The 72,089-nt window shown below is 42.0% G+C and overlaps 1 protein-coding gene across 1 annotated transcript; it reads right to left on the bottom strand.

Moving 5' to 3' along the window:
* Window positions 1-30,699: 30,699 nt before the first annotated feature.
* On the bottom strand, window positions 30,700-40,978 carry DYRK2 (dual specificity tyrosine phosphorylation regulated kinase 2). Its single transcript, XM_079775641.1, has 3 exons — window positions 40,476-40,978; window positions 39,775-39,923; window positions 30,700-32,623 (listed from the first exon to the last, which is right to left on the bottom strand). The coding sequence occupies exons 1-3, from the start codon at window positions 40,522-40,524 to the stop codon at window positions 31,016-31,018; spliced, it is 1,806 nt and encodes a 601-aa protein (XP_079631767.1). The 5' UTR covers window positions 40,525-40,978; the 3' UTR covers window positions 30,700-31,015.
* Window positions 40,979-72,089: the final 31,111 nt, after the last annotated feature.

Genomic DNA, 72,089 nt, shown 5'->3' with positions numbered 1-72,089 from the left:
GACAGACCATGTCCAAGACCATAAAATATATCTGATTAAATGCAAATGGTTCAAATCCAACAATGTATGTTTTCTAACTATACTCAAATTAAATTAGAAATCCATAACAAAGACTTCTGGAAAATTCCAAAATTTTTGCCAACAAAATAATGTACTTCTAAATAACCCATGGATAAAAGAAGAAATCAAAACAGAAAGCAGAAAGTATTTTGAACTAATTAAAAATGAAAACAGAACACATAAGTATCTGTGGGATGCCACCAAAGAAGTACTTGTGGCGGGGGGGGGGGGAAGAGTATTTATAGAACTAAATGTTTTTATTGAAAGAGAACAAGTGTGTCAAATCAATGATCTCAGCTTCCCCTTAAGAAACCAAAAGAAGAACAAATAAACCCCAAATAAGTAGAAGAAAGGAAATACTAAAGATGACAGTGGAATTCAATAAATAGAAATCAGAAAAACAATACAGAAAATCAGAGAAGCTATAAGTGGGATATTAAAGAAGACCAATAAAAATGATAAGCCTCTATCTAGCCAGATTGATCAGAATAGAAGAGGAAAGAAACAGGAATGGGAATGGTCACATCACTATAAATTTTATAGATATTAATCCTATATAATGAAAGGCTAATACTCAAATCAACTGAACAGTGGAACAACCGGTCGCTATGATGCACACTGACCCCTAGGGGGCAGACACTCAATGCAGGAGCTGCCCCCTGGTGGTCAGTGTGCTCCCACCATGGGAGCGCTGCTGCCTCTCCTGCCTCCACAGCAGCACTAAGGATGTGCTACTGCTGGCTTAGGCCCGCTTCCCCAAGGGCTCCCAAACTGTGAGAGGATACCGGCCAGGCTGAGGGACGAATTTCGTGCACCAGGTCTCTAGTAAGATAATAAGGGCATATTATGAACAACTCCATGCTAAAATTATCAACAATTTATTTTTATTTTAAAATATATTTTTATTTATTTCAGAGAGGAATGCAGAGGGTAAGAGAGATAACATCAATGATATGAGAGAGAATCATTGATCGGCTGCCTCCTGCACACCCCCTACTGGGGATAGAGCCTGCAACATGGGCATGTGTCCTTGACTGAAATCAAACCCAGGACCTTTCATTCCATAGGCTGACACCCTATCAACTGAGCCAAACCAGGTAGGGCAAAATTATCGACAATTTAGATGAAACAACATTTTTGAGAGAAACAAACTACCAAAGCTAATTCTAAATTTCATTTGGAACCACAAAACACCCTGAGTAGTCTAAGCAATCCTGAGAAAGAAGAACAAATCACATCCTGATTTTAAAATATATTACAAAAGAATAGAATAGAATAGAATAGAATAGAATAGAATAGAATAGAATAGAATAGAATAGAATAGAATGCAAATAAAACAGTATGGTACTAGCTTAACAACTGACCAGTGGATCAGAATAAAGAGCCCAGAAATAAACCCAGGCATAATACAGTCAATTGATCTTTGAAAAGGTGCCAAGAATACACCGTGGAGAAAGGACAGTGTTGGGAAAACTGGATATCCACATGCAAAAGACTGAAATTAGACCCTTATCTTACACTATACATAAACATCAACATCAACTTAAAGACTTAAGTATAAAACTTGAAACTATAAAACTAGAAGAAAACATAGGTGAAAAGCTTCATGGCATTGGTCTAGGCCAGTGGTCAGCAAACTGCAGCTCGCAAGCCACATGGGGCTCTTTGGCCCCTTGAGTGTGGCTCTTCCACAAAATACCACGTCCTGGGTGAGTCTATTTTGAAGAAGTGGCGTTAGAAGAAGTTTAAGATTAAAAAATTTGGCTCTCAAAAGAAATTCCAATCGTTGTACTGTTGATATTTAGCTCTGTTGACTAGTGAGTTTGCCGACCACTGGTCTAGGCAAAGAATTTTTTTGGATGACACCAAAAGCACATGCAACAAAAGCAAAGAAAGACAAGTGGGACTACATCAAATTAAAAAGCTTCTGCACAGCAAAGGAAACCATCAACATAGTAAAAAGGCAGTCTACAGGATGGAAGAAAATATTTGCAAATCATACATCTAATAAGGGGTTAATATCCAAAATATGTAAGGAACTCCTATAATCTAATAGCAAAAAAAACACATAATTTAATTTTAAAATTGGCAAACTACTTGAATAGACATTTCTCCAAAGAAGATATTCAAACGGCCAATAGGTATATGAGAAGATACTCAACTTCATTAATCATCAGGGAAATGTAAACCAAATCCACAATGAAATACTACCTCACACCTGTTAGTAGGGCCAATATATATATATATATATATATATATATATATATATATATATATATATTTAAAAAAGTAAAGCAGCAGGTATTGGTGAAGATGTGGAGAAATTGGGACCTATTAGTGGGAATGTAAAAATGATGCAGTCACTATGGACAACAGTATGGAGGTTTCTCAAAAAATTAAAAATTTAACTACTATATGATTCAGCAATTTCACTTTTGGGTATATATTCCATTGAAACCATAATTTCAAAGAGATATCTGCATTTCCATTTTTATTCCAGTATTATTCACAATAGCCAAGATAGTAAAATAATCTACTATCCATTGATGGATAAATAAAATATGGTATATACATAAAATTGAATGTTATTTAGCCTTAAAAACAAAATCCTGCCATATGTAACAATATGGATGAACTGGAGGACATTACACTAAATGAAATACACCAGTCACAGGAGGAAAAATACTGCCTGATTCTACTTAGATAAGGTATCTAAAATAGTCAGACTCAAAGAAACAAGTAGAGTGGTGGTTGCCAGGGACTTAGGAGAGGGAAATGAAAAGTTGCTGTTCAATGGTATAAATTTTCTGCAAGATGAATAAGTTTTAGAGATTCACTGTACAACACTGTGCCTATCTATACTAATAAAAGGGTAATATGCTAATTAGACCAGATAGACCGGACTTCTGAATGTCCTTCCAGACAAAGCCACAGTGGCTGCAAGAGCAGAGGAGGGCCAGTGGCCAGCAGTGGCAGCAGTAGTGGGGTGATGGTTGCGGTGCCTTCCCCTGATCATCCCGGTCACCTCCCAAAGAGGGAGGCCAGACTGCGGCTTAGGCCCGCTCCCTGCTGTCAGTAGGACACCCATGAGGGCTCCTGGACTGTGAGAGGGGGCAGACTGGGCTAAGGAACACCCTCCCCACCCCCCCCCCACCCCCAGTGCATGAATTTTCGTGCACCGGACCTCTAGCAGTTAATAATACTGCATTGTTCAGTTAAAAATTTGTTAAGGGGTAGATGTCATGTTAAGCATTCTCACCATAATAATTTGAAAAAAAAGAAAGATAAAAGAGTAATGATATAATCTGAGTAGCCCTAAATCTATTAATAAAATTAGATTATTAGATGAAAATCTTTCAACAAAGAAAACTCCAGGCTCATATAACTTCAGTGGAGAATTTTATCAAACCTACACAAACTCTTCCAAAGTAACTGAAGAGGAGATAATATTTCCCTACTTATTCTATGTGGCCAGCAATACCCTGGTACCAAAACTAGTTAAATACATTAAAAGAAAAGAAGTCTACAGATCAATATCTCTCATGAACATAGATGCAAAAATTCAAAACAATGTTTTAAGAAATCAAATTCAACAATACATAAAAAGGGCAATACACAGTAACTAAAAGAAGTTTATGCCAAGAATGCCAGATTGGCTTAACATTCAAAAATCAATGTCATTCCATCATATTAACAAGTTAAAAAGAAACACTATATGATTCTATCAGTAGATTCAGAAAAAAACATTTGACATATTCTAACAGCCATTCCTGATGAAAACTCTCACCAAACTAGGCATAGAAGGGAACTTCCTCAACCTGATAAAGGGCATATAAAAAGTTACAGCTAATACCATGTGCAATGGTGAAAGACTTAATGCTTTTCTTCTAAAATCAGGAACAAGACAGGCATGTCCATTTTCACCACTTCTATTGAACAATATACAAGAGGCTGCAAGCAGTGCAATCAGACAACAAAAATAAATAAAGAAACCCAGATTAGATAATAAGTAAAACTGTCTTCATATGCCAACAACATGATTGTTTATTTAGAAAAACAGATGGCACCTATAAAAAAGGTAGAACAAATAAATGAGTTTAGCAAGGTAACAGAATACATGAGCAATAGTCACAAATCAATTTTATTTCCTTCACAGCATCTACAAATATTTGGAAATATAATACCATACAGTAGGATCAAAAATATGAAATACTTAGGGATAAATCTAACAAATATATACAAGACTTATTCACTGAAAATTATAATACTGCTGAGAAAAATTAAAGAAGACCTAAATAAATGAGAGAATTATACTTTGTTCATGGGTCAGAAGACACCATATTTTTAAGATGGCAATTATTTCTGAATAGATTTACATATTCAATGCAACCCAACCAAAATCCCAGGAAATGTTATTGTAGAAATTGATATGTTTGGTTCTAAATTTAAATGAAAATGTGAAAGATCTATAACAGCCAAAACAACTTTGGAAAAGAAGAACAAAGTAAGAGGATAACATTACTGTTTTCAAGTTCTATGGACTAAAGCGTATGCCCCCGAATACATATGTTGAAGCTCTACCCCCCAATGTGATAGATAGTATTTGAAGATGGGACCTTTGGGAGGTGATTCTGTTTAGATGATACCCTGAGAGAACAAACCAGGAAGAGATCTCTCCCCAGAACCTGAACATGTGGGCAGCTTGATCTCGAGCTTTCAGCCTCCAGAACTGTGAGACAATAAATTCCTGTTGTTTAAGCCATCCAGCCTATGGCATTTTGTTATGGCAGCAAAACAGACTAATACATCAAAACTTATTATAAGATGAATCAAGATAATGTGCTATTAGAACAAAGATAAATAGATCAATAGGACAGAATAGAATCCATAAATAGACCCACATAAATTTGGACAACTGATATTTGACCAAAATGCAAAGGTAATTTAGTGAAGAAAAAATGGCCCTACTAATTGTGCTAAAACAATTAAATATACATATGCAAAAATTAATAATTTTCTTCCATGCATCTTATCATATACTCATCATAATATTAACTCAAAATTGATCATAGACCGAAATGTAAAACCTAAGATGACAGAACACAGGAAAATCTTAATAACTATGGGTTATACAAAGATTTTGTAAACACAACACCAAAAGCATGATATAGAAAAAGAAAAAAGATAAAGATTGAGCTTCATCAAAATCCAAACTGCCTGTTCTTCAGAAGATACTGTAAGAGAATATAAGGAGAAGCCACAGATGAGAAGAAAATATGTTTGGGCATATTGATAAAGTCATATATTTGATAAAGGCTTTGCAGCTAAAATATATAAAGAATTCTCAAATTTAAATAATAAAACAATCCAATATATATATATATATATATATATATATATATATACACACACACACACACACACACACACACACATACATATATACACATGCTAGGGGCCCAGTGCACAAAATTCATGCATCGGGGGTGGGGGGTCCCTCAGCCCAACCTGCCCCTTCTCACATACTGGGAGCCCTCAGGGGATGTCCTACTGATGGCTTAGGCCCGATCCCCACGGGAAGTGGGCCTAAGCCGCAGTCTGGCCTCCCTTTGTGGGAGGCAACCAGGCTGATCAGGGAAGGCACCAGCCCCATCACCCTGCTGCTGCAGCCACTGCCAGTCACCACAGCCACCAACGTGTTTTCATCAATACGACTCCAGTCCCTTCACCAAGAAAAAATGACAACTTTCTTTAGGCATTTTCAAGATGTGTCTTTCATAGGATATGCATTTCTTTTTTTCTTTCTTTTTTTTTTTTTTTATCCTCGCCTAAGGATATGTTTCAATTGACTTTTAGAGAATGTGGAAGAGAAAGGGAAAGACAGAGAGAAACATCAAAGTGAGAGGAACACTTTGATTGGTTGCCTCCTGCATGAGCCCTGATCTGGTCCCCGGCCAGGGAGAAGCCTGCAACCTAGGTACATGCTCTTGATCAGAATCGAACCCAGACCCTGCTGTGGGCAGGTCGAGGCTCTATCCACTGAGTCAAACCGGCTAGGACAGAATATGACATTTCTTAGCTCTCCAGCAGCAGACTTTCGTTTTTTTCTCCAGAAGTGTAGTGGAACAACCCTAGATCACCTTTTTGGATTTCTATTACCCAAGTTACTAAGAATATTACCAGTGGCATACAGGAAGCTTAGCCAATGTGCAGAAGGAAAAGGTGTTTCCTCTATAGTTCACACCAATCACCGGCTGTGCCCTGCCCAGGCCTAAAGCCTCTGGCCAAAGCTTTAGGCCTGGGAAGGGGACCTCCAGCTCCCTGTGATCACAGACACTGCCCATTGGGCAGGGGACCCCAGCTCCCTGCAATCCACCACAGGAGCAGACGCCCTTGCAGGAGCGGACCCCCAGTTGCCTGCGATCCATTGCAGGTTCCCTGCTGGTTCCCAAGGCGGGAAAAGCCTCCGGCTGATGGTTTCCTGGTGGGTGTGGCTGGTGGACGTGCCTTGTGGGTGTAGCGGAGTGGTGGTTAATTTGCATATTATGCTTTTATTAGGTAGGATATATATCCAAAACATTTGAACAGACACTTTTCCAATGAAAATTTACAGGCAACAAATAAAAAGTAAGAAGATGCTTGGAATCAATAGTCACCCGGGAAATGCAAATCAAAACCACTACATGCCTGCTGGAATGTCTTTAAAAAGACTGATGGCTAAAGCAAGGATGTGGAGGAGCTGGAACTCTCTGCTGCTGGGAATGTAGAACACCTTGGAGAAACAGTTGGGCAATTTCTTAAAAGTTTAAAAATATGCCTATCATGTGACTCAACCATTCTACTTCTAAATTTTTACACAAGAGAAATAAAATCCCATGTCCACACAAAGACTTGTGCAGGAATGTTTACATAGCTCTATTTGCAACTTTCAAAAATTGGGGGTGGGAGGAGACAACTAATTTCCATCAACAGGTGAGTTTCTGCATTGTGCTTTATTCACACAAAGAATGAACTATTGATGCACTCTATAATATGGATGAATCTCAATATAATTGTGCTTATGAAAGAAGTCAAACAAAGAAGTACATACTGTGTGATTTCATCTGCATAAAATTCTAAAACCTTAAAACTAAATCATTCTCACAGAAACCAGAATAGTGGTTGCCTTCATCTGTCTTCCTCTCTCTTCAAACTTCCATTCAAGCATGCTATTGTTATTACATTTGTCCTATAACTACAATTACTTTTTAAACAATATATTTTTTTATTCATTTCAGAGAGGATAGGAGAAGGAGAGAGAAATAGAAACATCAATGAGAGAGAATCATTGATCAGCTGCCTCCTGCCCTGGGGATTGAGCCCACAACCTGGGCATGTGCCCTGACCTGGAATGTAACCATGATTTCCTGGTTCATACATCAACACTCAACCACTGAGCCACACTGGCTGGGCTACGATTCCTTTTTTAGTACTGTCTATAAATTAATTTTTAAACTAAAATACAGTGTTCACAATAATATTTGTATGGGAATATCATTCACTGCAGAGCCAAGTAGTGCCATGGAGTCTGCAGAGAAGATGGGACTCTTGTCAATAAACCTTTCCTATTGGAAGTAGAAAATAACTTCAAAGTTTGGAGAGGGATAGGGTGGTACCATGTCATAATGACTTAATAAGACATTGCCTCAGGTCACAAGATCACCCAGCTCCTTAATCATTGTTTTTGTTAGAAGAGATCAATTTTCTCCCAAAAGAGATTCTCCATAGGCCTTCTAACTTCCGGTTGTGTTTGGATGCTGGCTGTCTAGGCCTGCTTCAGAGTTCCCATCCTGGAGTTACTTTCTACTACAAGTCTGGGTTAGATCCAATGTTCCTTGGAGCCTATGACTTCCGCAGACTTGGATTCTTTTTTGTTTTGCTTGAGCAATTCTTTCAGAAATAGTCTGTGGGTGGTAAATGGTCTGAGTTCTTGCATGTTTGAAAATTCCTCAGTCGATTGATAATTTGGCTAGGTAGAGAATGGTAGGCTCAAAAACATTTTTCCTTCAACATTTTCCAAGCAGGCTTCTTGATTTTTTTTTTTTTCTAGAATCTAGAGTTGCTGATGATCTAGCTAATGTCAACTGGATTCTCATTTCTTTTTGAGTGACCTATTATTTTAGCGTTTAGAATCTTCCCTCTATTCGCAGTGTCGAAAACATCACAAGAACATGTCTTGGGGGAGGTTTGTTTATACATCCTCTTCTACATTCTCAAGGTCCTTATAATCTAAAGTCCTGTTTCTTCACATCTAGAAATTCTCTCCACTTCTTACCTGTTTTGCATTCTAAATATCATATTGGATGTTAGGACTTTCAGACAGTTCTCTAATCTCTTAATTTCACCTTCCCATCCCTATTTTCTACTCCTTTCACTTTTTACTCTACAATCAAATAGATTTTTCCCTCTTTTTTTCTTCCATTGAATTTTTTTCAACAATTCTTTTTTCATCTTAAGAGCACTTTTTGGCTTTGATTGTTCTTTTTCTTAGCGACATATTTTTGCTTTATAAATCCTTTCTCTTGAAATTTCCTTTGATGAGGAATCTGTGTAGAATAACTTTAAAGATATATTCCGTTTCCTGAATTATCTATCCTCCAGGGTCAGCTTATTTATTTCCACCTTCCTTTTTATCCTTATTTTTTTATCAGATTTTAATGATTACTAGCAATCAATTTGCATTTGTATCTGAAGCAGGCCAGCTTGCTTAACACAGAGCTCTCTTTGCTTAGGTCTCACCTTCTGTCCACACGGGTGGACCTTTTGACTGCAGGCTTGGCTTCAGACCTTGAGCAAAGGAGGAGGAGTAGGATGCCCCCACCACCACCACCACCACCTCTCGCACCTCTCCCGCCTCCTAGCCCACATGAGGAATATTTTATTAAAAGTTGGCATCACTCCTTCCTGGGCTCCCTCTCACGCAGACGATTCTCGGTTGTTGTGAAGACCAGTCCTCCGGTTCCAGCCTGAGCATGTGACACAGGGAAGGGAACGTGGGCTCTGACTCACAGTTATTCCGCAGATGATTGCTTTCCAGCTTCCCTCTCACACTTCACGTCCTGAGCCTCTCTGTGGTCTGCTGCCAGGAAAACTAGCTCCAGCCCCTACGGCAGCCTTCTCCTGTGAATGTGATTGAACCTGTTAATTCCACTCCAAGTACTTTTTACTTTTGAGACATTTGTCTATAGCTTTAGGTTTCTGATGCCCTTTCCCTTGCACAGCACTGTCATCAATTTATTACTCTCTGTTCCTCTTTTCTGACGTTCCTGTGGCATCTGGAAACAGAAAAGGGACGTATGTATGTGCTCTGGCTGCCATCTTGAACAAGAATTCCTCTTGTGTCTTTGGACATCTTTGTACTTTGTTTTGGGGGTTTTTTTTCTTATTTTGAGACAAAAGACTCTTTATAGCTTCCACTTAAGGCCCACAGGACCATACAAACAAGGGTTAATTTCTCTTCTACTTATCAACTCTCCAAATATTTGAAACTAGTTTTATATCCTCCTATCTTCTCCAGATTATATATTTCTAGTCCCACTAACTATGTCTCATTGAATGTGTAGTCTTCCATTCTTATCATTTTCTCCTGAACTTCCTCTATCTCTGAAAGAATGCAATGCAAATGCTAGAGAGGACTTTCAGAGTAATATAGTCCTCCCTACTCACACATCCACACTGTCCAGTCATCCTTACTTCCCTGTCTCAGACACATGAAGTGAATGTCATCCCTTCAGCAGCTGCGAGGAAGGCTGTATAATGGTGACATTTTTAAAGCCTTAAAAGTATGGGGAGATAGCAAAAAGAATTCCAATCCAAGAATTTCCAGGGTCTCTAGCACAGCTTTTACACAATTGCTTTTGTCACTTAAATAAAGGTCATTTTAAACCTCTTAGGTTTAGAATTTTGTAAAAAAGTGGTACTATATGCCGAGGAAGGTATTTGGGATAAATTATTCCTAAATTCATTGAATCATGCAAGTAAACACACACTATATAGGTATATGTCTCTCTATATATATTTTTCCATGTATCTGAAATGCAACTTTAAAATTCTAACACATGTCCCACTTCTGAACTAACAAAATTTTTTATGAAATCACTACTAATTAAAATATGTATAGTACTTAAAAAGCAATAAAAGAAAACAAAAGCAAGAATTGTAACAGTCTAAAACATCACAGCTATAGCCCGACCACCATGGCTCAGTGGTTGATCATCGACCTATGAACCAGGAAGTCACGGTTCGGTTCCTGGTCAGGGCACATGCCCAGGTTTTAGGCTCAATCCCCAGTGTGGGGCATGCAGGAGGCAGCCGATCAATGATTCTCATCATTGATATTTCTCTCTCTCCCTCTCCCTTCCTCCCTGAAATCAATTAAAATATATTTTAAAAATAATAATAAATAAATAAATAAAACATCCCAGCTATGGTGACATCCCTTATAGCAGAGCTTTAAAATGTTTTTCAAATGTTGTGTTTGAAAATTACATGGGACAGTTCTCAGCTAACATAAAGAGTTTTCTGATGTGTGCCCTTCCATATAACAGCCCCTAGCCCCAGTTCCTTGAAGAGCATATTTTAAAACTATAAAATAAAAAAAAGTTTCTGCGTATATTAGTATATAGGGAAAGATTTATAAATCAGATGTATTAGAAGACCAAAAAATAGATAGAAGTTTTCACAATCTATCTCTTTGTCTGTTTCTTAAAAGTATTAAAGAAAGTGCTATGTACAAGGCACTAGTGGTTCAATAATACACTAGAAAGACCTGCAGTCTCTATTTTCATGGAGCTTCCTTGGGTGAAAAGCATTCAAATGTGTGAGAGCACATTTTTCCCTTTAACTTTGATTAACGAAGGTGGATTCAGACGCACACGAAACGATGCCGCCAAGCTCCAGGAAGCAAGAAGCCTCGCATCTTTTCCATTCTCTGGGCCAAGAGGCCTATGCCAGTAACACTTGTGGAATGTTGACTATGAGGAATCAGAGCTGAAAAGTTGGCTGGACGTTAAGAAGCCATCTCAGAAAAACACCCATTAGTTACCCCACCTTTACTCCGCTTCCTCTGGTGGATGGGAATTTGGAGAGAAGGCATTTCCGTCCCCACAGGTGTGTGGCAGCACCTGCCTACGTGGCCTTTGGGATCTTCTGCCTTTACAGCTGGACCCCCTGTGAGGCTCCTACAATCTGTGCTGTGCTCTCCCCTGGACAGCTATTTTTAGTTCCCCAGGCACGCCATGCTCTTTCACACTTCCTTTTCTTCGCCTGAAATGCCCTCGCTCTCCTCACTCACCTGGAGGCCTCCTGCTCAGGTTTCCAGGCTCAGCTCAAACCCTGCTTCCCCTGGGAAGCCTCCACTGACCCCGGCTGCTTAGTCAGCTCAATGCAGTTGTAGCAGCAACTGTGAGAAAAGACCGACCAGGAAATGGCTCTCATTCTAGCTTGCACCAGATGTGGAGTGATGTAAACTTTCTGAACCCTCGTTTTTCCCAGTTAAAAATACAGACACTTGCCTTCCAGGGCTGTTGTGAGGATTAGGTACAATGGTGAAGGAAAAGTCCCTAAACCAAGAACTTGGCACACAGACAACACTCAGTGACTACTGCTTCCTGTCCCCTCCTCTCTAGTCAGACATTGGAATGGCATAAACTTAAAATCTCATGCTTAGATCAACCGTGGTCCTTATTTTGAAAATCATTGGGATTACAATAATGTAAAGTAGCAAATTAAAATCAGTATTATAAATCAAAGCTTTTAAAGATTGTCTGATTACTTACAAAGGTCCTTTGTATGAAGAATGACTATAAAACAATCAGAATGATCTGTTACTTGAAGTGCATGCATGTGATACTTTCAAAGATCCTGATCAAAAGCCTCAGCACCGTGTGTCACAGGCCTATAAATTTTAAATAGAGGTCAATGCTATAGTCTTAGCAATCACATCTGCTCTTGTACCTATTTTACAAACTCAGAGCTAGACCAAGAACACAGTACATCGATAGCAAAGATTAAAAAAAAACAAACTAATAACATTATGAAAGCAATAATTATTTTATTTAATAAGAACTTTTATTTCTTCCAAGTCTTTCAACCATGACTTAAACACATTACGAACATTCATCACCCCTCACCATATCCTCTGTGGCAGGTCCGTGGTACTGGCATAACTCAGTTGTCCGGTTTCCAGGACTGTGTGCAGAAGTCCTGCCACCTTGGTGTGGCACAGTGATGCTGGCTGTGTTTTTTGGTAGGAGGAAGTAGATGAGGCATATGGGGTACTCATAAACAAGCCTGAAAGTTTCATGTTCTGTTTTGATAAATTCTGAACTCATTAGTGCCTTACTCCATCAACTGTTTATAAACGTTGTGGTTAAAAACATAGAATCGGGAGTACAAAGCCTGGGTTCAAATTCCAGCTCTGTCACTTCCTAGCCCTGAGGCTTTGGGTGAATTACTTCCTCTGTCTGTGGTTTAGCATCCCCATCTGTAAAATGGGCATAACAAATGGTTACCATAGAGCTGCTATAGGGAGCAGTGCCTAGCACATAATTAATGCCCCTAATTATTGGGAACTGTTAGTGTTAACTTTTATTCCTATGCTAGACACTGAGATGCATTGGTGAACAAGGCACTCAATAAATATTTAGTGGATGAATAATGCAAAACCATAATAGAGTGAAGCTATAAATATAATTTCAGATACCCAGGTGGTTTCCATGAATGGCTGATGTTAGAGAATAATAATTGAAACATTCATATGATTTAGTCTCAGCAACATGCTCATTTGCCCAAGAGCAGAAATAGATCATGTAGGAGAAATGACATTATACACCTGATGTCACAAAAGACAGACCAATGAGAATAGGCCCTCAGCTCTGTGCACAAGTGTTTCTTTTTTAACTTGGCTATCATATGGATATTCTTTAATCAGCTTATAAACCTTGTTTAATTGCTAGCCAAATACACTGACTCTCCAATGAGGTCATGTTTGGAAGTATATGTAGCAACATTTAAAGAACTCAAAACCATAAGAGAATCTGAACTACTCCAGCCAAATTTGGCCTCAATATTGAAATGTGAGATGTAAAAGTTAGGGGGAGGCATATGCTCAATTGGATCATTGTTTTATACTACCCTTTATACTTGAGTGCAGGGTAAAGGCGTTTCAGGATATCATTATTAAAACTGCTCACAGCATAAACCAGTTCAAACCACTGCTAAAATTTCTAGTGCTGCTTAAAAATGCTCAGCAGAGCATAACTACAATATTTACGTCTGGCTACAAGCACATAATCATCTTAAGTCTCAATTTTAAATACTGATATTTTCTTCTAAAATTCTTCAAAATATATGCCCTGAGAAAAGGGGGATTTAATAAGCATGATCAAAAGCTGCAGGGGAGATCGAGTTACTATGGAAGGTGTTGAAAGAGTGAATGCAAGCAATTGGTACAAATAAAAAATGGCACAGAAGGCCAAAGAACAGAGGGGCTGGAGGAAGAAAATCACCTCCCTCCAACTGAGAGGAGCATGTGTGTACACATGACTAAGTCCTCTGGCTTTTTGTGGGTTAGTTAGTTAGTTAGTTTGTTTTTGCAAGAGATGATCACACATTAGGAACTATGGGTAGAAAGTTAGCCTTTTCAGAAATCAGCATGGATGTAAGGGTTGGTTTCTTTAGCAGCTAATAAAAATGACAAGAGAGAATAGAAAACCAGAAAGAATGGTGAAGCCATTCTTCAAAATACAGTAATGGGAAGCTGCCTTCAGTGTTGGGCATCCTGAAACCACCAGTGATCCCTGAAAATCACACACACATACACACACACACACACACACACACACACACACACGCACGCACACAAAAGTAATAATTGATAAAGGGGAGAATTAACTATTATTTAAAAGTTCTTTGCATGCAGGTATTATGTTTCCTAAAATTTTGTGAATTACATTAAAATACAGAGTCCTTAAATATTTTGACTTTTGCCCTAACTGGTTTGGCTCAGTGGATAGAGCGTTGGCCTGCGAACTGAAGGGTCCCAGGTTCGATTCCGGTCAAGGGCATGTACTTTGGTTGGATTCCGGTCAAGGGCATGTACCTTGGTTGCGGGCACATCCCCAGTAGGGGGTGTGCAGGAGGCAGCTGATCGATGTTTCTCTCTCATCGATGTTTCTAACTCTTTATCCTTCTCCCTTCCTCTCTGTAAAAAGTCAATAAAATGTATTATATATATATATATATATATATATATATATATATTTGACTTTTTGTGAGTCTTAGTTTGGACAAAGGAAGTAAAATAAAGTAGAAGTTAGATACCCTTTGGTTCTACTTACCCAGGGTTCTCCTGGCAGCCGCTTATCTGGCTTATAGACAGACTACACTCTGTCACTTTATTGTGCTCTACATCATTTTCTCTTTTAGGAGAAAATGGATCCCAAATATATGTGTATATTCAAAATATTACTTTAAAAGTGTTAATACATATATATTATGCCTTAACATGCTTATGTTGATCTTAGCTTGGAGTTACAACAAATTACCATACACTTCACGGCTTAACCTGAATTTATTCTCTTACTGCTCTATAGGTTAAAAGTTTGACACAGGACTCACTGGGCTAAAACCAGTATCGGCAGGACTGCATTGCTTTCTGGAGGCTCTAGAAGAGAATGCATCTCACTGCCGTTCCCAGCGTCTAGAGGCTGCTTGCATTCCTTGGTTCCTGGACCCCTTCCTCCATCTTCAAAGCCAGCCACCTTGTACCTCCCTAAACTAATACACAATAATTATATCTCCCTCTGACTCCCTTTTTCTGCCTCCTTCTCTCATGGTTAAGGACCCCTGTGGTTACATGCTGCTACCTGGACTATGCATAGTAATCCGCCTATCTCAGGATCAGTTGATTAACAGGTTTAATTCCATCTGCAAATTTTACCCACCTTTGTCATGGGTAGTAGTTTGCTGGAGCTGCCATAACAAACTACCACAGCTTGGGTGGCTCAAACAACAGAAATTTAGTTTTTCACACTTCTGGAAGTTCAAGGCTGGAAGTCCAAGCTCAAGTTGCCAGCAGGCTGAGTGTCTGGCAATACCTCCCTCCTTGGTTTGCAAAAAGGCCTTCTCATTGGACTTTCCTCCCTGTAAGCACAGGGAGAACTCTGTAAGCTCAGTCTTATGGGATTAGGACTCCACCCTTATGACCTCATTTAATCTTTATTACTTCCTTAAATGCCCTGTCTCCAAGTACAGTCACATTGAGGGTTAAGGCTCACTAAAGAAAAGTGTTTTTGTCTTTATTATACTTCTGATACCAAAAGTTGGGTTGTTTTCTCACCAACAATCAGTTCTTCAATTTTCCAGATACCAACTAGCTGTCCCACAATTTAATTCAGTTCTGACACCGACTACTGGACTTCATGCAGGTCACACTGGTTACAAGGGCTGAGTCCCACAAGACCACTCCCATTTCAGATACCAGTCAGAAGTCCCAGGTTGTCACCTGTACTTCTAACCAGGGGTTCCCACAATCCCCTCCTCAGATTCAATAATTAGTTATAAAGGCTTACAGAATTCAAAGGAACACTTTACTTAAATGTATAATTTTATTATAAATAATAATAGAGGCGTGGTGCACGAAATCCGTTTATGGGTGGGTGGGTCCCTCAGCGCGGCCTGTGCCCTCTCCAATCCAGGACCCCTCGGGGGATGTCCGACTGCCGGTTTAGACCTGATCCCTCTCACAATCTGGGATCACTGGCTCCTAACCGCTCGCCTGCCTGCCTGCCTAATCACCCCAACCATCTCTGCCTGCCGACCTGATCGCCCCCTAACCGCCTCTGCCTTGGCCCCCATGGCTTTGTCTGGAAGGACATCAGGAAGATGTCCAGTCTAATTAGCATATTACCCTTTTATTAGTATAGATTGTAAAGAATACAAATGAATAGCCAGATGACCAGTTACAAAGGTGAGGTCCAGAAAGGTTCTGAGAGCAGGAGCTGTGTTCCTGTGGAGTTAGGATATACCAAGCTTTCTGTACGTGGACATAGTCACTGACCCAGAAGCTCTCTGAACCCTGTGGTTTAGGGATTCTAATAGAGATTTCATCATGTAGGTGTGATTGATTACTAACTCAATCTTCAGCCACTCTCCCCTCCCCTGAGGTCAGGGGTAACAGCTGAAAGTCCATGCCTTGGTCTTTCTGGCCTCTATCCTGACACTACCTAAGGGCCCTCAGCCATCAGTCATCTCATTAGCATACAAAAAGACATTCTTATCACTATGGGGATTCTAAGGGTCTTAGAAGCTCTTACGTCAGGAACTGGGGAATAAGACCAAGTATTTACAAAAGATTTTACTATCATCCCTATCACTCAGGAAACTACAAGAGTTTTAGGAGCTCTGAGCCAATAACCAGGGACAAGTAGCAAGTGTATATTTCTTAGTATAGCACAACACCACAAGCTTCAACATATGAATTTTAGGGGGAACACAAGCCGTGTGATATAACACAGGCACAGGTTTTGGGAATGAGGACATGCATATGTTTGGTAGAGCCATTATTCTGCCTGCCATGTTGCTTTACTTTGCATTGCAGACTCACCATCGTGATATGCTTGCTCAGAGGTCAAATGAGGGAACAACGTGAGCCGGACCACAGATAGAGCCAGGGAGAGGAAAGGCTGCAGGGGACAGTGACTCTTTGGCCTTCCCCCTACTCCCCACCCGCAAGCGGTTGTAACTGATGCTTGGACCATTTCCAAACAGAGCACCAGCCTTCCTTCCTCTCTGGCACCCATTCAGGGGAAGATCAATGTGTGCCACTTACTCGGAGTAAAAGGTTCAAGAGGCGGTGGTGGCAGGCCCTCCAAACCTTGCAGCTGTCACAGCTGCAACACTGTGGCAACTCACAGGTGCCCCGAGGTTAATCTGAACACTGTTAAATGGTTTGCACTAGCAGCTCCTGGGAAAGGACCCGTGGACTGGGTCTTAAAATCCACATTTTACGATAGCATGATGCATGAAAGAGACAAGAAATAAGCACAGCACTAGTTGTTATAAAGGAGTATGCCTTTGAAAAGTGCAGAGCAGCTGATTCCCAGAGCAGGCAAAAGCTCGCATCTCTATATTCCCCTTTTTATCATTCATGAAGGTCACTGGGTTAATCAGACCCATTATTCATCATTTGTGTGTCAGGATACACAGGAATGAGACCATCTTGATAAAAGGCCTTACTGTTCTCAAGGGGAAATAATTAGCCCAGGGAGTAAGAGATTTGCAGATTTGAAGCCTAAAAGGACACAGCAAGTATCTGCAGAAAGAAAACAACTGTAGCTTCCCCCTACCTTGTCATCTGTACTAGACCACCTCTTACTGTCGGGCAGAAGCCTATTAATGATTTTTTTTAGCCAGAATTAACTACCATTCTGATAACACCCTAAAGATCAAGCAATGAAAGTGTAAAAGAAAGGAGAGTAAGATGACAAGGGAATACTTTCTGTCCTTCCATCACACACACACACACACACACACACACACACACACACACACACACTCATGTCTTATTAAAGAACAAATTCATAAGCTGTGCTGATATAAACAGCATTTATACTGTTCCTATTATGATGGTTCCTAAAAACAAAACAAAACACTAAGCACCTATATGTTAACTAATATCTAGTCTCAGTCATATCCTGAACACAATGTCCTTGCATTAAGACAAGAACTGAAGCAATGCACACTGGAATACAGAAAAGTCTATGCAATCACTAATCTGCCCTTCCTATACCCATGACAGACATTTCTAGTTAATTGTAGCATTATTTCCTACTGAACCCAGAAGAAACTTCATAAACCCAAGACAGGGTTCCAGGTAGCCACTGTCAAGCATTCAGGGTTGGCTTTAGAAATGATGCCTAGCTGTCTTCCTGGCATATAACATTTCTAATTTCTCCCTCTCTACCAACCTCTTCCTCACTTCCTTCAAACATAGATAGGCTGAACCCACTCGCAGTCATCATATTTGAGTTTTCATCAACTCATCGCACACTGTTCACCTGGCCCTGGTGACTCCATAAGACCCCACACCACCCAAGCTGTTTACAGTGGTCTTTCCATATGAATAGCCTGTCCTGGCTCAGGCTTCAGACTTTTCTAAAATCTCTGAAACAAGCAGCAGCTGGCCTCAGTGTGCCCCATACCTCTCAATAAAAGGCCCTAGATCCAGCACTAGCAGCAGCCTGCATTGGTTCACAAACCCAAGACATATAACAGCCATCTGCATATTGCTCTGTAGCTCCTGTTGAGTGGCCCCAGGCAGGGCACAAATAGTAACTGACTTTGCACCTCCTGGGAGGCCCCAGAGCCAATGCACCTAGAGGTCAGCCTCAGATCATTTCAGATTACAACCATACTACATCCATGAGTGAGCAACATACTCAAGGGGCAGACTTGGGGAGTACCAAAGCCCCACTGAAGCAAGTCCTGCTCCATAGGGGGTCTCCTGTACAGCAGCTCTTCTGCTGTAGTTGCAGCTGGTATGCACAGCTGATTGGCTTGAGAGGTGAATCCCTCCCAGTGATGCCAACAGCAATCAAGGCTCAACTACAACAGGACAGCACACACAGCTAACACAGAGGCACAGCTAGAGTGCCCAGCTCAGTTGACTGTGGAAGCTGAGCCACTGGGACCTACAGCACACCTCCTACACAAGGCCACTCTACCAATTCCAGGAGACATAGCAACTCTACCCAATACATAGAAACAAACACAGGGGAGCAGCCGAAATTCAGAGACAAGAAACATGTCACAAAAGAAATAACAGAAGAAACCTCCAGAAAAAGCACTAAATTAAATGGAAGCGAGCAACCTATCAGATACATAGTTCAAAACAATGGTAATAAAAATGCTCCAGAAACTTAATGAGAGCTTCAAGGAACTTAGTGACAACTTCAAGGCACTCAGAGAAAACATCAACGACATGAAAAAGGACCAATCAGAAATAAAGCATACACTAACTGAAATGAAGAATAATGTACAGGGAATCAACAGTAGAGTAGAGGACTTCAAATCAGCAATTTGTAATATAGGGAAGCAAAAACACCCAATCAGAGCAGCAATAAGAAAAAAGAATAAAAAAATATGAACATAATGCTAGGAGCCTCTGGGACAACTTCAAGCATGCCAACATTTACATCATAGTGGTGCTGGAAGGAGAAGAGAGGGAGCAAGAAATCAAAAACCTGTTTGAAAAAAATAATGACAGAAAACTTCCCTTACCTGGTAAAGGAAATAGATATACAAGTCCAGGAGGCACAGAGAACCCCAAACAAGAGGAACCCAAAGAGACCCACACCAAGATACATCACAATTAAAATTCCAAAGGTTAAAGACAAAGAGAATCTTAGAAGCAGCAAAAGAAAAGCAGTTAGTTACCTATAAGGGAGTGCCCATACAATTGTCAGCTGATTTCTCAACAGAAACTTTGCAAGCCAGAAGGGAGTGGCAAGAAATATTCAAAGTGATGAGAAGCAGGGACCTACAACCAAAATTACTCTATCCAGCAAAGCCATCATTTAGAATTAAAGGTCAGATAAAGAGCTTCACAGATACAGAAATGCTAAAGGAGTTCATCACCACCAGACCAGGATTACAAGAAATGTTATAGGGTCTTCCTTAAGAAGAAGACGAAGAAAGATAAAAAATATGAACAATAAAATGGCAATAAATACATAGCTATCAACAATTGAACCTAAAAATCAAAATAAACAAACAAGGAATCTAATGAACAAAATAAACCGATGAATAAAATAGAACCAGAGGCATGGAAACATGGAACAGACTGATGAATCTTAGAGGGAAGGGAGTGGGGGTGAGGCAGGAAGAGATTAACCAAGGAACTTATATTACCCATGAATACAGACAATAGTGTGGCAAAGTCCTGGGGTAGGGTGGAATCCAGGTGGAGAGGGTAATGGGGGCGGGGGCATCTGTAATACTCTCAAATAATAAATTAAAAAAAAAACACACATAAATAGGCCTTAGTGTCAACAGCAAGTATTTGTGGAGTACCTACTGTGTGCCAAGCACTATTTAATGCTCCCAGGGAACACAAAGGCTAATAATCAAACCAGTCCTGACAGTGAAGTTTAAGGTTTTGAAAGTGGGTGTTGGGGTTATTATGGGAGACCTCCGCTGGAGTATCTTTGCTAGCCTGAGGAAGACTGCGTGAGGCGGGGGGACCAGAAGGACCGAGGAAGCACTGACTACCCAAGACCTAGGACAGTGGGAATTAGCCAGGAGGAAGAGGAGGAAAGCCACAGTCGGGGTAGTGGAAACTGGAGATGAGAAAGAGCACAGCAAGTGGTAGGAGCAAAAATGGTTCAGCAATAGGTCAGTGAGACAGGAAGTGAACTCCCCATCATGAAAGTCCTCTGCTCACTTGGTCCATAGAGTCTTCTTTTCATTTTACTTCTTCCCTTCCAAATACTTTTCTTCTTAATAATGTATTGGGTATTAAAAATATTATTGAAATGTGAATGCTCATTGTGAAAATTGATGAAAAACTGCTAAAGAGAATTAAAATTAAGTTCAGCTCCCTGTTAACACATTGGCCTGTTTTCTCCTGATAGTGTTTCCTGTGCCATCGCTCTGCCTCAGTCTGTTTTGAAGGGAGGACATTTCGTTTTCTTTCCTATTTTGTTTGGGGTGGAGGGAGTTTTTTTTCCCCTGAAAATTATACTGTGAACATTTTGTACATCAAAACATGAAGTTATCATAATTTATTACCTAATCCTCTATTGGTAGCTACAAGATTTTTTTTCTGTTCGTGCTACTTGATATAATTATGATTATTCTTGTACATAAATATTTGTTTACATCTTGGGTTATTCTGAGATAGAGTCCTGGCAGTAGAACTGTCAAGTAAAGGAAAATAAAAGGAGCATTTCTAAAGCTCTTAGTCAGATGGCCAGGCTGCCCTTCATAGAGGTTCTGCTAATTTACACCCCAGCAGCAGCTAATGAGCCTTTTGTGCCACCCCACACCCTGCTAGCATGGAGCAGCAGAGTTTCATTCATGGGTTAAAATAAACTCATTGCTTTAATTTGCATGACTTTGATTCACAATTTTAAATGTTTTCTTTCGGGGAGTCGATTTGTGTTTCTCACATAAATTATTTAAATATGCCACATGTTTTGTTTTTGTTTTTAATGGAGTGTCCATTTTTTTCATTGTGTTTTTTAATGTTTTCCTACTGATTTAAAAAGTCCTCAGCCTGGCCAGTGTTGCTCAGGGGTTGAGCATTGACCCATGCACCGAAAGGTTGTAGGTTCCATTCCCTGGTCAGGGCACATGCCTGGGTTTCAGGCTCGATCCCTAGTGGGGGGACCGGGAAATGCAGGAGGCAGCCAATAGATATTTCTCTCTCATCGATGTTTCTATCTCTTTCTCCCTCTTCCTTCCTCTCTCTCTAAAATCAATAAAAACATATTTTTAAAAAATAATAAAAATAAAAAGTGTTTAACATATTAATTGAACCTGTGAATCTTGAGATGTTGTAGGCAAATAGACCTCTCAAATTTGTCAGTTAAAAACCTTTAAGGCTTGTTTGTAATTTTATATAGTCACATTTAAAAACAGGTTTTTTCCACCTGTGCCACTCTAGTTATAAAATACCACCACAAATGGTATCTTTAGAATCCTGCATGGTCTTCCCCACACCTCACCTCACTTCCTAAGCAGACCCCTGGACCTGGGACCATTACTAATCCCATCAAGTTATCTCCCCTTACCTTCCCTGAGGTGATTAGGCCTCCTCAGTCTCATGGAGCCTCACCATTTCTACTTGGCTCCAAGGAGTGGGGGCAGGGGATAATGACTTTTTAAAGATCTTCTTTGAATGCTTCAAGGGCTTCCTGGTGTAATGAGAACAAATTCCCAATTCCTCAATGCAGTGGGCACAATCTCTCCATGGGCTGGCCTTGCTTTCCTCTCCCCTCAGCTCACAAGATGCCAGGCACGCGGCCTTCTGTTGTGTCCCAGCGCTCAGGCTCCAGATTGCTCTTCCCTGGGCGGCTGAGCTGCCCTCTCCCTTCAGAATGCCTCAAACATGCTGCCATCCCATAGGGGCCTTCGCTGACCTCCTGTCTATTCTTCTTTCTCACAAAATCTGGCTTCTTCTCCTTCATGGCACATCTCATAACTTATAACTAACATTGTTGTGATGATCTGTTTAAGATCTACCTCTCCCACTAAAATGTTATCTCCGGACACCACACATACTTTGTTTGCATCCTAAGCCCAGAGGGAAAGATGGAGGGAAGCCGGGGAAAGGATTCCACCGCTTTCTTCAACTCTCAGTTCCACTCAGCTTCTAGCTAGCAAAAATTCCTCCCAGATGCTAATACAAAGGGCCAGTGTTAGCTTTGGCCCGGCCTTAGGTAAGGGAGGGGCTTTGCAGAGGAAGTGACGTGGGGTCTGCACTGAGTCCCACAGGATGCTGCTGAGATTGGGGGAGACAGAGAGCACCTGTGCGTTGAGAACAGGGCACATTTGAGGAATCCACTAGACAACAAGGCTTCCCCTTCCCAAAGGAATTATCCTCCTCTATGCAAAAACCCCAGCCTCTTTGCCACCCCTTGCATTATGCCAGGAGTCCTGTATATAGATGCTCAATTAGTATTGGATGATCAGAGGAATGAACGATACACGACATGCCTCAATTAAAGCAATTCTCTTCTCCTACAATGCTCCTTTTCTATCCGTCTGCAATCCAGCAAGACCTGCCTAGAGACCTACCTCCCTGAAGCTGTTCTTACCCAACAGCAGCACAAATTACCTTCACTTGCATGGACTTTTGCCTTTTATTGTCCTCAGATTGTTTAATGCTTTCTGTCTAATCTTATCTTTCCGATTGGACATAAAGTCCAAGAGCAGAACTCCTCCTTCCCCTTCTCTTACATTTGTTTGGTTGGTTTTGGTTTTCCAAATCCCCTATTGAGTAGATGTTTAATTTTTTAAAAAGGGCAAGAGGGAGGAAGGGAAATCTAACCAAGAAGATAGCTGACTGAGGGGAATTTGGTTTAGCTGACTTCCACAACCCCCATCAACATCATCATCATCATTATTATTATTATTTTATAATCCCTTGAAATCTAAAATGTCCTGAACAGATTTAATTGAATTAATAAGATTTTACTCCAAGGCTTCAAGTTTCAGCAAAAGATAAATAGCTTACTAGTACTTCATACAATGTAAATAAAAGCATTAATTATCACCACTCTTTTCTCTGAAAGATCGGATACTGTAATTTCCTTTGATGCAATTAGACACTAAAATAGCACCAGCTACTTTTCATTCACAAGAAACACTATTGTCATTTCTACCTGAATATTTCTGCTTCCTAGAGACCTCAAATCCATCCTCTTCCTTACATCCCCATCCCTGCTGTCTGTTCCAATCTCCTGTCTCTTACATCTACTCTTACCCTTGTCAGTACACTCTACTAAAGAGCCAGGGTTCCCAGCTGCTCGTGGCATGTTCCTCCTTAAAATCCCTTGGTTGCTGCCCTTGCACATTAATGAAGACCTTCAAGGCTTGGCATGGTCTGGGGCCAACCACTTCGCCAGCTTCATTTCACCCAATCCTCTCTCATTCTCCTGGTTCCTATGGGCTCCAGCCACAGGAACGTCATTTCATTGCTCACACATATCTTAGCTCCACGGTTTCTGTGCATGCTCCCTTCCTCAGCTCAACAGCTATTTATTTCCTAGGGAAGCCATTCTTGAGCCACTCAAGACAATATGACCTCCTCTCCTCCATTACACATTACACACACACACACACACACACACACACACACACACACTCAGCACCACCTGCTTTTCCTTCATAGTACTTATTACATTTGCTATTGTGAATTTGTTCATATAATTACTTGTATTAATGCCTTGCCCTCCCAACCAGTCTAAAAACTGTAAGGACAGAAACTACGTCTGTTTGGTTCATCATTATATACCCTTAGTGCCTGAGTAGTACCTGGCAGGTAGTAGATATTTAATAACTATCTGACAAATGAGTGCCATCTGCAGTAGACATTAATAAGATGGATGTCTTTTTTCCTTTTTAATCTAAGGCTACCTAAGCCAAAATTTCAATAAATTGAAATCGAGGGAAAGAAAGAGGAAATTAGGTTGGATATTTCTCTTCAAATAAAAGGATGACAAATTAGCCCAAAGTTACCCATACAGTTATTTCCTGTTAAGTCTACATAAATTGCTTGCACACTAATCACATTTCCCACAAACAACGGAAAGCAATTCAATAAGCTCTTACCTAAATGTCCTGAGCCTGCTCCTGGGTTTTGTCTGGTAAATAACATACTTCATTTCACAAGCAAAAAAACAGTCTAGATATTCAAAACTCCTCAAACTTAGGAGGGGAAGTAATTTGGGATAAAAATCAAGGAAAAAAACCACAATATTTTAGTTTATAAAATTGGTTTATTTACAATTTGGTGTTTTAAAGTTGTATATGGAATTTTAAGTTTTATATATTTCCCTGGCAGGCATTCTGTTTTCTTAAATATGGAGGCAAAGGATAGGATATCCGAGTAAGTTTGAATTTAAGAGATTTACCTGCTGCTACCGTCAGTAAAATTTAATGTTTAATCCCTGAGAATTAATAAAGAGTCAAGAATATTCCCACACATTCAAATGTAAAAGGCATATTTTAAGAACAGAAATAAAGCTACTATAATGACCTCCCCACATATGGCAATATAAAAAGTCCCTCTTTCACAAATAAACCGAAGGGGTGAGTGCACATGCCTTTTAGTTATTATGCGCACCTACAGAGACGAAGATGGACTAGTCCGGTTTTTGGTAGTTCCCCTCCTTTTAAAAACTATTCCTGGACATGGATACACAAGTCACTCAAATAATGGTAATGCCCATTGCTAACTCAATGGGCCCTTTTTCTAAATTTGTTGTGTACTTGTACTGTTAACGATTCTCCTTCACTGCCCCAAGACCAAAATTCTTTATCTGACTGCAATCTGAAGCCCAAACTGTTTTTGCAAAGTCACTTTGGAGCAAGTCCCTTTAGTTTCCTCCAATATCAAGTGAGGATAATTATAGCTCATAGGGATGTATAAGGCTGCACTGATGTACACCACCATGGGACCTGCAAAGCTCTTCTTAAGGAGCAATGCTCTGGAACCGGTGATATCTGTAACACATCCTGCTGCTCCTTATTATAGATGACTAGTCAATGCCCTAAATGTCAGCTTTCTTCAGGAGTAAATATTAATTCTTCATTAGTTTGCCCATTAAACTTCCTGAGATGAAAAGGAATGGCAATTATGCCTCTTCCCCCATATATCAAGTGTAGAACAGATAGTAAGTATGTAACCACAGCAAAACAGAAGAAACCAAAGAATTTGCAGTAAGATGCCATTTTTTTTTTTATGTATGTGCAGTCGTTTTTCATTGTGGGCAGTGTTAAGTATCACTAATGACAAGTGTTTATTTGCCTGATGGCCCAAAGGAAATGCAGTGCAATTCAAACTTTTTAAAAAACAACAGTGAAACAAAGCCACAAATACCCTTTCTTCCAATGTCTCTTCATGCTTTCCATCCAAAACAGAAAATAATCAAGCGAACTTCCTTCTCTCTAAAAGACCAATACATTAATGCCAGCTACGAACATTCGCAAGTGCTAGTTTAAAGGCAACCTTTAAGCTCCAAGAATATTTATTGGTATCGTTGTTGACTCCCAAAAAGAAAAGATTACAGAAATTAAATTTAAGAAAGCTTTGCAAAAAAAGAGAATGAGTGGGAACTATTATCAGATCTGAGGGAAGTCAGATCTAGACAATCTACTTTAAGTTGCTGCTTTAGTACCAAGTTTCAATGTTATACCTTATGTGCATTTCTTAAAACTTTGTTTCTATATGCATAGAGTTTCTTGGTTGGTTGGTTGGTATTTTTTCACAGGACAAGAACTCTTAAGTAACAAGAGAAGCAAGAATGGAAGGAAGTCCGTGGCATAGGCTATGATGCTATGTGTGGGTTTGGGAATTCCCACAGTATGCTCTTGTTTTAGCAAATCCCACTTCCGCTGCAGGCAGCCACACTAAGCCATCCTTTGGCTGTTGGTGGCAGGAGGGGTGTAAATAAAAATGTGAGGTAGTTCTTCACACAACAGGGAAATATTTGTCTACATAATACCCCTGCGATGTCTGACAAATTACTAGAGCATCTGCTTGCTGTCATCTATCCGTAAGTAAACTCTTAAGCTTGGTATTAACTGAACTTGACAAATTATGAGCTAGTTGCAGTTCACAGGCCTTATTTTTTGATCCAGCCATGATAGACGGAGACACTAAAACCCAAAAAAATGTGAACCATAGAGACCACCAAGAACTGCAGAAGCATAAACATTCGAAAGCATATGGGGGAGCTAGTAAGAGCACATAATTTACCAGAACTGTGCATAAAAAAGAGTGAAGGCTGTGGGGATTAACTTACAGACTCTGCTCCCACAGTTTAACTGTCACCTTGAAGGTTTCAAAAAAGATTTGAAGCTCTAGCATAATAGAGAATGTGGCAGGGGCTAGATAAAGGAAAATTAACATAGAAATATTAAGGATAAAGAAATCGAATATTCTGAGAAAAGCAAGAGTTGTCTAGCAAGAGTTGCCCACGAAAACGTTTAGTCTTTCCTACTTGGGAGTGTTGGAGTGTGCACATTAACAATGAATAAGAAATCCATTGTTGCTGAAAATATTTGCCTTCTATACTTTCTTTAGGCTACTGGACCAAGAATACCAGAAATAGATCAGGAGTAAAATTATAGTTAGAAAAGGGGAGAAAAAGTAAGGTAGGACATTAAAATTTTATTCTGAAATTATCTCTGGCCACGACAATAAAATTTAACAAATAGTCACTGAACAGTCTTACTCCTGTCATCAGCTGTACAATACATACAGTATCATAGAACTGGCCACTAGGATTAAAATCCACTAGAACATATTTCATGTTAAGTGGCGACAGCAGCATCTCACAGAAATTTTTACATACATATATACACAGTCCACATTCAACCATTTTCACATATTTTCAGTACACACAGTTGCAGCATATTACAGTCACGTGTCTAAGTTGTTGCTCGATGAAAACCCAAGCCCCTGCCTAGACATAACTGTAGCAGTTGAGCTGAGTATAATCACAATTAACTTTATATATGTCCATAGCAGGTAGATGCACAGCCCCTAAGAAACAGAGTTCACAAATACTGTTGGTTTTTTTAAATGCTACCACAGCATTATGTTGGGCAATATTAAAACCTTTACCAACTAAATCAGATATTGTGTATGTGTTTTTTTTTAACATCTTCTGCTTACCAGAAATATTCTTGATGAAAAAAATTACAAAAATGAATGCTCTCTTTAAAATAATTCACACTTTTAAGATTCCAATATGGCCCAATGCTACTGATGCCTAAAGTGTTCCTAACATTCTGATGGAGTCCTTTAACCTGACTCCAAACCACCCATTAAGTTTAAAAGTGGCTTAAGTGCCTTGCACCCAAATTGTAAAAATCCCTGGCCATCCTCACTAGAGCCAGGCACATAGAAAAGGAATGCACTTTGGTTCATACCAAATGCCCTGGGATTAATCACACTAGAAAATTAAATGGGTTTGAGGTAAATTTTTACAAATAGTCGATTTTTTTTTTTTTTTTGTCGTCTAGTGTTAGCCTAACAACAACAAAAAAAATGTCACTTAAAAAAATTCAGTCTGATGTTAAGATACAACAAAGACCATCTTTAACCCCTTAAACATAGGAATTCCCTGTGTAACTGAGCAATGGTTACTTTTCTCAGTGCCTGATGATGCTTCCCGCCTTACGGTTTCTATTAAGGCCTAGAAGGAACTGGATATTTAAGACAGATGTATCTTTGCAGAGGTGGGTTCCATCCGTACTGCCCAGTATTCAAAGAGTGAAAAAGAGGCCCAAAAAAATGCATGCCCTACAACATGGCACTCAGAACAAAAGGCACATTGTTAAGACTAAGGGCACGATTTCTCCTCTGTGTTAATCTACACTGTCTCGCATCACTGTGGTTCCACTGTTGTAGCGACTCACTTGCGTGGTGATGCACACTCTGGTGGTGCAGGAAGCGGAGCCGGATGAGACTGCAACCAAAGACAAGACGACACGGTGCTATTCCTCAATCTGAAAACAGCTCAGGCATCCCTCCCTAGACGCTGGTAACCTGTGAGACCAAGGGCTGTTCCCAAGCCAACGCCTAGTAGCCTATCAGAGCCCTTCAGTTATTTATGTGTTAAAATCGCAGAGATGCAACATTTTCCTCTTCTTGACGTTATAATTAAGCTAGACTTTTTGAAAAGTGGCTCTATCACTAAACACTGAACAGGGTGGCTCTTGTGAATAAATTTCACTATATTTTGGGGGGGCGGGGGGGGGGGGAGGCAGGGAGAGCCCCATAGCGCTGCACATTCTAGTTTGGCTTAAAAGTTTCCGGTTACATTTGTGAATAAAGGAAGTCACAATGTTGACATGTTAAAAACCAGTTTTGTGTGGTGGGGGAAGTCAAACAATATTAGCACATTTATGACTTTTCACATGAATAATGATTTCAAAGAGAAATTCATACGAATGGCAGGCTCAGGTTCATAGACTTATCACTAAACGTGGAGCTGAGACTGAACACGGGAGAGGAGCGTTGCAAAGGGAAAACAGCCTCTATGTTCTTATTTTAACGACCTAAAGAAGCTAACCATCAAGAGGCTTGTGGTTTTTACAAAGCCATCGCATCAAGTCTGACACTTCTTATGCCTTTAAGCCGAAATTTTAATAATAAATACATAATCCTTAAATTTTGTAAGCCACTGATTGGGAGTATCATCACATGAACATCATTTAAAATGCAAATTACTAACACATTGCGCTTCCACAGATTACACAGAAATGTGTACAACATGGTAAAGAATTTGACTAGGGGGAAGAAGCTGTAATTTTTAAATACAGAAGTACAAATTAATTTATCAGTAACACCCTTAAATAGTAAAGCAAACATCATTATCTTATTAATAAGCTAATCTTATTACTGTTTTTTTGGCAAATATTTGTAGTATTTCCTGAGCATTTTTCTCCATCAACTGACAAAGCCTCAAAATAAGTAAAGTGTTTTGTTCAAAACTACTTTTTTTTTAAGTAAGAGAAACTCTAGGATTAATATTTAAAAAAAAAAAAAAAAAAAAAAAACTTAACCGGAAACTTTCTTGGCCTCACTGGGGACCATGCTTTAAGTACTTATAAATCAATTTACAGGCAATACAATAATATCTGTGCATATAAGAGTATTTACCTTAATTTTTACTACCCAAACCTATTTCCAAACAGGCAGACATCTTTCTATATTTAATTGCACATACTAAAAATTTTTCACGTGCCTTGCAATTGATATATATCACTGCTCATACATTAGTGATAAAATACTGAAATTTCCACTGTGAAAATAATTATTCAGAGAAGAAAATATTCTTTTACTTTTAACTCTGTTACTTTTCCAGGTAAAGTGTCATTCTCACAAAAACAATCAGTGCAATCCAAACGAAAGGAAAATAAAAGAGAGAATGCAATCTCTGTGGTTCTTCTAATGATTCGAAGACTAAATCAAACCATTTAACTTGAGGTTGAACTTTTCCTCCTTTAAATTTGTTGTTCAAATTGGCCTTGCAGAACAGCCACAATGACTTCTGTTCAAAAGGATTTTAAGCCCTCTCCCCCACCCCCACTTTTTTTTTTAAAGAAACAATTGATACTTTCCCAGGCTAAGAGAACCCTACAGTGGCACTTGGCAAGTGGGAACTCATGCTAATCTGTTAAACCTTCTTCGGAACTGTGGAAATCCCCATCTTACGTAGCTAGGCTGCTGTTCTTTTTTAAATTGGAATATGAAACGATGGTCATAATCATAGCTGAAATGTCTCTTTTCTGTATTAACAGTCTGGGATATCTACTTGAAGGGAGGGGGGAAAAAAAGAACTAAATGCAAGCAACAGATGTGTGGTAAGAGAGTAACAGGAGAAAAGCACAGAGAGGGGTGGAACAGTTCATGGAATATATTTCTAATTTTAGGTGCAAGACCAACTCTGTAATATGAGGCTTCTTTACAAAACAGCTTGCTGATCATATTAGAAGATTTAGAGGAACACACACTTTTCCACCATTTATCCACCAGGTCTGGTTGGCCCGCTCTGAGACTGTCTTAGAATGCTAACTGGTCATGTAAACCTTGGGAATTCTATTGTTTGAGCATGATTTACTTCAGAGAGAAAAAAAAAATCTCTAAGGTGCAATATTTCTTAGAACATCGTTTTCATCCTGACCATTCCCCTCCCTCCATAACTACCACCCAGATAACCTACGGAAAACAGAAGCAGGACATGCTACACCTGTGCATGAGTCTTGAGCATGGAGAGAGAAGGGGGTCTTTGGGGGCAATCACCTGGAGGAGAATATACTATGAACCATAAAAACATAGTAAATGTCTCTGACACCAATCTGTAGATGCATGGCAGTCATGAAGTGATCAATGGCCTGCCACTGATGTTTATTACTCTGCCACACCAAATACAGTAAGGCTCATTGTACTTTTAGAAGACAAAAAAACAGCTTCAGAAAGTATAAAAACTTAAAGCATTGTCCCCGTGTATTTTATAAAAACAAAACAAATGACTTTCTTACATTAAAATAAGTGCTGAAGAGATACAAATGAGTCGAGTTATTGAGCAAATAAAAACAGGTCTGAGCTACTCCTTTGCAACCCAATAAGGCTCAGCCACATTGTATCTTTCAGATTACCAGCATCGGGGGACTCAGCTCAGCTAACAAGTTTTGGCAAGACTGTCCTCTGCTGAATATTCCCATTGGCATCTGTCATCTGTGCCAAATTAGTCCTCAGTTTGGAAGCGGAGCTGGAAGGTGGAGGTAACTTGGAAATGGAAGTGATAGCACCAGTGGTCTCAGTTATCCTTTTCACTACCGTCTTCTCCACGGAGGGAGGCTTCGGCAACCGCCTCCTCAGCCAGGGATGCCGCAAAGCCTGGCCGGGGGTCATGCGGACCACAGGATCCCATTCTAAACACTGTTTCAAGAAGTCAAGGAAGAGGGGATCATCACACCCCTTCAGTGCATTCCCCCACTCTCTGCTCTCTGGTGGGCCCCTCAGTTTCCCCCTCCGGGAACGGCCTCCGTTGAGGACCACAGAGCCGTCTGAGAGAGTCGTGACAGTGCAGTAACGGGGATATCCCTTGGAGCTCACAAAATTTTTGGCTCGTTTAGAAGCATCCAACAGTTTCTGGGAGGGCATGCCCAACAGTTCGATCATACAGGCCAGTTGGTCCCCTTCATCTTCCCCAGGCAAGAGGGGGTACCCGGTCAGGAGCTCCGCTAAAATGCAGCCCAGGCTCCACATATCGATGGGCATGCCGTACCTGGCGCCAAGGATCACTTCCGGAGCCCGGTAAAAACGGGACTGAATGTACGTGTAGACGCGCTGATGCTCATAACAACTGGAGCCAAAATCGATCACTTTGATACCGCTTCTACCCTGCTGCTTTAACAAAATGTTCTCGGGCTTAAGGTCACAGTGGATTATTCTGTTTTTGTGCAAAGCATCCAAGCACTGCAGAATGGAGTGGGCAAACTTGCGCACCAAAGGCAGGCTGAAGCCCTGGAATTTATTCTTCTTGATGAGCTCATAGAGGTTCATGCTCAGCAGCTCGAACGTCATACAGATGTGGTTGCGGAAGGTGAAATTCTCCAGCATGTGGATGACGTTCATGGTGTTGTCCTTGTCCTGCTTCCGCAGGTGTTCCAGGATTCGGATCTCCTCCGCCGCCTGCCGGTGGAAGCGCTTCTCGTTCCGCACCATCTTCAGGGCCACGTGCTGGTGGACTTTGTGGTCGTAGGCCTTGACCACCTGCCCAAAGCTTCCCTTCCCAATGACCTTGAGGACCTCGTACCTGTAAGCCACGTGATCATGGGGCACCTGCACGTAGGATCCCTGGTCGTCGTCGTAGCCACCGTTGTTGGACCCACCTGTCATGCCCTGGCGCTTCTTTGCATTTGGACCCAAGAAGTATATTTCCGGGTAGCTGAAGATCTCGTGGTGCTCAAAGGTGGTTAGCTTTTGCATGTATTGCTTCATTGCTTGTTCGGGCGTCATGGGGGTGGCTTTCACCTTCCCCATGCCTTCCATGGACTTCAGAGAGGTGGAGCTCCCCTGCCGTCGATGGATGCTCTCCAGCTGCCGCTCTGGCACCACCGGCAACCCCGCTTTCCCCACTGCGGTAAGCCCATTCGGTTGTGTCGTGAGCACTGTCCGCTTGTTACTGTTATCCTCAAACAGCTGCTGCACCTGGATCTGTCCGTGGCTGTGGCTGCCCACATGGAGGTGATCATTCATTGTGTGCTTACTGCCACCAATCTGGAATGCGGAAAGGAAACATGAATAGAATGGAAGAGGTCTGTCTGTTCAAATGGGATATTTTATACGTCAGCCCCCCAACCCCCACCTTTACCAAACCCAATTTGGTTGGGATTTACGGTCAGCATCGGGTTTACTAAACGGTCCAAGAGGGACCTCAGGAACACCCTGACAGGGACAGCGGGTATGATGCTGACAGCCTCTGACAAAATAGAGGAAATAGAGGTTAGTTGGCTGGGTAAGGCTACAAAACTTGGGATCCTGAACAAAGGACCCCATACATGCTGCACCTAACAGACGAGCAGCTTGCTGTACATATTGAGGGTCCTTAGAATAAATTCCCTGTGGAGGCAGAGAATATCATTCTTGCTTATCATCCTATACCTAACAGTTAGCACGGGGCCTGGCACAACACAGGCATTCCACTCAATCCACACTTGATATCAAAATGGAAATAGGATACAGAAAAAGCATGAGCATGGAGACTCTACTGGCTCCACCTCCCCCAGATCCTAGCACCTTTCCGCCTCCTCTAATAGCTCCTGACTACCCCAGGGCAGGGACGTCTGTCTTGTCCATTTCTCTTTCTCCATTGTTTAGTTAGCTCTATTCTGAAAACACTGGTATGTTCATTCCGGTCTTCACTACTTGGAAATCTGATTACACCTAAGAAAATGCACGATCCAGTGGCAAAGAACACTGTACTTTTAGGCTTGAGAGATCACCATGCCGATACACACTGCAAACCCCTAACCTATTTTTAAGTTTCTGGGCTTCACTAACTGTGATGACCATTTAAGGCCATTCAGCCCAACAAACCAACTGTTGCAGATTTTTGGGCCTTCCTTTGGTCAATGGCTCAGCTCTCTTAAGAGCTGTATTTCTCTGGGCTGCTGGGATACTCAGCTTTTCTATTTTCAGGCACACATGCCATCCCTGAACATTGCTGTCTAAACAAAATGGATGGTGTAAGCCAAGGCCCCCCCAACCTCCACTGAGAATCTACTGGGATTTCTTTCTTTCTTTCTTTCTTTTTTTTTCCATTATCATTGCAAAGAGGTGAGGTGTGGGAGAGGACTAACAGCCAGGATCCACTCCCAGTTGGGAATTCTTGACACCTGACACAACCACCCACACATCTTAAAGCACCCTGCTAGATGGTTTTTACATGAAATCTTAAATAAAGATCAATTTGTCATTCACAATCCATCTCATTCATCCCACCACCATTCGCTGAGGTCTAGCCACATAAGTGGCACTCCCTACCATCAAGCTTACAATCAGCTCGTTGAAGTCCTTTACCATCAGTATTTTTTTTCTATTATCTCTTCCTAAGCCCTACCTTTTGGGCTTTATCTAGCACTATAAGCACAGAAGTGCTCTGCATATGTAATATATAACAATTCAGGAAACAGTGTGACATCGCCTAGACCAGGGGTCCTCAAACTGTTTAAACAGGGGGCCAGTTGACTGTCCCTCAGACCGTTGGAGGGCCGGACTATAGTTTAAAAAAAACTATGAACAAATTCCTATGCACACTGCACATATCTTATTTTGAAGTAAAAAAACAAAACAGCAAAAACACCCACATGTGGCCCGCGGGCCGTAGTTTGAGGACGCCTGGCCTAGACTATAAAATGAAATTCCAAGACCTTACTCGCAGACTAAAGACTTTCAAATTTTCTTTCACTGACACATGCCATGCACAGTGACTATCTGAGCAGTGAGATTTCTCTCTGCATTCTTCCAAAACAAGTAGACTATAGCATAGTACTTGGGCATGTCTGAAGCGTGATTTCACAGACTGAGGGATTTTATTTCTCAGACAGATTTCTGGAAGACTTCTAGTTGATCCCTCTTAGTAAATACATAGATGATATTCCAAGCTAAGTGAACTTATCTCCTGTAAGGGTAGCTGGACAGGTTATTTTTTTTCCTTGTTCTATGCCAAAAGCAAGAAGTCCATAAAAATGGGGAAAGCCTTAGGTATATACAAAATTAGTACAGGTTTGCTCACTGCTGTTGTTCCCAAGCCTCACTCCCTGCACCCCTCTCCCTACTGTGGTCTTTTGAGCACCAGGGAATAAAAGGAGCTGGAATTGGAAATATCAGAACCATTCTCTTTAAGGTAGCATGGAGCGAGGTCAAAAGAAAACCTACATTACCAGCATACATGCTACAAAAAGCATGAGGTTTCATTAGGGACAAAATTAACCTTGGGGCTTCAGGAATTCCTAAAAAGATAGCCAAGTAAAACATTTTGAGCGCCTGAAACTGACTTGTTTTTGCAATAGCAATTTTAATGTCCTGCATAATTTAAAAAACAATCACCGAAGTTTAGTGACTAGTACTAAAGAGAGCTTGCCCATTAACTTGATCACTTCCTATCTTTCCAACGGTCTTCTCTTGGTCTCCTCCACAGCATCAGTTCACCTACCTAGAGGTGGGTGCAAGAGTTCCACAGGGTTCAAGCCTCAACTCCCATGGCTTCTCCTGGTTGATCATGACCACAACCACCCAGGGGCTGACATCTGCCACAGCTACACCTCGAGCTCAGACCTGCCCAAGCTATGTCTCCTGAGTTCAAGACCCATATGTCCAAGCACAGATCAGCCGCCTTTCCCACGGGCAACTCAAACTCAACTCATAATTTTTTTTACCAAAACTATGTTCTCCTTCCCTCACCCTCAATTTCTGATAAACAAAAGGCTTCACCTCCCCATAGTCACTCAAGCTCTACACCTGGATGTCCTCCTCCATGTCTCACTCACTTTCCCAAGTCATCCTAAGTCTCTATCCCACACTGTCTCCCCTCACACTCCTGTTGTCTTTCACTGGGACAACTCAAACAGCCTAACTCGACCCCTTGCTTCTAAGTCTAGAATTCCTCAAATTTCTTCTCTCCGTAGTACTCCTACAGTTACTATTCAACAGCGTCACTCTGACAATGCCCATGCCTTTGCTCAAGGCCCACAACTGCACCCATTTCCACAGACAGTACAAGAACTCACAGGCAAGAACACAAGATCCCAAAACATGGAGCCTACATGACCCAAGTCCTTCCAACGTCATGTACAACTCGCACTAGTCTCTCCAAGGGTAACAGAGCTGGATTCCCCAAGACCTGTGCAAACACCATTGTTTTTTTTATGCTCCTCTGCTTTGGGTGAAGTTATTCTCATAATGGTGAGGAGTCCAGGGATTTTCAAGCAGACACATGGGAAATGAGTCGGTTTCACCGCTGATTAACTGTGACCTTGGGCAAAGTACTTACTCTCTGAACCACAGTGCCCTTATCTGTAAAAAGGAGGTAACAAAGATACTTTCAGGGCTATTAGGAGGATAAGTAAGGTAGTACTGAGTAAAGGAGAACTATTATTATCATCCTTTCCTTCCTAACCACACTTAAGCGGTAAACTCCTCATCAACCCTCAATGTCCAGTTCAACTCTCACCTCCTCTGTGAAACTCCCTTTCCCTTCTACTGTGCTGAGATATTGGAACACATTTTATTTTACTGCGATTCTTTTACCACCTGATGTACCCACCCAGCTGTGAGCCATTCCAGGGCAGGGTTCCTCTTATCTCTTAAAGTCCCTATTGATAGAAACCCAAACATTCAGTAAGCACTCATAGTTATCTGTTGAATGGAAAAAGGCATGTCAGTATGTCCTTGTTAACTCACATCTCTGAATTATTTTTTTTTTTATTCACAGGTCTCTTATTTATATTTATTTATTTTCTTTATTGATTAAGGTATTATATATGTGTCCTTATCCCCCACTGCCTCCCCTAACCCCCACTCATGTCCTCACCCTCCCTGGTGTCTGTGTCCATTGGTTAGGCTTATATGAATGCATACAAGTCCTTTGGTGCTACATTACTCTTGAGAAGTACCTTTGTACCTTCCTAAGAAAACATGAAGTTAACGCCCAGGGGATTGCAAATTGTCCCTAATGACCCACATCACAAGATGTGAAGCTTGTAGCCATCAGGGGAGACCTGGAGGCAAATGGCAGCAGTTACAAAGTACCTGTAGCAGATACATCAACTAAACATGTAAAAGCAACATGTGGTGCCTTAAAAACTTTCCAGGTGTTAAGAAATTCATGGGAAAGGCGGACTTAGAGTCTCAAACTCTGTAAAACTCTTTAACATCAAAACCAAATTTGGAAGCACCATTAACTGGTCTATAAAGAGGGGAGGAGACCCTAGAAAAGCCAAAACATTTCCAGAACACATATGCCAGGACAGCATCATAAACTAAAGGATCCTGAGAACTCTCACTCGGCCTCATGAAGCCTGAGACTGTGGCTTCTTCCTGTTTGCCAATGCTTTCCTAGCACAGCGCCTGCCACATTTAAAAATGTAACTGAGAGAAGGCAAGTGTTAGATACCTACAATGCAAGTGTTAAAATGGAGGGACCTACCACAGCCTTCTCTGACCACGAAATACGTATCAAAAATTAGGTAAGAACAATAGTCTCACCAGTTTTGTAGTTTTAATCTCTTCCTATGATCAAATGGAAAACAGGAGATATTACACTGTGCTAACATTTCTGGGCATTTAAAAACTTCTCTGAAGTCATCTTAGAAACGTTGTATAGTGTTATGGGAATAGAACTGAGTCCAAAAGATTGGAATTTTAGCTCCTCCTCAAACAACTGATGGTCTGTGCAGCCCTGAGTCAAATGTCTACTTCTTCTTCAAGTTATTACTGTTTTGAAAAGTATGTTTAATTCTTCTTCAATTCTAATTACTTCATAAAGGTAAACTAGCACCTTGAAAAGGCTTTAAACATTAAGACACTTCTAAAAGTGATACCATACTAATTTTGGGAGTTAAAAAACTAAGTATATTAATATCTCCCACACCACATGGAAAAAAAACAACCTAGTAGTTAAAAAGATAGTTACTGGATATACTTTTAGGACAGAGATAAACAAAATGACTAAGTGTGCAATAATATATCCATGGAGATAGGAAACAAAGAGCAATGGACTAGATAAATTCCAAAGTTCATAATCTTTATCATCATATGTTTATCCACCTACTATGTTATTTACAAGGGAAAATATGGGCAGGCTCCTATGACAAGATCATTTTCCTCTCATTAATGCCCCTCCCCCCCCCACACACACACACTCCTTCTAGAACAGCTTTTCCCAGCTGCAATTGCTGTGGAATTAAACACTTACAAAAACCTAAAAGCCATATGGGAATATAGATCTGCAAAGGTTCTTGCATTTATAATGAAATTAATACAATTTCCTAGAATTAGCCGTGTCAAGCAGTATGTCAAAGCTAGACTCAGGAGGGCCTGGCTTGGGCTCCAGCCTTGATATGAACTGGCTCGGGAATCTTGACCAAACCAGTTAACGTGTCAGTTTCCTCATCTGTAAAATGAAGGAGTAGGATCACATAAATGACGTGGTCTTTTTATACTTCCCTGTTCTAGGAAATCTGCCATGTTGTGCAAATAAAATAAAAATTAAACAACAAAACCCCAAATCATACTTGCAAAAACCAAGCCTCTAATGATCAACAGCATACTGAAGCTCACAGGTCAGTTAAAACGAGGTAAACCAGACAGATGCCACAGCAAATACAAGTGCCCCTCAGGAGGAGTCCTAAGAAGCATCCTCACATCTGTTCCTTTTCGGGCGACCACAGACTACTCCTCCAGTTTTCCCTAATCCCATGACACATTTCAATTGCAAAGAGGCTCTGACCAAGCAAAACCAACCCTTATAAAACTGGAATCCAGATGCAAACCAAGTATTTTTCCCCCAAAGTCATGTGATTACATCCACACATGGGAAAATGGATGTTATGTCCTCCCACTTGCCAGGTGATTCCAAATAAGCCCAAACCCTTAAAAACAATGGCAACTCCTCAAGTAAAAATGTCACTGTGACAAGAACATTCAACCGTAAGAAACCACCCAGCCTACTGGCAGATTCTCTTCCACCACCAACGGTCCAACACAGACGAGTTCAACCTCTGTGTCTGGATGTGTCAGGAAAGACAAAGGACGAGAGAGACGAGTAAGACGGACAACAAAACGTTTTCCTATGAAAGCTGTGCACATCTGTCCAGGCCTCAGAGGACAGACTCCACTCTAGCCATCCTCCCCTCACAAACAAGTTTCTCCATAATGCATTACCCTCAGACCTACTCCTCTGGAGGCTGGAAATGGCCTTTTCTACCGCACTCCACTTCCACTTGACAGATCCATCCTCAGCAAGCAGCCCGCATCCAGAAGGATCTCAGGCAGTTCCTCTGGGAGATCCAATGGGAAAGAAGAAGACCTTGGAAACCGTCACCTCCGCCAAGTGCACACCTCCTCTAGGCTGGCAGGCACCGTCCAAGGGCCATGACTGGGAGTTGAGAGCTGGCACATGCTGAAGTCCAATCCAGCCGGCCAATCACTGCAGCCACCATTCCGCAGGGCTCTCCCCTCTCTGGCCCTCAGAGGGACCCCAGCATCTACCAGGTGCCCTGTGCCCTGCCCTTCGCTTTCAAATATCCAACTGGGTGGCTTGTTGTTCTGACTGCGACTGCGGCTCTTACGTTTGTTAATGTTAATTACAATTTCTGCTGTGCTCAAACCTGTAGCACTCATAAAACATGCTTCCACACGCGGAGGACAAATGAGGGTGCTCCCTGCTGGCTGGAGCCAGGCCTGGGAGGCTCTTTGGGGGATCGATTTTCCGGGCAGGACTGTCTGGCTGTCCCCTAACACAGATCTGTTTCTATAAATACCCACTACCCAACGTGGGGGAGGAGAGATGTTTACCCGGTCAGGGAAAGGAGCTCTGGGAAGCAAGGACACACACAAAAAAAAAAAAAAAGAAGAGGGAAGAGAAGGAAAGCAGCAAGGAGGGAAGTTCGGAGGAAGAGGAGCGCAGGGGTGGGCGGGCTCCGGAGGGGAAGTGAGGGGCCCACGCCACGAATCCTCCTTTGTGGCTGCAGCTCCGGGCTCGCCCGAGTTCCAGAGGGCGGCGTCCAGGGGAGGCCACTGGCCAGGGGCGCACAGACACTGGCTCTTCGACCTCTCTTCTCTGGCGTCAGAACCCAACAAGTCCGGGCGTTCGTGCCCCGGCCCCTCCCGCACCCCTTCCCCCAGGCCGCCCGCGGGCAGGGTCTCACCGTGTGGGCTGCAGCCGCAGCGTTGCTGGCCCGGAGGGGCGGCAGGGCGATGGGGGAGGGCGGGCCGGTCCCCACTCCGCTCCGGGGGGGGCCCGCTCCGAGCGCCGGGGAAGCCTGAAGCTGGCGAACGGCGCTGTCCCCTCCTCGGCCTGGGAGCCACGCGCGGGAGGAGACAAAAGAGGGTCAGGGGGGGAGAAAGGCACCCGGCCCCCGCGGCCCCGCCCCACCCCTCGGGACGGCGAAGCCCGCTCTCCTCGGGGGAGGCACGGGAACAGTAACACCGGGCGGCCGGGACACAGGTCCCCGGCGCTCACCCGAGGGCTGGGCTCGGGCAGCTGCAAAGTTAAGTCGGGCCCGGGTGCGCGAGTTCGCGACCCCGCGGGAGCCGCGCTGGGCACGGCTGGGCGGCCCACGTTGCAGGCGGCGCAGGCCCGGAGCCGGGTGGGACCGCTGGCCGGGGCGCCTCCGCCTCGCCGAGCCCGGACGGTGGGAGGCCAGGGACCCAGCCCGCCCGGCGGGGTCGCGAGGCTCCCCTCGGAGCAGCCCGGGGCCCGCGCGCAACAATGAGCGGAGCGAGGCCGGCGCGCCGTCCGCCGGGGAGCCGCCGCGGCGCAGACTTTGTTCGAGGTCCCGCAGGTAGCGGGCGCCCGCGCCACGAGGGCTGGCCCGGGCTGGGCGGGGGCCGGCGGGGCCCTCCTTACCGGTCGGGTAGGCGGCGGGAGCGGCGGCCGAAGGTTTCCTGGTTAACATGGCCGCTGGAGAAGAAAATGCATCTCAGGGCTGCCGTCTCCGCCGCCGCCGCCGCCGCCGGTCCTGCTGCTACTTCTGGCGGCCGCCGCCGCCGCCTCCTGGCCGCCCTTCCCGCAGACCTCCAGCGCCGCCTCGCCGCCTCGAGTCAGCTACTGCCGGACACACACAGCCCGCTGCATCCCCTCGGCGCGGGCCCGCCGCCGCGAGCCCCCCGCTCTCCTCGCCGCCGCCGTCCTCCTCTTCCCCGGGCGGCTGCTGCACCCCCCGGCCCGTGCACATGCCTCGCCCTCCCGGAGCCGCGGGCCTCCCCGGTTCCCTCACATGGGGCGCGGGGGGAACAGGCTGAGCCGCGAGGACCTCCTCGCCCGGGAGCCTCCTCCCGGCTCGCGCGCGCGCGCCCCCGCGCACACTCGCTCCGGCGCCCGCGCTCTGGGCGGCCGGGGAGGGCTGCCCCGCCCCCGATCCGGTGGCCGCCGGTGCAGGCCCCGCCCCGGACTCCCCCCGAGCCCGCCACACACACTCACGCACACCCCACCCCCACCCCGCCGCACACTGGAGTCCCTCCTCCCACCCAGTCATCTGCATGGCCACCCCTCCACTCCCCGGAAAACTCTGCAGCCTCGGCGGGCCCTCCGCCTCTCCCTTCTGCCATCTGCCCTGCTCCCCGGCTCACGACCTTTTCCCCGCCCCGGCCTCTCCAGCCCCTGCAGCCCCCCTCCCGACAGCACCACCTACCGCTGCTCGCCTCCCACCAGAATCGCTGCAGAGACCCCCTCCTCTTCTATGCGCGCCCCCAAATCCAAACGCATTTTCAGCTTTCTAACCTAATGGCTGCTCGCAAACAATACTGTCCCCCTTCCGTGGCTTCACCACCCCCCTCTCCCCAATTTATCTTGTCAATAACTTAGTTGTGCCAGGGTCACCTCTGTAAGTCAAGCCCGGTGGAGGGTCGCAGTATAGCCTGGTGACCCCCGAGCCTGGGCGAAGGAGGGGGCTGTTGTCCCACCTTCACCTCCACCACACACACCCTCCCGATTTACTGACGCCAAGTGACCGCTCTCCAGTCGATAGGACGGGGGGAGGCTGAAAGGCGCGCGTGGACGGCTGCTGGGTAAGCAGTTGGCTGTGGGTTGCTAGGCAAAAATAAACATCAGACACACCTCTCATTTCCTTACAACTCCGGAGCCCTTCCCCAGCGCGGCCACAGGCAGAGCCACACACCTTCCTCTAAGCTCGCTGCAGCAAGCGAGCGACACCTTTAATGCCTCTCATCCCCAGAGACAAGTCCCTCTCCCCAGTCCTTCCAAGGCACGTGGAAAATTCCCCTGCCTTTTTAACTTGTTATCTACGGCCTCTCTTCCCCTTGCAGACTGAAAAACTGTTCGCCCAACTCACACGGTGCCCTGTAGTGTGTGGGGTATATGCCTTTGTCCAAAGGTCACAGGTTTTGTCACTTCAGCCTTTGAGGGGGCTGGGGCGGGGAAGAGCAGGCAATTCCTGGTGACTGGATTAAGAGCTATGCTGTGCATTTCCTTCCTGAGATATGCCAAGTTTCTGACGTTCTCCTGGGGACCTGGATCCTTCATGCTCTTTGCCTTGGGCATCTGCCAGCCAGCCCCTGGATGGACCAAGTTTGCAGGCCTGAACTAGTGCAGATTAAGATCAGAAGAAGGCCACCTCCTGTGGAGTTCCATCATCCCTATTGTTTGCAAATTGTCATAGCAACCTCCCAGAGAGATCACCCTTAGCTTTGTACAGATGTCAAAAAATGGAGTGTATCAAAGGTAAAGTGTGACCCTCTCAGTCTCCAGGGCTCCTACAGGGGTATTAGACATAGGTGGCATTGGCAAAGGGAACAGGTGCGAAAATCCTCTTGGTGATCTCCTAATAAAGTAGAATCACACTGAAATAATCAATCTAATAATATGCTTTAATGATGACCTGATTCAGCCCCAGAAAGAAATAATCCCCTTTGCTTATCATCACAGACTATCACGTTCACATTCACTTGGGGAAACATTTAATGTTCAGAATTAACTGATGAAAAGATGCTACCTAATAGCAGAGAGTAAGTTAGAATCCATTTCCTTACTCCCACTGTAATTCCACTATGCTTTCTAATATACCACCTTGGATTTTTAAGAGCCTCACATCACTTTTCCTATTTTCTTGTTCAAAACAGTTACTGTTATACCATTTTTCTTTTTAAAAATATTTTTTATTGATTTCAGATAGAAAGGGAGAGGGAGAGAGATAGAAACATCAACGAGGAGAGAGACTCATTGACTGGCTGCCTCCTCTACACCCCCACCTGAGATGGAGCCTGCAACACCGGCTGGGCCCATTTTCCTTTTTTTTTTTTTTTTTATACCACTGATGTTCAAAGGAAAAATATTGAAGCAATAATTTAATTTTAATATAACCTGATGCCCCTTCTCACTTAAATTATTCTTACAATACTTCAATGGAATCTAAGTACGCTAGTGCTTTTTCCATGAATTCAAATAATTCTATAAGAAACTCTATAAGTTTGTGAATTATATTACTCTGTACATTAAACATGGTTGGGTTTGATCAAGCAATTGAATCAATATCCCTCTCCTGGGAACTGGCTTTTGAGGTCATTTCAGTATGGACATTCCCTTTGCTGAGACCACATTTCACTTGTGGTGACCACATTCCACTATCTCCCCTCCGGGTATGCCTAAAGAAGTCTCCATCCAGAAAAAAGCCTGCCAACAGTCCTTTAAAAGCTGCTGACTCCCGTCACTGGGGGCTGGAGCCATCCAGGCTCAGCCACCTGGTGTGCGGATGATCAAATTCATAATCCCTCACCATTCTGGCCTCGTCGGTTCCTCCTTCGGTGTCCTAACAAACATGAGGACAAGGAGCTCTGGCTTTCTTGTTTTATAAAGGGACACAAAGAATTATTAACTTTAATTAAAGAAAAAAAAGATACACATTTAAGGAATTTTTTCTAGTATATTTGTTTCAAGACATGGTAAGTACAATTTCCATTTTATACTTTTGTTTCTGACCCTAAAGAAAATTCGCAATTAGTCTAACTTTTAACTATTTTAATTATAAATGGTACACCTCTCAAGATTAAGTTCTTACTGACTAAATATTTACAATTATTTGGATTTCTCTCACTCTGAGAAATATTGATGACCTCAACCAAAATTAATGTCAAATAGAAAGATGTACAAATGTACTCTCTGAGCTTCCAAGGAGAATGAGCTGGGTAAATTCAAAGATTTATTACCCTCAAACTTTATTATTCTAATGCATTATTATTCATTTATACTGTACATTCACCTCTTTATAAAACCCTCCCACAAATATTATTATGGGCAATCTTTTCAACACATAACCGGACCAGAATTATATCTATGTTAAAGAGTAGCCTCTTCTGGTGCCTCATTCAGTTAGGAAGCATCTGCTCTTTAGTTCTCGCCTATTGTAAAAACTCCATCTGTTCTGAAAATCCAGATTCAGATAACAAGTAGGTAGGCAGGATGTGGCAGAACTGGAGATAAAGAAACTTCATGGAACTCAGAATGAAGCCTTGCGGAAGGAAGTTGATTTTTCACTGGGAAAAGTACTGATCACAGAAAAATCAGAAGTGAACAAGAAAGTTGCTGGTTTCAAAATATGTTCAGTCATTTCATTTCTTTATCCCAGAAACATGTACAAAGAATTTATTATGTGCTAGGCTTAGGGGATATGATGAATCATCAGATGTAGTGGGCTAGGTTTCCGTCTGGCAATCCATTAGGACTTCTTTCTTCAATTAAGCAATAAACAGTAAGCACCTCACATATTTTTGAAATTATTAGTACTGGGGCTACACAGTTAAATGAATAATTCCTGGCTCTGGTCATTGTTATTAAGAAGTTCACAATTCAGTAAAGAAGACAAGACATTTCATGACGTGATGGGGCAGAAATCAAGGCATATAAAAGGCACAATGGTGGCACACAGGAGGGAATGATGAGCTCACTTAAGTGGTGCCTGACATCAAAGGTACTGTGGTTTTTAAAATGCCTGCGTGTTTGCCAGTCAGACAAGCCAACCTAGGACCTTCTAGGCAGAATAAGATGAGCAGAGGCATCAAGATATAATAAGAAAGCACAGTGCATTCAAGAAGCATAAGAAATTTAGAATCCAGGAGACTTGAAGTGGGGGCAGGGGCGGGCAGGAGAGGTGTGGTACTTCCATCTTTACAAGGTCAGGGTTACAGATGATGGGTTAAGAGTTATCCAAAACTTTACCAGCTGTGGAAATGTAAAAATAAGGTACTAGGTCTTTTAAAGCAACTAGGAAAATTAATAAGAGACTGACTCATTTTGGGTAACAGACTTGCGGGTAAGTTGTGCCTAACTTTCATTAGAAGAACACTTGTCACTGATGGCACCTTCCATGTGTCCATCACCAAGGTCCAGAAACACTGAGAGAAGAACATGAACCCAAGGGCCTGAAACTCATGAATATAACCTCCTCAGGTGTAGGGGGCATGGATGCCAAAACCAAATGGCCAAAAGGTCTTGTATTTGCCTCGGTGGCCACTGCTGGTGTGGAAATCAGAATACCACCTACTTTCTAGTGGTTTTCTATACCACTAGAAAGTAGGTGATCTGAAGTTTCTGGCCATGTTGGCCATGTTTTGGTCAGGGTACTTACAGGGCCTAATTCCTTAATCCTAGGTGAGGGAGAATGAACTTGTCCCCTAAGTTAAGCTAGATATCTGGGAAGATTAGGGGTATTGTCCAGTGTTTCTTGGGGACAGTTCGTTTGCTTTTTCACATGCATCCTAAGGACAGAGTTAATGTTAAAATTCAATAAGCAAAAAGAGAGAGAGAGAGAGAGAGAGAGAGAGAGAGAAAGTTGTATCCTGGAGGTGGGAGTGCTGTGACAAAGAGCCCAGTGGGCCAGCTACTCAAATTCTACCTTTGATATACCAGGAAAAATGTGAACAGAGTGGTGCCCAATGTGTCAGGAGCTTCACAGGAATGGAGTGGCATGACTAGATAGGGTCCCCAGCAACTGGCCCCCATGGAGCAGTTGCCAATGGAGTCAGGCTCCATGAGGCCGCACTGGGAGCAACTAGCTAAGAACAGGCTGATTCCAGGGCACCTGAAGTCACGCTGGGCCCTGCACCAGGTGAGGAATGAACAAGGAAAAGTGGTAACAGAAACGCTGAGAGCAACTCTCTGCTAGGGAGTTTGCTGTAAGAGAAACGGTGCTGCAGTTCTGCACACGGGAGAAAAGTATGGGGAGAGGGGACATGACAGGTCTCAGGATCTTTGGTGCCACTCTAATCAAAAGTAATGCCATCTAGGAGCTAGGAAGGGATAAGTGAGAAGGAGAAGCCTTGAGCATTATGAGGGCTGCACTAGGCACTACTGCTGGTTTGCCTTAGCACAGACACAATAAAAACTTACTGCATGGGACTGAATTTATTTTAGCTAAAATGGGCTCAGGGCAAAGGTCCACATCAAACTGTCAGGACTGCCCATAACCAATGAAAAGAAACTCAACTTCACTTTATCATATAGTATATATTAATCATATAGAATACATCTATATTATATATAAATTATATGTTACATATCTATATTATGTATAATTTATTTTTTATTTCTATATCAATATCTATATATATAAAAGGCTAATATGCAAAGTGTCCCCTCAGGAGTTTGACTGGGAGACCGGGAGTTCAATCGCTCACTATGATGTATGCTGACCACCAGGGGGCGGTGCGGAACAAAGGAAGGCCCTAGCAGGCAGCCTGCAGCCGGGGAAGGGAGGACCTGGCCAGCAGCTGGAAGGCCCTGATTGGTCCTGATTACCTGCCAGGCCTAGGGACCGTACCCGTGCACGAATTTCGTGCATCAGGCCTCTAGTAGATATATAACCAATTATCAAGTTCCTGCTATGTGTCAGACACTGATCTAGATATTTGGAACAAAGCAGATGAAGTCCTTGCTCCATGGATGTTGTATTCTAGTGCAAGGAGAATAACAAATATCACATGTGGTGGTAAGTAATATATGGAAAGTGAAGTGATGTAAGAGGATAAGGAGAGATGGGAGATGGTGCTGTTTTACTTAGGGTCATTGATGAAGGGCTCCCTAATGAGGCAACATTTTAGCAGACTTGAAAGAAGTGAAAAGCATGTGGAAATAATCCAGGCAGAGGGCCCAGCAGATGCAAAGGTCCTGAAGTGAAAACATATTTGGAGCAAGAAAAACAGGTGGTTGGAGCTGTACGTGGGCAAGAGGGAACGCATAGAGAGGAGATCAGAGAGATAGCGAAGATCCAGGCCATGTTAAGGAATCTGGGTTCAACTCAGTTTGAGTTGGAAAACCTCGCTTAGATGCTTGAAAACATACTCTTGGTTGAGTGGGAAGTTACAACTGACTTTTTTTTTTAAAACAACCTCTAATGTATATGTGTGGGGGTTTTTCTTATTTGTTTGTTTTTTCATTTAATTAATTTATTTTTATTTTTTACTAGGGAACAATTGTTTATTTTTCATATTTATTTAGTGTCTAAAGTTTTACATATGTGTATATGTGTTTTTATACATTTTCCAATTCACATTGTACTAAGCACCATGGGAGGTAAGAAGCAAACACAAGCCGTGGTCTCTATTCTCAGGGAGCTTTCAGTCTAGCTTGGGAGGGAGAAATGATGGCATGACTAGACAGGGTCCCCAGCTACCTTTGGGTTTCAGTAAAGAGCATGTGCTGTGTATTTCCCATTGTCTCTCAGATCCACTCTTTTCCACCCTGCCCTGTGCCACAGAAGGCTTTACAGACGGCATCAGTGGGCTCCCTTTCCCACTAGCTTCTAGTTGGATTTAGCTAATGAAATATCCTGGCAAGAGACTCAAGGGCTCAAAGACAATGAGGTCAAGCTTTTTAACTCTCTGGCTCCCCCCATGCCAACTTGTCACAGATTGGCTATGGCCCTTGACGGAAGACAGCTCCCTGCAGAGAGCCCTTTCCTGCAGCTATAGCTACTCTCTTGGAGTTCTGGACACCATTCAGTCCCCTGTTTCTTCAAGCCTAGATGTAGTGAGCATTTCCTACTAGCTCTGTGGTGTTCATTTTCCCCTGCTGATTTCCCTTCACCTGTGTACATAGTCCTTTAGTTAAACTCTGACTATGCCATGTTTTTGCTGCCATATCCTGACTGACACAGAGGACCATATACGCCCTATATATGGTGAAAGTTATGGAATCTAAATGCCAAAGAACTCTAGAGGGCGAGGAGAACCTGTGTTTGTTGGAAGAGTCAGAGTGGGATTCCTGGAGAAGGTAGAATATGATCTGAGCCTCAAAAAAAAAAAAAAAAAAAAAAAAAGGGGCAGAGTCCTTTTAATGCAATGAAAAGGCACTCCAGGCTGAGGGAGCAATGTGCATGAAGGCAGAGAAGTGGGAATAAGCACTGAAGAAGCGGCAGCAGCCCATGGACCAGAGATGGGAACCGAGGAGGTCTAGAAAACAGGTGGTGGGGAGGGAAGTGGGGCGCACTGCAGTGGAAGCCAAGAGAGGGGTTACCACTTGTGTGGACGGAAACAGTGACCAGTGGAGATTTCTGAGCAGTGAGTTGACCTGAGGAAAGTGCGAAGCAAAGAACATAGATCGATTGAGCTGCAGAGTGTTAGAGAGGGTGGAGTGGGAGGGAGTAGACAGGGAAAAGACCAGTTTGGAGGGGGTTTCCAAAAGCAGCTGAGGGCAGTACCACTTTATCTTGATGGGGCACCTCCGTTTTATCTTGATGCTCTCTCCAGAGCCCGAGAGAGGGGCCTTTGAAGTGAGGAGAGGCCAGAAGTAATGGAAGAGCCAGATGTTTTCCTTGCTACCTTTGGGTTTCAGAAGTATTCACAATTCTTAAAGCTGCTTATCTAGGCATTTTGCAATAAAGCTAATTAAAATAATCAGCTAAAATGAGACATCATTAAAAGATAAAAGGTCATGAAAACTTGGAATCCAAAAAGATTCCCCATCAGGTATTTTCCCAGTGGTCTGTAGACATGATTTATCAGTCACTCAGGGAGAGAAAAAAAATAGATATTATAAACGAATAAATAGTGGAGCCTAGTTTTATTAACTAATGTTTCATCTACAGAGAGGATTGAAGCACTGGGTTCTGACTGCTGTTGTGTACAGAATGTTTAAATTTAAACTAAGGGGTACGGGATATTAAATGAAAATACAAAAATCTGAAGACCCGTCCTTTATTATCTTGCTTTTAAAGAGATATTATAAAGAAAGGGACACTCAGACACAGCAACAGGATCTGGAACGATCCCTGCCTGAGTTCCCTAGGCAGCCCTGAGTGCTGAGGTCCCATGCAACTCAGAGGTATGAGCCAGTCCTGCATCTTTGGGCCCTCTGGCTCCAGGCCTCCATAGGCCGAGTCCAGGGATGCAACTTTGGGTCTCCCACAAATATAGGTCTGAGATGAGGAAAGTTCAGGAGAGTCTGGTATAGGATAGCCCTGCTCATCAGGGAAACCCAACGGTGCTAAACTGACCCTGGTTCTGAGGGCTGCCGAGACCTAGGTTAGAGGGGAAGAATGCAGCAGGGGTCTAAGGGTAAGGGACTCTCCCAAAGAGTAATGATGGCCTGATGGCCGTGGCAACACCTTAGCTGCCTGAGTAGCTTCAAAATAATAACTACTTCTTATATACGGCGCTTACGTATGTAGGTAGTAGTCTGCGAACTTCACCCATGTAAACTAGTGTAATTTTCACAATCATCCTGGGACTATTATTAGTTTAGAGATGAGGAAACTGAAGCGTGGAGAGGTTCGCTAACTTGCACAAGATCACACACTTAAGACATGACAAGGCAACTTCTCTGGCTCTAGAGTCTGAGCAGTTGCTGCTCTCCACCCTAGGTAAGGGATTTGACTAGGTCACCACCATGACCACCTCAGTCTCATTATTGCCATCAACAATGTTTCATGTCACAAAATGAACTTTTTGGAGAAGCCCCTCATGTTTATAAGACCATTCAGCTCTCTGGCTATCCTCAGTAGCCAGGACAAACGTACTTCATAAATGAGAATCATGAGAGGAAAAGAGCTAAATGGCATCATGCCCAGAGCCACAGGTGAGGGTAGAGGGGGCATTAGGCTCAGAATCCAGGTTTTTCAACTGCTGACAAACCCTTCCCCCCAAAAAACCCTAAATTATTATAAAATTTTCTCTATTTCAGAGATGAAGGAATAGGTATTTCTGAAAGCACATGCCACTTAATGGGCAAGTTTTGACATGTTGGGACTTTGGGAATAGCTCTCACTGTGGCTTCCTGATGGTTGATTTGAGTCTGGTCATTACTCAAGGCCAGAATTAAAGAATTAACTTATCCAGATTCACAAAAAGTGCAAACACAAATTAATTCTTTCTCCTCTATGCCTTGAACCCTGAGGGCTAAGGGGGCTGCCTGGGCACAAATTACCTAGCAGCCATTTCTGCACTGGGGCCTCTTACACAAACTGTACTTTGCTAGGCTGCCTGCACTGTCTGCCATCTGAGCCAGCCCTCATAAAGGTTTCCTCTGAGGCTTTCCCATTCAATCAGAGCTGTTCAGCTCTGATCAATCAGAGCGCCTGCATTCTGACCAATCAGGGACCAAGGATGCGACTTCTTTCTATAAAAGTCAGCTCCCCTCTGGCTCAGAGAGAGCACATTTTACCTAAAACTGAAGACTGCGTTTCCCCAGCTGGAGCTGAAACACCGAAGACATTTCCAAAGACTGGCACAGAACAGCTGGAAGAGCCGACCATAATGGAGCAGAGCTGCCTAGCTGAAGGGTGTGGGGCCTGGCCCCTGTGCAGCCTCACAGCCCTGCTGTTTTCACAGCCATGCTGTATTTATGTCAAACTGTTGGCACTAAACAGGGGATTCCTATTGGTGTTTGAATTGGAGGCAAGGACCATTGTTTGACAATCCTATTGTAGTACGTCAGCCCCTCTCCTTCTAGCAAATGAAAAAGAGGAGGAGCCTGTGGCAGTAGAAGTAGGTCCTGTCAACCAACATGGCCAACCTATGGCGGTATATCCTGACCACCCTAGATCCTTGAAGAACTACTTTCCATTAAATCTTACATTTATGCATATCTACACTCTTAGATTAAAGTCTGTGTTGACAATGAGCTGGCTCAGTAAGATAGTGTAAACAATCCGTAGATAATCTAAGCCTAAAACCCACTGTTGTCTTCAGCTGGTTTGGTAAAGGCAAGAGAAATCACTTTTGGTGATTGAATAACTTGGGAAATTGTTTGTTAAATAGTCCTAAACAATTTTTAAAATTTTGTATTCCAAATATTTTTGATTGAAGAAAAGCCATTTTAAATATCATTATAGACAGTACATTGTGCTTGTTAGTTATCTCTCATAAGATGACAATGGTCAGGCCCACTGTTCACACAGCATTGTTCTCTAATAAAGGTTTTGAAATACAAAAACTCTAAAGGCCTGCACGCAAACACTTGTATTTAGCTCATGTGCAGGTGAGTGTCCTTGATTGGTATTTCCAACTGGCACAAATAATAAAAATTAGCCAAGAATAATGAACTACTGAAGTGGGCAGATAATAATGGATATAAAGAAAAGATTAAGAGGGAATTTGTTAAGTGGTTAGTGAAAAGAGGATTGCTTTTGGAGAAAGAAAAAATAGTCTTATGACCTGGAAGAAACAAAAATAAAGTAGCTAGCAGGCAAGAGAGAGCAATGCTTTATTTTTTTCCCCATCACCATTTATCCCCTCTATGCCCTCTTCCACCTCCCCCCTCCCCCCACACACACAATCACCACACTCTTTTCCAGGTCCATGAGTCCTCTCTCTCTCTCTCTCTCTCTCTCTCTCTCTCTCTCTCTCTCTCTCTTTCTTTTTTGAGAAAGCAACACTTTAAAAGCAAAAGAGAAATAAATCATAGTGGAGGTAAGAATGAAGAGCAAGAAAATGGGTGCAGAGAGGGAGCAAAAATAAGGGAGGAGGAGGCAGGAGAAACAAGATAGGCATTTTTGTGAGGAAGGAAGGGACATGATGAAATGCATCAGGTGCAGCTAAGCATAGAATAAAGGTGAAAAAACAAAACAGAGAAGCAGGCCTAGAATGCTAGAATGGAATGATTTTCTTATGATACACATGGTTACGCCTGGGGCTTACCTTATCTAAGGGTTCTTTCTGCTTCTTTGCCTGCCTGAGTTATTTGTGTTCTCCCTCTCACTGGGTTGTTCCATTCCAGCCAGTTTTCCCTTCTCCCTCCTCTCATACCAATGTTCTATCATCCTTTCCTCTTTGCCTAATCCATAGTGAGTGAGGAATCTGCCAAACATGTCATACAATACCAGTACATACTTTAGAGAAAGGAATTCTGTGATTGCTTTATCCTTGACATGTGTGTCAAGCTCTGTACAATGTGTTTTTCCTGAATCCTCTTCTTGAGTCTTCATACAACCCAATGAGGCAGGTATGTTATCATCCTGATTTAAAGACAAGGAAACGGAGCCTCCAAATAGTTAAGTGACTTGTTGGATATGGGCAGTGACAAGGAAATCTGATGTTAAAGCTCACTCTTGCCCATAGATTGTGTATTACTGTGGGCATGGGGTATGCCCACACAGTTCCATTTGACCTACTAGTACCACCTTCTGTGGTGGCATTTCTGCACTCATTGGCTGGGCAGTGGAAAGAAAGAGGAATCCCCTCCATAAAAGTCCTGCCATGAGCAGGCTCAACCCGAACCAAATCCAAGGTTGCTTCTTCTTTTGCTCTATGTCTGTTTCCATGGTGCTGTTTCCTGGCTAGGCCCTCATTTTGTCTTCCCTTATGTGTCTATCTTTGCTGAACAGAATTGCTTCCTGTACCTACTGAGCTATTAAGACAACATCTGGACATGAAGAAGGAGAAGGAGAAGGAGGAGGAGGAGGAGGAGGAGGAGGAGGAGGAGGAGAAGAAGCAGCGGCAGCAGCAGCCCAGGGGATGTATGCAAAGAAATGCTCTATAAAGTATTTGAACTGGTATAGAAATACACACTTCTGATGTGCTTCATTCAAGTACCATCATATTTGTAAGTGGGAATGTTGGCTGATTAACTCGGTAGAGAAAAATTGTCCAACACCAAGAAATTACTGTCTATTTCAGATCTTTGAAACAAATAAAAAAGTATGTGCAACATGGTATTTGGTGGATTTTTCCTTCTTGAGTTATGAAAGCTCAATGGAATCTTTTGATGAAAACACCCCTTTATCTAAAGGTGTTGTGGGTTGAGAACACAGATCCCATTAGATGACTATTCAAAATCTAATAAAATAATATGATGATCCTCTAAAAAGAAATATTTTCTAACCAGATAAAGCAATGAAAAAGAGAAAGACACCTTTCTCCCATTTTTTTTTTTTTAATAAAAGGAGTTTCATGTTGGGCTAATTGGTACAAAAGGGTGTCTACAGGGACTGTTTATGAAGGGTAAGCCAGGGAAACACTAGCATCCTGAAATCCTACAAGGTTTTACAAAGTGCCAAAGAAATCACTGAGCAGACACAGGGCCGGCTGGCACCTGCAGCAGAGCCCACAGTGGAGTGAGAACTTCCTTATTTGTGGGAGGGGCTGAATGTTCACCAGCAGCTTCCAACCTCACACTTACCCCTTCCAGTCCTGTGTCAGCAAATCTTCCCAAATTTTGCAAAGTAAGGCCTGCTGAATTTATGGGTAAGTGGCCAAGAAACATTCGTCAGCTTTCCTTGAGCCAAGTTCTTCCAACATTGCTTTTTCCTCCATAGCTTTCTACACATCTTTTCTCCAGTCATTAAACATTTTTTCTGAAAGGATTTGAAATGATCTATAAAATGGGGGTGTGGGTAAAGTTGACTAAAATGCTACTTCCTGTCTATGAATTCTAAATCTTTTTCTATTTTCATCTCAAGTAATAGGTGATTTTTTTTTTCAATTCCCTAAAACAACCTGAGGACATTTTGACTTGTCATCATTGAGACCATATGAAAAGTCACTTCAAGACTTCACCTGTAGCTCTTGCTGCCCTGGGAATTGGAGGTAGCACTAGGCAGAGCTAAGAGGCACTCTCACACCTCCAGGTCATCCCCTTCCCAGACTTCCGTAGCTTCTGCCATTACTTTATGGTCTTGCTCTCTCAGTTCCCTGCCCCCTTCCACCTACAGTGTTAGCTAATGCTAAGAGTTTTCAGATATTGCTCTACTATGGGAATATCTGTTCTCTCGATTATTTTAGAAAACAAAATAATGAAGACCTTCCCCTCTCCCCCAGATCTATCTGTATGAGCAGAAATGAAGTCATCACAGGACAAGAGTCTCTTGGAAAAGTTGCTCGGAAGTCAGAACTCTTCCCAGACCCCTCTAGAGTCATAGCAGCTTGGTTAGGCTATCCCAGCTTAACAGATCCTAACAAACTAAGCTTAAGCATTTCACCAAATCCATTCAATCGTCCAATATTCTTGCTTTTCAAGGGAGATTTCTTTATAGAATGATGGAGAAAATGACTTGTAGAAAAGACTATGAAAACTAGCCTTAATCATAATGAAAATCTCTCCTTCCACGTCTTCGTTCTCATCAGAACTAATCCTTTCCCATCAGCCTTATATTTTCTGAAGCTGAACATCCTTTAACAATTTCCAGAAGAATCTTGCAAAGTGTCAATCCATTTTGGAAGGAGCAGAGTGTGACTGCCTTATTCTACATCACAGTTAGTTTAACGTAGACAACTTTAATTTGAGATTTATGAAAAATAGTAACAAAAGTCAATAACTTTTTTTTTTTAATCCTGGAAAGCTAAGGATTTTTTTTTTAATTGTATTACTGCTTTGCTTTCACTCTTTTATATTTGCATGTTAGGACTTCATATTGAAGCAGAAAATGCAGGTCATATACAAAAAAAGAATGGTTTCTCCTGTGTAGGGTAAATAATTGTCATAACGATGTAGGGGTTTAATGGCTCAGTTTAGTCAATAATTAAAACTATCTGTATGTAAATGGATAAGTTAGACTTTGGAAGTGGGGACTTACATACCAAAAGCAGCTTACAAATGTTCCGTTAGGCTTACAGCACTTTTTGAAAACATGAGCTAAACCCCAACATTTAAATATCAGATTTCATACAAATATCTAGATTTCTAGTTTTCCTGGAAATAAGGCAAGACCTGGCTGCACTGACCCAGTCCTGCCTGACAACAGAGGACCCCAACTCTCTTTGGGGGGAAGCATGTGCCCTGTTGACACCACAGTTCCCACCGCTTCCTGTTATTGTGCACGCGTGGGAGAGAGGCCGGCTTCCCTCACTCACCTTTCACCTGACTCCCCCAACAGCATTTGGCCTGTCATCCTCTCCTCTGAGTTTTGCGTTTTCTGAAATGTCCTCATGCCGTTCCTGTTGCTCCACATTTGTCCCTACCTTTCTTCCTTTCCGTTTTCATGCTCCATTTCTTGGTGCCCCTGTCATGCCTGCCAGGGGTCAATTGCAATTAGGCCTTTCAAACTAGTTTTGTGAAAACATAGACGCATATCTGCCACGAGAAACATTGTTTTGCCTTGTGCTTGAAAGTGAAACCGATTTACACTTAGTACCGAAGAGTGCAGGAGACCCTCAAAACCACTGCCCTTCGAGAGCTAACTGCAGTTTAGCCTGCACTGCTTCGCCCTGCGGTGACCTGTGCAGCTGCTGTGGACCGAGGAAGCTCTATTTTGGGACCCTTTCTGCACTCTCTCAGCACACGAGTTATATGCTCACTTTTATTAGTGTGCTTTCTCTAAAAGCGGTGTTAAGGTTCTGAACTCCTTATAGACGTTCATAAATATGTTTTATACTGAGTAGCAATTCAAGTATGTGCCATTACTGTAGAAAAACACTTAGCTGTCAGGAATATAGTATTCAGGACACAGAAGAATCATAAAGCAAACTGCTTATTCAGCACTGCTGCTTAGATAGCTAATAAATAGGGATCTCGAATTTAGCATGCCTAGTATTGCAAGTCTGAGCTCTACCTCTCCAAACTTTTTAAAAGCCTCATTGTGTTCCCTGCATCAGCAAACAGCAACTCCAGCCTTTCAATTGCTCAGGCTAAAACCATGGGGTCATTCTTCATTTCCCTCTTGCTTTTACAACTCATATCCCATACATCTGCAATTCCTGTTGGTTATACATTAAAAAAAAAAAAACATGTCCAGAATCCATCCAGTTCTCACTACTAATATCAACATAGTCAAAGCCACCATGATCGCTCACCTGAATTAGAGAAAAACCTCTTGCCTGGTCTCCCTTGCCCCCTTCAGTCTGTTCTCAACATAATAGTGATCCTTCTGTCTTTCAAAGGTAAGCAAGACCATGTCACTTCTCAAAACTCCCCAAGTCTCCCATCAGGCAGAGTGAAAGCTGAAATCCTTACAGTAGCAAAAAGCTCCAATATGATTTGGGTGCTTCCCCTCATGACCTTATGTCTCCAAACGTGCATCCAGTCCCACCTGCCTCACTCACTCTGCTCCAGCCACACTGGCACTACTGCTGTTCTCAAACGCCCCACGCAGGCCCCGCCTCGGAGCTTTTGCATCTCTTGGGTCCTTCGCCTGAAAAGCTCTGATCTCTTTACTACACCTGCTTCGTGAATCCTGCCCTGACCACCCTATTAAAAGAATTTTCTCTTTGTCACATTATGTATTTTACTCACTTATTATCTTTAGTTCCCTCACAGTGTATACATTTCATAATGTATACACTCTACAGTGTATGCTTTATGAGGGCAGGGACTTTTGTCATTCTTTTTTTCCACTGCTGTTTTTCAGTACCTACAACAGTGCCTGAGACATAGTAGTTCCTCAATATATATTTGATGAATAAAGTAGGAAGAAATGCCATCCATCTAAACTTTTCTCTTTTGGGCATTAGAGTCCAGAAGGAAGAATGCTTGCTTCCACTCATGAGCATGTGTGTATGATCTTTAAAAGGATAGAAGCCAAAATAAAAAGTTTTCTTACATTTTCTAGACATGACCAGCAATTCCTGGCTTATCAAAGCAAATCCTTACTGCTGAATTCCAAACCTGTGGAACCTTAATATCCTCATAAGGGAAGACTTACCATTTCAAGTTAAAGAATGCTGAGGGGAAGGGACTGCCTGATATTATAGTCACTGCTTGCCCGGAGGGTCCAATGCATCGTAAGTAAGGTCCTTTGGGGGAGGCCTGTTCAGAGGCGTGTTTCTGGGTCTGAGTTCCACTCCGTTAGTGCAGTGGCATTATTGACTTCTGCATTTGTTTTGTTAAATTACTTAAACAAGGAGGCCATTAGATTGAGGTGGCCCGAATGCCTTCATAGGCTACATATGCAGCAAACCAGAACCTTAGCCTATAAATCACTCCAGGTTAAGAAATCAAACCTGAGGGCATCTAATCACAAATAGCCAACTAGGCTTTTCCCGATAAAGCAAACTCTTAAGCTATAGCCAATCAGATAATTTCCTTGCTTTGCTTCTCAGTATCTTCCTTGTAAAAGTCTTCCCTGAGCTCCTGTCTCTGGTGCACTCCCAGCCATTTCTAATTTGGCACTGCATGATTCAAATAAATTTTTGCTCAAATAAACTTTTAAAAAGTTGATTATGCCTCAGTTTATCTTTTAACAGTTCTAACACCTTAATGTGGGTTAAGATGTTACAACTCTTAGGCCTGTATTATTTAAAGGTAGCATGATTGCTCTGAACTTGGGAAAAATATAACTGCAGGGGGAAAAAGCACAATAGAAAAACTGCTACTATGGTAGAAACAATTACAAGACAAAACAAGATGGATACTATATTGACCGTCTTAAAGTTTCTGTTAACCGTTGATTTGTTAGGGTTAATTTAGACATGGGTCTGATCATTGTTTGTTGCATATGCCATCAAATAAGTTAAAAGGGGATGTGATCAATTGTCCAATGAGATTATTAATTCTGGAGTTGGTGTTCACCTACTTCAGGGAATTTTTAATGCTGACTTTTCTTCAAAGAACTGTTAGACAAGTAAAACTGGGGGCTGGCGATTAAGCTCTTACCCCACAGGATAAGACACCATCTCCCAGCAGAGAGTATGAGACCTGAGATACATTTGTAGGACACTCAATAGTAGTAGCTAATATTTACAAAGCTCTCACCCAGTACAGGCACTGTTCCAAGGGATTTACGTATATTAACTAACTACCATGCTATGCGGTAGAGACTGTGTGCTTAAAGAAAAAGTGTTTCTCTACCTTCTTAGGGTCTCTGGCCGGGTCAGAAAATGTCACTTACAAAGATATTAACAGAAGAAAAAGCATACACATTTCATTAAGTTTTTACATATATATGGGAGCTTTTGCAAGAGAATGAAGATCTGAAGAAGTGACCAAAACAGGAAGCTTTTATTTACCTTTTAGACAAAGAAACAATAAATTTGTGAAGAATTGACAAGACCAAGGGGTTTTGGCTACGAGCAGTACATGGTGAAGAAGTAAACGAAGGGCTAGTTTAGCAAGGTCTGTTTGCAAGACTTCTTGCCCAAAACTCCCCATCTCTGGTAATAAGCATGTGCTCCTTCCTGGAACAGGGAGGGCATTGTTCACAGAGGAGTTTTAGGACCTGCTTCAGGGAAGAGGGGTGAGGGGTGAGGGGAGGTCAGAGAGACCTTCTTGCTTCTGCTATCTTCTAAATTCTTTCAGCTTAAGATATATACTATGTCAAGGTGCCATGTTTTGGGAACAGTGCCCTGAACGCCATTACTGTTATTATCTCCACTTTACAGAAAAGGAAACTGAGGCAAAAAGAGGTAAAGTAACTGGTGTAAGGTCACAAATCTAGTTGGTTGGACCCAGGTAATCTAGCTTTAGAGTCCATGCTCTTAAGTATTGCTATTTTTGTTTAAATTATTTTGTTGTTAATCCTCACCTGAAGATATTTTTCCCATTGATTTTTAGAGAGAGTTTAAGGGAGGGAGGGAGGGAGAGAGAGAGAGAGAGAGAGAAATATTGATGTGAGAGAGACCAATCGATTGGTTATCTTCTGCACGTGCCACGACTGGGGCCCGGGATCCAACCTGTGACCCAGGCACATGCCCTTGACCGGATATGGAACCTGACACCCTTTGGTTTGTGGGCTGATGATCTAACCACTGAGCAAAACCAGCCAGGGCAACCATTGCTATATTAAAAAAAAGAAAAGAAAAGAATACTGTGGCATAATAAGAAATATGTTGGTCTTTGTCCCATATTTCCTGGCAGAGCTCCTAACATCAGTCCCTTTGAAGTACACCTGAATTTACGCTAATGAAGTGGCTTAGAGTCATCAGAAAGGGAAAAAACCTTCTGGAAATTAAGCTCTTAACCTCTGGAATCTGACACTATTTCTGGGTAGATGGTATCAGAATTAAGTTAAATTTGCAGGACACGCAGTAGGTGTCTGCTGAGAATTGAAGAATTACTTAGTGTTGGAAAACACCCCAGAAATACAAAAACAGACCTCAAATAACTTAGTCTTATGCTGGAGGAAGATGATAAAATCTCTCTCTTGCAGAATCAGTAGCACTGTTTTGAATTTGACAGCCTTTGAACAGATAGATTCAATTAAGAATGTAAAAATCTAACTTCAAGGAACACAAACTCTTACGGAAATGTCTTTCATCTCCTCACAGTCTCTAACTCTCTGATATGAAATCCCAGAAGTGACTAAATATCATGCAACATCAGAAGGTGGTAGAGGGCACCGCAGAACATTCTGTCCCGGAGATGCTTTACGGGGGCCAGTGCCAGGACTCTCGTGACACCCGAGGTTGGACATATGGGAAGTGTAGCATGGGGTAGGTCTTCATACCTCAGCTGCACCCGCAGCAGTATATCACACAATGACCCCATGACGGGTGGTTATCCTTCCCCAGCAGAGCAGGCAGGGAGTTCATAAAGAACATAGCTTTGCCTCTTTGTACATTCTAGTCACACGCTTTCAGAACACACATTATGCAGGCTTTTGCTGCACGTTTCTGAAGCAACAGTATTCCCTTTCCTTCTCAGCCAGCTTTCTGAACATTTGTTAGTTTTTAATTTTAAAAACTAAATAAAATAGAATTTATTTAATTATTTAATTTAATGATTTAGAAAAATAATTTTAAAAAGAAATAAAATTACTTCATTAAATTTAAAAAGATTTTCATATCCTTTTCAACATAAACATATAACAATTGACTGGAAAAAAACAAACTCTTTTAATACATCTTATTTTTATACTTAAAACATCATTTATCAATATAGTTTGCAATTTTTTTTCTAGACATACTGTTCTGCTTTTCCCCAAAGCACAAAGGAAAAGCACTCATTTATGCTTGTTTAACACACCCTGAGAGCCAGAGGACGTGGTGATCTTTCTAAGATGTCAATCTGTCTGTATTATACTCTACAGTATTTCAATATTGCCGCGACTCCCTACTGCTCTAGGATCAAGTCCAAATTCCTTAGCATAGTATTTAGGGTGAGCCAGAGCCTGGTCCTGCCAGAACCTTGGACGTGCTCACGCCTTCACCTGGAAAGCCTCTCCCACTCTCCGGGGCCCTGCTCTGGCCTCTTCCTGCTTCAGGCCTCCATTTTCACTGTCTTCCCTGACCCGCACGGAAGACTGGGTCGGTTGCCCTCCTAGGTGCTGCTAGTTTACAGTCATTGAAGATAGAGATGATATTTTCGCTCTCATATCTCCAGTGTCCAGCACAGTGCTGATACATAGTCCATGGCTGATAACTGTGTGTCCAATCAATGAATAAGCAAGATGCACTAATGATCAAAATGGTATACAAGATGAAATTAGGGCATACATTTCTGCAGACCCAATCAAATGCCAACTAAGGCACACTCTTTATCTGTCTTTTTCTTTCAAAATATCTCTTATTCATCCCACAAGTATTGTTTGAATGTCTACTATTCACCAGGCACTGTTCTAAATCTTTGGGATACCCATACGTGACAAAGACTGCTGCCTTATTGGTATGTATAATCTAACAAGGAGACAGGCAATAAATATAAAAAATAAGTAACTGCATAGAGCTTTAGGTAATAATTATTATGGGGGAAGATGTAGAGTAGCGTAAGGGGATCAGAAATGTGGGAGGACAGAGTCCAGGTTGCACTTTTAAATAAGGAAGTTAGGTGAGCCTCACTGAACGGGTGGCATTTGGACAAGTATGAAACAGAGTAATCAAGTGTTCTTCCCGGGATGTCTGCTAGGGGAAGAAGGCCCAGCCAGAGAACAGGTCATGCCAAGGCCAGAGCCTAGGTAAGAGTTTGCTTAGCTTGTTCCAGGAGCAGCCCAGAGGCCAGAGTGGTTGGAGCAGAGTGAGTAAAGAGGATGGGGAAGGGGGGAGGAGAGAGGAGGTGACTGAGTCTGCACGCTGGGGCAAGGGGTGAAACGGAGGGCCTGGGAGAGGAGCAACATGAGTTGGCTTACATTTTGAATATATAAGCCCCATTTGGGGAACAAGCTCTATTTCAGTAAACAAACAAAAAAATCGTTTTTCTTAATTGACAGTTTCCTCTTTCATAGTCTTTGAACAATTTCTTGTACAGCCAATTCTGTGCCAAAGGAAAAGTCTCATCCTATAGGTCTGAATCTTATCCAGGATTTCGCGGCCAACTTATTTTGGCACACAGGAAAGTTATGACCTGTGGCTAGGATTTTCCCAATATTCACAGCCAAGTTGATTTTTAGGACACTCTCTTAAGATGTAATATTTAAAAAATGTAATTTTAATTTTGATCTTAAATATTACTTCAAAATAAGGAATCTGACAATAAACATAAAAAAAAGTAATTACGTATAGTGTTAGGTAATAATTATTATGGGGCGGGGAGTAGACTAAGAGAGATCAGAAATGTGGGAGGACAGGGTCCAGGTTGCAGTTTTAAATAAGGAAGTTAGGTATCAAGAGGCACAAGATTCATGATGCCGTATACGAATTTATAACTATAGCTATACAATTGTCCTGCCAAATTTACAGTATCATCAAATCAAATGATCTGTGTGGACCTTTAGAACAAAAGTAACCTTTGAGAAATTATCACTTCTGGTCTCTTGTGGGATTTTACCATATCAAAAGAGAATGTATAAATTTATTGAAACTGGTCCTAGAAATGTTTTGACATCAGCCAAAAGGAAAAGTCACAAAAAGGCTATTTCAAAAGTAAACTAGAGAAAATATTTTCAAAAGGAGATTATAAATTGCTAATAAATCTGACAAAAAATGTTTAACTGTACCAGTAACCAAAGAAATGCAAAGCATCCATGAGATACTTAAAATGAGTTTTAAGAATAAAGAAAAAGGAAAAAAGAGACAATATTTGAATATCTGGGTGAGAATATAGGAATTTAGTGAAACATACTCTCAAACTTCTTGGGAGTGAGAACAGACATTCTCTCATTGCTGATGAAGAGAATGCAAGGTGATAATGTGGATTATAACCCTGAAAAATGATCACATACTTTGGGCTTGTACTTTTACTCCTGGGCAAGTTTGTTTAGAAAATGATACCCCACCCCCCAAAAATGTAATTGCTTCATTATTTTAGAGAGAAATTCTATATCCTATATAATAAAAGCGTAATATGCAAATTGACCGAATGGCAAAACAACTAGTTGGTAAGGGGCGGGGCCAGTGAGCAGGCGGCACCAGGCCAGCCAAGGTGCATGTTAGCAGGCACAGGGAGGGGATGGTGATATGGGGGGGGGGGGTCAGCAACCAGGATCAGTGGAGGGACAATAGGGAGGGGCGGGGCCGTGCCAGCTGGCACCGTCCCCTGATCAGCCACCCAGTCACCTCTCGCAGAGGGAGGCCAGACTGTGACTTAGGCCTGCTCCCTACATCTAAGCCGGCAGTAAGATATCCTCTGAGGGCTCCTGGACTGTGAGAGGGTGCAGCCCAGGCTGAGAGACCGCCCCCTCCCCCGAGTGCACAAATTGTCGTGCACTGGGCCTCTAGTCTTTCAATAAAAGGAGGAGTAAATAAAATATTTTAAATCCATACTGAGAAATAACATATAACTTTATTTTGTGAAAAATGAGTGACATGGAAAATACTTATGATACATATAACAATAAGAATAATGCAGAATGAAATGAGATTCAGACATATGGTTTCAGCACATGATAGAAAAACTGAGTGGAAATACACTCAGTTGTTAACAGTAGTTATCTTTGAATGGTGATATCACAGAGAGTTTTATTTTTCCTTATGTTTTTGTACACAGTAATTACAATAAACTAGAGGCCTAATGCATGAAGATTCATGTAAGAATGGGCCTTCCTTCCCCTGGCTGCCGGCACTGCCTTCGCTCTGACTGGAGCCGCCTTTCTGCTCCAGCCCGGAGCCGCCTTACCGCCTTCCCACACTGCCCAGAGGCCCCGAGAAGCTGGGGTGGAGTGGAACGCCTGTGTTGTCGCCATGGTGATGATGCAAGAGTCCCACCCCGCCCCCGGCTGCTCAGTGCCTGTGTATGCAAATTAACTTGCCATCTTTGTTGGGTTAATTTGCATACTCACTCCTGATTGGCTGGTGGGTGTCATGAAGGTACAGTCAATTAGTATGTTTCTCTTTTATTAGTGTAAAATATTCTAATTTTTTTTTATTTTACTATAAACTTTGTGGGTTTTTTTAAAAATGTGTTCTTACTTATTCTTTTAGAGAGGAAGGAAGGGAGGGGGAGAGAGAAAGAAAAACTGATCAGTTGCCTCCTGCATTTGAGCCCACAAACCAGGCATGTGCCCTGACTGGGAATTGAACCAGTGACCGCTTGCTGCATGGGACAACACTCAATCCACTGAGCCATGCCAGCCAAGCTAAACTTTGTGCTTAAATGTGTAAATCTAGTTAATATTTTCTATATGTAAACTTTCAAGATTATTTTTAAACAAAATAAAAAATATATTCAGGAAATAGCTAAGCAGTAAAGAAAACTGAAGTATTTTGCTCTAGTCAATGGTATAAAGTGAATACTGGAAAATAGTATAGATCAGAATATCTTAATTGAAGATAAGATATCATATTGAATATATTTGAATTTTCTAGGGGCCAAACCACTGCCATTAGCTCTCTACCAATTTGAGCAAAATGAGTTAGTAACTGTCTATTTGGTGCTAACTGTAAAGTATGTTAACATTGACCACATTATTAGTGAAACTGGGTTTATGGAGATCCTTAAGATGGTCCAAGCCTTTGAAGTGCTGTTATTAAGGAAGAAATACACAGGAGAAATGTTTCATGTAAAAATAAATAAGAAAATGAAGGTTTGTAAGAGAATCTAGACCCTAAATACTTACAAGTGTTCTTAAGTAGGAGGTGTGGAAGAGAACTGACGCAAATTGAAAACTCTTGATGAACTTGTTCAAAATCCTCCATAGAGGCTACAGGTGGAAGAACGTCATTGTTTCCCATCTTGGTATTCCATTCTTCTGGTAGTTTTGTTCAGGGATATGCTGCCTTACTGTATGGCTTGATACAAATAAAGAAATACCAGCCTCTTTTTCTGGGAGGCTTTTAGCCTTTCTAAAGCAAGCCATTTCGTTTTGTTACTAGTAAAAGCAGGTATTGATTCTTTTAAGAAAACATGCTTCTTTTTTTCCCCCCAGTTAAGTCTTTTCTCTAGGAACTTTGGAAAATCAGCATTTTTAGAGCTTCATTTCATTGTTGCGTTCAACAATTGAGGCAGTTGCGTTCAATGTGTTCAAAGCATCCCTAAGAGTCTTCCTTCTCCTGGGAGTTCTCCTCTGCCAGGTGGATTATTCTCTACACCTTGGTGACCCAAATTGTCCCAAGCCTCCTTCAAAAGCAAGCTAAGTCTGTGGGCATTCAAAATGCTGTTCAGAGTGCATTTTTCCCTGAAGATTCAAAGCTTGGTGATTATAATGGTGGGAACTCTCAAAAGTCTCCTTAACCAAAGCCACATTAATACTTCCAGGGCTTATGCTTCACTCTCTGGAAAGGTAATTTCCGAGAGGGGTTCATCTAGTTCACCCAGGTGAGCAGTTCCTTCCTGCAAAGATTGGTTCTCACCCTGCATCCTTTGGTGCTTTTATGTATTTTGTTGAAAGCCCCCCTCTAAGAATTTGGAACACTTGATATAAACTTGCTGTTCTATTTCCTAGTCTTCCATTTGGTTAGGCAGGGCATCAGGTTTTCTTACCAATGATCACAGACATTTAGGCTTCTTCCTTCAAGCAATGAAGGACATAGTATGAACCCCATGTAAACTCCAGCAAGACACTGCATTTCAGAGAACTCTTAAGTCAGAATGCTATCCCCAGCATAATACTCAAAAGTGTTGGGGTGGGGACGGTGCAAGTGTCATTTTCCTCTTAAATTTCTTACTTACCGTTCCACACTTCTTTTAAGAGTCAGTCCATACTGAACTTGTTGGAATATGAGCCACTTCCCTGGGAGTGAGTTTGGAAACAAATCATTCAGCCCTAGTTAAGCCTCAGATGACTGCAGCCCTATACGACACCAAGATTGCTGCTTAGCGTGGCTGGTATGGCTCAGTGGTTGAGTATCGACCTATGAACCAGGAGGTCACAGTTTGATTCCCAGTCAGATTCCTGGTCAGGGCATACACCCAGGTTGCTGGCTCACTCCCCAAGGTGAGGTATGCAGGAGGCAGCCAATTGATGATGCTCTCTCATCAATGATGTTTCTATCTCTCTCTCCCTCTCCCTTCCTCTCTGAAATCAATAAAAAAATATATTTTTTTAAAAAGATTGCTGTTTATAGTTGCATGTTTACATTCTACACTGCCTTTTAGGGTTGCCAGATCTAGATTCAATGGGGCAGCTTCATGTCACTGGCCACCTTGACCTCCTACGAAGAGTAGCTTGCCTTGGGAAATCATTATGGAAATATTCCAGAAAAATGTATCTCTCCATTTAGCCACAGGGAAGATGTAGAGGAGATTTGAGCTTTAAACCTTAAATGTTCAGGACCAGAGACTCTCAATATCACTTCTAAATCTCACCAAATGTTGAGTGTCCTGTGCCAGGAATGCCTACCATTCAGATCTTCTTGCAACATCTCTTGATTATCTCCTCTGTTTTTGCCCATTTTTTTATTTTGTGGGGAATCAAGATATGCAGTGCAATCAAGTTACTCAGTCTACCGAAATGAATGGTTTTGTTTTCTATTCGCAGGTGTTCTGCTTATGTTTACTTGATGTTCCCTCCAGCTATTTCAAAGATACTGTCATTTTCAGATGGTTTATAAATGTGTCACAGACACTTCAGATATCTTAATAGTGTCAGCAAAAGCTCACTGCCACCAATCTAATGTCAGCAAGAGTCCCCAATTGGGGGGAGCAGTGTGGGAAAAGAAGAAGCTTTATTCTGATGAACAGTTTGCAATCTGGGAAACAGCCCCTGGTGGAAACCAAAAGTGCACTACCCTGAGACAAAGGGGAGGCCAACTTATACAGAGGAAGTGCTTGCCATGGTCCCTGACTTCATCCACTTCTATGCAAATGAGGAATCCAAATTTGCACAGGTTGATTGTTCCCAAAAGCACTGTCATGATTGGTTGGAATCACACCTTCAGATTGGTAATGATTAAGCTGCTCTTATTGGTCAGTAAAAATGTAACCAAGATATAGCTGCACAGCTCTGATTGGATGGAGCAGGACTCAGTCCACTGGTTAAAATATAATTCCAGGAACTCCTTTATAAGGTTTGGCACAGATGGCAGGAACACAGTGCAAGAGGCTTGACAGCTCAGTCTGTGGCTTTTCCTGGAAATACAGTGTGTGGGAAATAGTGTGTGAGAGATACCTGCACACAATGGTACGAATTTGGGCCCAGTTAACCACAAGGAGCTTTTATTTTTTGGCAGGTATATTCCTTCTCAGGGTCAACAACACTAAGAATGTAAGATATTTAAAAATATATATTTGTGGCAGTTTTATAGAAATCTGACAGAGCTGTACAAGGAACCATAAGAATGAGATAAAGAAGATATTTAGGGGAAAGAGCCGTTCTTGAGCAAAATTGTGAGCTAGACTACGTAAGTACTTTTTCTGAGGATTGACAATCTGCCTCCCCCTGTAGAGCCTCTTTGCCTGGGTGCCTGTGATAAATCATTGCTCCAAATATCCTGAACTAGCAACTTCATCTGAAAGCCCTGGACGTTAGGTAAGATAAGTTATTAATATATCTCCCTTTTATAGATAAGGACACTGAGGCTTAAAGTAAGATGCTTAGTTTAGAGTCAAACAACAGGGCTTGAAAACAGTTTTTTGTTGTTTAAAATTCAGTATTTTTTTTCATATGCCAGTGATGCCCAAAGTAACACTGGTTTTATTTTTTTAGTCTATAAATGATCTGTACATAATGAATAATTGGCTTTTGCATATTTTTGAAATTAAAGAGGTTTATGGCTACTGTTAATTGCAGGGCCGTCTAATAACCTCTCTTTCAGGGTCGCTGTGAAGGTGAATGTGGTGGGACCTGTGAAGCATTCAGTGTGGTCCGTGGGCAGCAGGAGCTCACTGCACACCCAGCCCGTTCCCTTGGGAGCTGGTACCCAGCATCACTCACTGGGATTTCAGGACAAAATTTCATTACCCCCTTATTTCAGCGTAAGGCTAAGCAAAAACGAAGGGCTTTTTCTAAAAACGTGAAGACCTTTGCCAATGGACATGCAATGTGGGTTTTCATGCCAGAACTAGTTTGCTGACCTCTTCTCTGCTACTAATTTTCTAGCTGCCTTATCCCTGTACCTTAAGCAATCCGCAATCCCAGACTGTGAACCCAAACAGCATATCTTCCCTTTTCTATTAAGTTGAAATACTCTAGTCCCTCTGACAAAGGACAAGGTATGTAATCAACTGACAATTAAGACTCTGGTCTTAATGATTACTATGCTATCCCTTCCTTGAGTATATTTTCCTTTTTAAAAGAACGAAGGAAAAGAAATATTTAAAGCAAAGGACTGAAAATATCATGCTGGAATTTCCGATAATGTACATGAATAGCACTTTTGTAGATTGGGGGAAGGGAGGATATTTTAGAACAGAAGAGCGTCTCCCTCAAATGATCCTAAGGAGGGCTGACTTCTTTGTTTTGTGTACTGATGATCTTTTTAATAACGATTTGAATGACTTCAGGGAATGAGTTAAGAACCTCATCTTTTCTCCTCTGCTTGAATTGTTGATCCAGAGTCAACAAACTAAAATTATAAAAGCATCATGATGAGAAGCCAAGGTCTCGGGGGTGAGACAAATCTGGATTCAGATCCTTAGCCTCGTCCTAGCTGTGTGTCCTGCAACATGTCACAAACTGACCTTTAGTTTTTTCTTCTGAAAACAGAGGTAAACCCCTTGGTTGCAGGTAAAGCACCAACCCTGGCACTCCGTGCTCTATACATGACTGCTACTGTGTCTTTGTTTTAATTGAGCTCAGCACAAATACCCTTCTTTCTCTTCTCCAGATAAAAGCTATGATTTCTTGGATTTGTTTCTTCAAACCAGGGAAATTTCTAGGAATTGGCAGCGTTAGGAACACGGGGAATGATTTAGCAGCTCCCCTGGGAAGGAAGTCAGAGAAAGCAACTCCACAGTGAAGAGATTCTTCTTCTGCATCCTCGAAAGTCTATTTACTATTCAAAAGACTCCACAAGGTAAAAAAAAAAAAAAAAGAGGAAGATTAATTAGACCCAAATCCCCACTCTCCTTTTCCAAGACCTAAATTAAAAGTCATCACAAGATACCTGTGTGCTGCACAAGCTGCTAAAATTTAAAATTTACAACCCCCTGGACTTAGTGTTTCAGGAAATTTGATTTTGACATCTAATTTTAGAATAACAAACAGCCCTACACAGAGTCCCAAATGTTCCTGGTTCCCAAGGTCTTATAATTTCTGAGCTTTTCTCTGAAAATCTGAATATACAATCTTTTCTCTTTTTTTGATAAATCACTTACTATATGAATTCTGTGGGAATCAACATTAGAATCTTATGCAGAACCATCATTTAATTCTCCAATAAGGCAGAATATACTATAAGTGCCCTAGCAGGTCTCAATAAATTTTACAAAGACCAGAAGGTTTATAACATATGTGTGCACATAGACACATTTTTTTAAATTTTAAATTGGTCTAAAATGAAATTGGTCTCCTTATCTGAACTCTTCACAGAACCTACACTAATACTCCGAGGTCCCCAAACACCTGAATGATCGTTTCATCAATAACTCCATGCTTGGGACTCCGTTCCGCTCAGAAGACAGCCCAACTTTGGGCACAGTGAAACCCTGAAAGCGTGCTTTTCCAACTTTGTCTCAGCTTTTCCTTACTCTCAGTTCAAGAATGAGATCTTACTAAGTGGTTTTGTCATCATCTAGTCTTTACTTGGGGATTAAAAGAAAATTCAGGTTGAACAGAATGTAATGACCTATGCCTCAAAGTCAGCCAGAAGTCCATGTATTTTGTCTGGCAATCTCCTCATGGCCAGAAGCTTAGAAACGTTAGATTTATTGATAGATCTTCTGTTTACTCCAAACTTCTCATAGAACTTGCATTCTGTACCAGGGAATTAAGTTCTCTACTCTTTTGTTTTCTGGTGTCACTCAGTCATTTCACAAGTAGTCCTCCTGCCCCTGCAGTAAGTTTAAACTTCTTGACGGAGGGATTCATCATGTCTAAGTGACTCAGTCTGATGCTGAGGTTGATGATTAATAAATCATCATTAAGTATTAAATTAATTAAAATTAATACCTTGATATTTGGATATGTCAAATATCTCCCTTTAATGAAGAGACTCAGTTTAAACAAGTGCTTTTGAAAACTTTATTATTGTGGAAAATTTAGAAAAAAAGCTGTGTAATGAAACATGTGTACCCATCATCAGCTTCAATAATTATCAACTCCTGGATACACCTGCTTCACACAAGTAAAGTATTTTTGTAATTAATAGATTACTTTTTTAGCAGTTTTAGGTTTACAGACTAATTAAGTGGAAAGTACAGTTCTCGTATACTCCTTTTCCTCCCCCACCCGTTTTTCCTATTATTAATGTCTTGCATTAATGTGGTACATTTGTTAGAATTGATGAGCCAATATTCATACATTATTATTAACTAAAAATAAGATCCATAGTTCGCTTTAGGGTTTACTCTTTATATACTGTAATATTGTGATTTATAATAAGAAATACATACTATACAGTATTTGTCTTTGTCTACTGTTACTGATGCGAAGGTCTCAAACCCCATGGAATTTCCAAAGTGTTAAGAATGATTAAGTCGTCTTCTGTTATGCTAATGGGGTGACTTTTCAAAAGCACCTAAGGATGAGAGGTGGTTGCCAATGAAGCCAACCTGTGACTACAGGGTTGAAATTTTCAGTCCCACCTCCAACCCCTGGGGAGGGGAAAGGAACTGGAGGTTGAATCAATGGCCATTGGCCGATGAGTTAATCATTCACGCCTATATAATGAAGCTTCCAGAAAAAAACAAAAGGACAGATTTCAGGCAGCTTCCAGGTAGAAATCTGGGGAGAGTGGCATTTCTGAAAAGGGCATGGAAGCCTCACACTTGCCGCATACCCTTTGCTCTATGCATCTCTTCCATTTGACTGCTCCTGAGTTGTATTTTTTTCTGAGTTCTGTGACCACTCTAGCAAGCTAATCAAGCCACAGGTGGAGATAATGGGAGCCTCCGACCTGTAGCTCATTAGTCAGAAGCACATGCAACCACCTGGGCTTGCAACCGGTGTCTGAAGTAGAGGAGGGAGGGCATTCTTGTAGGACTGAACCCTTACCCTGTGGAACCTGATGCTGTCTCTAGGTAGATAGTGTCAAAATTGGGTTGAATTGTAGGACACGGAGCTGGTGCCTGGAGCATTGCTTGGATGTGAGGGGCCATTCCCTCCACAGGAACCCAAAAGATACATTCTCTGATTTTAACAAGTATACCACATAATGATATATATATCTACCAGCCATATCATATAGAATAGTTATAACAAATAGTTTTTAATATTAAGAAAATAGTTATAGCTAACTCCTAATTACCTCAGGGTGAATTATAGTCACACTATTGAAGACATTTCTATTTAAATTCACATTTTATGCCTACTAGGATGATTTCACACATGTATCACTCAATTCACAGCAATACCCTTGGGTAGGAATTTTCATCCCCATTTTCTAGCTAAAGATATTGAAACTCTGAAAGGTTAAATATGTTTCCAAAGTTCAAAGAGCTAGTAAGGGGCAGAGCAAGAATTCCCAACCTAGACTAAATGGGATTAATGCATGCTGCAATGTTTATGACTTGGTAAATGAGAGAAATGCTAAAATTAGTCCTTTCTACCATTTGTGGAGCAATTAAGGATGCAATTGAAAGCAGATCCAGATGGCAGAAGCCTTCCCGGGAGCCAGGTTTCTTACACTGTGGCAGAGGAGCGATGACCTGGAAGTTGTGCCGGGGGGAGTGCTTGGTGCCTGATCCACCTCCCCTGGGGTATGTGTTGTTTACGGGAATGAACAACTGCAAGAGACACGTTGGTCCAGGGAGAGCCAGGTTTAAATCAGGCTATGGAGCTGGAGGCAGGAAGTATATTTTCCATGGTGTAGAAGTTCCGGATGGTACAGAGGAAAAATGGAAGAGGGAAAAAGGAGCAGGGGGGAGGGGAGGGCTGTGCAGGGAAGAGAAATGAAAAAGCAAAGTGGGGGTGAGCACAAAAGCCACAGAGGCCTCTATCTCAGGTAATTAAGGGAAGAAGAATGTAAAGCTTGATGGGTTTTATTGACCACAAGTTTTCCAAAAGGATCCCCCTTTCAATCCCTGAGTAAGCGTTGGAATTGGCAATCCCCAGTCTGTCTGGAAAGTCTACAGTTAAAAGCTGATCTCCAGTTGCTCAGAATTCCCCCTCACCTTCCATCCTCTCTCTCTAAAATCAATAAATATATTCTTGGATGAGGACTTTTTTTAAAAAAAAGAAAGAAATCTGCCGCTTCACTTTTTAAGAAATCATATTTCATATTACACAGTTAGTCCATGCCAGACTGTGTTAATTGTGAAAATTAATTTAATTTGATTAATCCTCCCAGAAATCCCAGGAGGGAAGTATTGTCTTTTTTCTGCAAATGAGTAAACAAAGGCTTAGAGAAAAACATGGTTTGCTTTAAGGTCATGCTGTTTTTTAGAGCCAGACTGAAGCCCAGGTCATCTGACATCAAGGCCTGTCCTCTTCTTACCATGTGACTGGGAGTGACTCTCTCCAGACAATGACCCATCCAATGGAGCAATCAAATATTGGAAATCCAGACAGAATTGCAAGTCCGGAGGCTTTACATATTTTTAAAATACTTTTCCAAAGCATAATATACCAGGTAGATTATTTTCTTTGTTGCTTTCAAGGCCAAGGTTAGTGTGACTGGACGGTATCTTAGTTATGGTGAAGAGACACTAGCTGCTATGAGAGGTAACTTAACAGAAAGTGTCTTACACAGAGTCTAAGGCAGGTGTTCTTGGGCAGGTGACCTTCCGTGTGGTCTGTTA

Source organism: Cnephaeus nilssonii (assembly GCF_951640355.1).
Source record: "Cnephaeus nilssonii genome assembly, chromosome: 6".
NCBI classification, from domain to species: Eukaryota; Metazoa; Chordata; class Mammalia; order Chiroptera; family Vespertilionidae; genus Cnephaeus; species Cnephaeus nilssonii.
This window is presented reverse-complemented; position numbering and strand designations above follow the sequence as displayed.

Coding starts and splice junctions, on each gene's coding strand:
- DYRK2 (XM_079775641.1), bottom strand. CDS start 40,524: ATGTTAACCAGGAAACCTTCGGCCGCCGCTCCCGCCGCCTACCCGACC. Junction 39,924..40,475: donor TCCCGCCGCCTACCCGACCG/GTAAGGAGGGCC, acceptor CGTGGCTCCCAG/GCCGAGGAGGGGACAGCGCC. Junction 32,624..39,774: donor CTGCGGCTGCAGCCCACACG/GTGAGACCCTGC, acceptor TCCGCATTCCAG/ATTGGTGGCAGTAAGCACAC.